Source organism: Neopelma chrysocephalum, unplaced genomic scaffold, assembly GCF_003984885.1.
Source record: "Neopelma chrysocephalum unplaced genomic scaffold, ASM398488v2 Primary Assembly neopelma1_361, whole genome shotgun sequence".
Taxonomy (NCBI): domain Eukaryota; kingdom Metazoa; phylum Chordata; class Aves; order Passeriformes; family Pipridae; genus Neopelma; species Neopelma chrysocephalum.
In genome coordinates this window covers 488148-558313 of record NW_020898025.1, presented here as the reverse complement: position 1 = coordinate 558313, position 70166 = coordinate 488148, and the positions used below count along the sequence as shown (strand labels likewise).

The following is a 70166-nucleotide window of genomic DNA, read 5'->3' as shown; positions in this document are numbered from 1 at the left end:
TTCTGAGAAGCCCGAAGTGCCGCGGGAGGCGGAGGGGCGCCGGGAGAGGAGGGTTTCTGTGAAAGCGGCCGCCGGGGGGGAAATGGAGCGAGGGCAGGTGGGGGAGGACGTGCCCCCCCCCGCGCAGGAGTCTCCCCCCTCGTTGGTGTTTCTCGCTTTGGGCACGACAGGTAAAATTTGGGTGCGACCGCAGCGCTGTCGGAGAGCCCCTCAGAGGGACCTTCCCGGGGGTCTCCAGACCATTCCAGGGACCCTCAGCCCTTCCCGTGGTGTGGATGCAAAGGCCTGTGCCTCGTGGGGCCAGGCTGACACAGGGAAGGGCTGGGGCCTTGTCACCTCTGCTCAGGTTTTGGAGTGGGATCAGGGAATCCTTAAGGTTGGAAAAGCCCTCTGAGAGTCCAACCATCAACCCAGAACTACAAGGCCATTACTGAACCACGTCCCCAAGTGCCACGTGCAGTTTAAGTGCTAAACCCTCTTGGCACTGGCTACAGCGAGATGCTGACAACAACAATAATAATAATAATAATAGTCACAATTTGAACCATAAAGTAATTTAGGTACACTCACAGAGGGTGAAATTTGGCAGAATTTGGCAGGCAGTGGCAAAGTGCCCCTGTGCTGCTGTGAACAGGTCTCTGCTCCTGGCATTGCCATGTCCTGGCTCCTCCCTGGTGGGGATGCTCCTGGCTCTGGGCACATCCCTGGGGCTGGAAGGAGCTGGACAAATTCCCAGTGCTCCAGCACCCACCAGTGGCTTCACCTGCTGCAACTCCCGCTCCCCTTCCAACCCTCCCCTCCCTCCCTGCCACATCCCGGGAGCTGGGATCAGCCCTTCCATTTTTCCACCCTCTTCTGCACTGTCAGTGAGGGATTAAGTGCAGATTTGCTGCAGATGTGATCAAGAGAAACAGCTGCCTGTGAGGGGGGGAAAAAAAGGGACAAGAAAAGTGGAAAAAAGGACAAGAAAAAGGAAAAAAAGGAAGGAACGGGGGCAATGTTATTTAGTTTAGCAAAAGGGGTGTTTTTGTGTGAATGGGAACAGAACACCACGGGTTGAATCCTTTAAAATTCATGCCTGGTCTTTAAGCCATTAGTCCTTCTGGTTTGGATCTCTTCCCTCTGGAGGGAAGAAGTAGCTCAGTAGTAATCCTAATAAAGATTTCTGTCTCTGAAATAAAATATAAAACTTGTAATATGGATGGCAGGAGAGAATCAGTGACCAGATGGTAATAAATTATGTGTATTATTGGCATGACAGCAGCTCTTACCCCCACCCAGGAGGAATCAGGGTCCTTCTCCCGGATCTGGCAGAACCTGTACTGGTTTTACTGGTCTTAGAGGAGAAACCCTGAGACAAGTTAACAACACCGAATCCATTGTGTTTGGTGTCTTGAAGACAAAAATAACTTCAGTTTTCAGTTTAAAAGCAAAGGTGAAACTTTCTATTTAAAAGTGAAAGAAATGGGTGGGAAAAATGAGGTTTTTGTGGAAAAAAACCCAAATCTCAGCCAAGCTACAACTTGGGGTTTTTAAAAAAAACGAGCCAAAGTTTTTAATGAAAAGAGATGTGAATCTTCTTGATGGAGACACTTTCGTTGTGAAATGTTAAATGTTCTATAAAGTGCAGGTGATAATTGAACTGGATCAGTTACAAATTCTGTGGAAATACAAATATATGTATACATATGTTCATGCTGGTGTGTGTATATATATATATATACACATATAAACTATAAGAAGGGACTGGGTGACTCCTGAAGGTCTCTCTTCCACAATTCCATGGCTATATGAATATACCAATATTTTCTACCACCTTGTGGCCATACATCAAAAGTTTTCCCAGCATCTCTTTGCCTTTTGATGGAGTGATAGTTTTTAAAATTGAAAAGAACAACGAGCCAAAGAGATCAGACCCTTAAAGCAGGAGCGTGGAGGGCACTCAGGTGAAATGCTCGTGTTCAGGAGCTGCAATTTCCACCTTGCCTCTGAAATCCAGACTCATTACTTTTGTGTTTGACACAAATCCTCCTCTCTCCAAGCAGTGCAGGGTGTGAGGGAGGATTTCTGTCACCCGTGGATGGATGCTCGGTACCCACCCACTCTGCTGAGCTCCCCTGTGGGTGGTGATGTCTCCACATCTTGATTTGCTTCTTCTTTTCTTTTAATTAATTTTATTCTATTTCTTCGGGGTGGAAAATGTCTCCAAACCCACCTCTGCCCACAGGCTGTGGGGATAACGCTCATGTTTCTAACCACTTCAAAAAGCTCCCTGATAACGAGCTGCAGCCCACACGTGCTCTCATGTGCTGCTGCTGCTCTCCAGCACGGGAAACCCAGTGTCCTACCAACCCCAGCAGGTCCTTTATGGGGGGAAAAGTTGGGATCCTGGCCCTCCTGAGATCCCACATCTTCATCGTTTCCCCAAAATGTGCCCTGGCTGAGCCCCACCCTCCCTACCTGCTCCCAGCCCTGTCCCCCCTGCTTGGCAGGTGCCCCTTGGAATTGCATCCACTCATGGCAGTCTTGGCTTCCTTGGCTTCTGCAGGAACCTCTTGGAGAACTCATGCTCCAGGACCACAGACCAGACAAAAAAATTCCCATTCTTGGCCATAAATTGTTGTTTGTTTTTGCCTCTCTGTTCGCAGGAGCGGCGATTGAAAGGGGTAGGTGATGGCTGAATGGTCCCCCGGGTATTTCAGGACGGGCAGATGTACTTAAACCCAAAAAGGGAAGCAGATTTCCTCATGTTCTGTGGATGAATTGAGGTTTGAGGGATTTTTAGACTTTCTCTCCCTCTGTGGGGCTGGGGGTGATGTGGCTTTGGCCCCGTGGGGACCTGCTGGCCCTACTGCTGTTACACTCATCCTGCTCGGAAATGCAACAAACCCCCTCAATGCTGGTGGCAGAAAGGATGGTCAGGGCAGGGGGGGTGGTGTGGGTCATGCCCCAGGTCACTGCCAGCCCTCCCTGCTCCTGCCTGTGACCCTGGGTTCAGGCAAAGGGCAGGGGTGTGACCACACTCAGCGTGTGACTGTGGCGTGACCCGGAGATGGTGCAACCCCAGCCCGTGGGGGTTCTCCCTTCGGGTGCTCCCGGATGAAATGTCCCTGCTTGGCTGTTACCTCCAGGGGCTGCATGGCCCTCACCCCACCACACACCCCAGGACCTTCCAGATGCCCACAGATGGGTGTTGCAAACTGCTCCAGGGAGCTGCTCAGCATCCCACGGGTCTGTGGCATCACACCTCCTCCCTGGCAGTCTCGGGGTCCCACGGGAGCAGGAAGGAGCATGGCCAACCCATCCTGTCCCTCTTGCTCTGCCAGCACCTCTGTCCAGGCTCTGGAGATGCCCAGGCAGGTGCTGAGTCTGTGCCCAAAAGCGCCACCAATTTGCCTCAAATGCTTTGTCTCCTCCTAAACTTGTTTATTTTTTCATTATATCTTTTTTCCCCCCTTGTCCCAGGGCCGTGGTCACCCCTGTGGACAATCCCCAAGACCCACTGCAGAGTCTCTCTGCCAGTAGCTCCCCAGCCACTCCTGGATGGCGACTCCACCAGAATTCCAGTTCCATTGCACCAGCTCCCACCGCTGGTGCAGATCCTTGGCAGATCCTCGGCACCGGGGCCCCGGATCCCCGCAGGGGCACCCTCAGCTGCCATCCTTGGGTGCTCCCCCTTCCCTGGGGTGCACGGGGGAAACAAGGCGGCCGTGACGGGAGCGATCCCGTGGCCAATCCCCGCTCCAGGGGTTACAAGGCCGGCATTGTGCCCCGTCCCTGGGCCGTGCCCGCGCGGCTCCGCAGGGCTGGGCACAGGGCACCGGCCACCGGCATTCCCAGAGCGCCCTGGCGCCGGCCAGGAAGGGCTGGAGCGAGGCTTGGACACAGCCATGAGTTGTTCCTGGGTCATGCCCGTTTTTATGGAGCGGATCACATGCCTCCTTTCCCATGGCTTGGGGCAGAGCTGGCGCGGGGATGGGTGCTGGGGTTGGTGGTGGGGCAGGGTTGAGCTGTGGTGGGAAGAGAGTCCTGCCCTGGGCGGGCTCGGCTGCACTGCCGGGCTGCCAACGTGGCTCTGGGCCTCGGATTGCTCCGGAGCCTCTTGGGGCTCTGGGCAGGGATTTTGGATCTTGGGAATGCTGGGGGTGTCCGTGACTCTCACCGAGTCGCAATTAAATCTGTGTAATGAGCACATTGCCTGATTACATTGATCTCCCTGACGTGCTGCCAGTGCCACACACGTACTGTGCCCAGAAAATGTATGGAATACCCAGCAGGTTGGGTATATAACACCCCTTACACCTGACTGCAGGAGTGACTGGGAGCATTTTGATTTAAAGCCCCACATGAGGGAAAAAAACACTATATGAATGGGCAGAAGGAGAAATTTTATGATAAAGGTTGATTTTATGTCTCATGTGAGGATGATGACCAGGACCAGAAGCCCTGGCTGTGCCAAAGAGGCTCAGGACCATGTCCATGGGTTGGTACAGCCAAGAAAGGGGATGATGGGAGACTGATGGAGAAGAAAAGCCCCATCCAGAGCCTTCCCAGCTGGAAGGATTTTTGGCCAGTGTGTAAACCAGCACAGCTGAATCAGAGTTCCCACCTGGCACCTGATGAAGTGAGGAGTGGGAAGATACCTTAAAAACACCTTATAAAAGCACCTTCCCTTCCTCTTCCCTCTCTTCTCCATCCTGACTTTTCTCCTCATCAGACCCCATGGGACCTTAACCAGGTGAGGGCTAAAATTCCCACCCTTTTTTTCATGGCAGGGAAGGAGCCATGAAATCCAAACACCAGCCTGAAAAACTTGACTATTGCCCAGGAGGTCTGGAATGCTGAAGCAAGCAGGGGTGGCCAGCGGGGTGCTCCTGGGCTGACCTTCCCTGCTTCCCTCTGGGCCGTGATGGGGACAGAGGAATGGATCCCCCCGGGGGTGGAGCAGGAGGGGAGCAATGCCACCACTGTGGTAGAAATAATTTTGCTGCCTGCAGCCTCCCAGGCTGGGGCTGGGGCTGTGGTGGGTGTCTGGCAGGCGAGACAAGGCGATGCTGTTCGGTGCCACAGACCCCTCTCTGTGCAGCTCCGGGTGTTTTCCAGGCTGGGTTGCTTTTCCCTTTCCTTTTGTGCCAGCATTTGCACAACCTCTGCCCCCTTCATTGCTCTGAAACCACTTTTCCTCCCCTTCTTCCCTTAAAGGCAGCAAACAAGGAGTTTTCAGCTGCAGTAAATGTGAGCAGCTCTTTTTTTTTTTTAACCCAGTCTCCAATAACTGTGCAGGAATCTGTAATGTCTTGGCCAATAACATCTTGGTGCATCCAAGCACCATCATCCATCAGATGAAAAACTCAGTGGAGAATGACAGCTGTGAACACCAAACTATCCAAATACCTTGTAATCAAATTTGTGTGCCCCAATGTCCATTGTCTTCTGCCTTGGGCCCAGTTTTACTGTGGATTTGAGTTGCTCAACCTTAGTTTGTGTGTGTTTTGTTCCATCAGAGAGCTCCCTTTGCTCTTTCTTACAAGGAGTAAAAAAAAAGAAAAGGACAAATATCAGCTCATGTTTCAATTCTACATTTCTTCCTATTTAGGGAAAATTCATCTCTAAGGGTGATAACAGGAATTTTCTATGAGAAAACCCACCGGCCCCAGGCAAGGCAGTGTCTGATGGCAGCTCCTTTTCCTGGTGTGAGCACCCATTGGGTGCCAGCAGAAAGAGCATTTTTAGGTGCCCCTGGAAATTTGCTGTGCCATGGCTTTATTACTTTATTACAGAGTGGCTTTCCTACTTTAGAAAAAAAAATATATAAGAGTTATCTTCTGGGCAGAGCAGAAGGTCAGCTGTACCCATTGCCTTCCTCCTTCTCTTCCTCCTCCTCTCCAGCCCTCTCCACCTTCCCTGGTCCCCTCTCCGCAGCCAGAGCTGTTTATTCTGCTCCATGTGCTTCATATTTTTGCTTAGTACTAATTCACATAAAATCCTTGTGAAGAACCACCCATCCACACATATGGAAGCAGTCTCAGCACACAGTCCCCGTACCCGGCTGGGAGGCGGAAAGCCGCGTACAGCTCGAAATTGGGATCCAGACAAGTGGTGAATGTGGGAGAAAAGGCAGTTAAAAGGAGAAAACCACGGCATGTAAATGGGTTATTACTTCAATCACCCAATTAGGGATCTACAGGCCCTCTTCTTCCTTCGTTCTAAGGCAACAATATAATTAATTGAAGAGGAATGTCTCCTCCGCTCCCGTCTGTCACTCAGCCGCGAGTCCGAGCGAGCCTCCCACGAGCCACCAACTACAAACCATAAAATTATTAGTTTAAAAAAAACCAAAAAATAGGCATATATAGGAAAAAGAACCCTGAACCCCAGCACCCCAAAGCCACAGTAATATCATCGGCCCCCTTGACGCCACGGATCAGGTGACGCCGCTCTCCCACCCAGCGGATGCCGAGCCGGCGGCTCTGTCGTGCCGACCACAGAACCACCAGCCAGCCAGAGGCTACCTGTGCTGCCGGCAGGGTTTTCCTCTTCCTCCTCCTCCTCACCGCCGCCTCTCCCATCCTTCCTCTTCCTCCTCCAGGGCCTCGGAGGATGGGCTCCAACAGCATCTTCGACTCCTTCGCCACCTACTCCTCCGCTTTCCTGCGCGGTGAGTACAGACGGGCTCTTTCGTTCCTCGGCAGCAGGAAGCACCGGCGGGGTTTGTATTTATGTTATTTATTTATTTTTGGGGGGGTGAAGCACCAAACCAGCAGCGGCTCTGATGCGGCTCTGCTGGCACCTCACTCCCCGCCGCTGCCTACCGGGGCTCCTGCCGGCTCCGCGTTGCCGCCGCGTGTGTCCAGGTGACGTGGTTTGACGCCAGGTTCGGTGTGGTTTGCTCCCATTTAATCCTTCCCTTCTCCCGTGCAACGGCAGCGCTGGGAAGGGTCGGGGCTGAGCTGTGCTGGGATGGATTTGGTGTGTTTGTCCAGGTTGTTGGTTGGATGCTGGTGGGTGCAGCGCGCTGAGGAAAACTGGTTTGGAAGGGGAGGAGAGCTGGGGGGGATCAGGGCTGCCATCGAGCTTACTATTTAATATATTTATTTATATACAACATCCTAAATATGACAACACACAACTGTGTATTTTTGCTAAATATATAACTGCACTGGGTGATGAGTCTGTTCACACTGCTGTTCCTGGTGTCTCTGCACACCCCAACATGACGCTCTCATCCCTCACGGCTGCCTCGGGACGGGCAAACTGCCTGTCAGGGCAGGTCGCTTCTCCCCAGACTTCTCAAGTCTCGGCCCCAGCTCCCAGCAGGATCTCACATCCCCAAAATTGAGCCTGTCTTCGTTTCACAACCGCCGTCCTCTTGTGGAACCGCTCTGCAGCCGAGTGGCTCAGGGGGAACCGGGTGGGTTGGTGTGGGCTGAGCTGCCGGGACCGCGGCGTGTGCCGAGACCTCTTTGGGAAGGAGCTGGGCACTCGCCAAGCCATTGGGAAGAGCTCTTCAGACCTCTGCCTTTTCCCTTCCCTGATGCAGTTCAGGAGCAAAAGCTTGAGCTGATCGTGGTCGTGAGGACCCAGGGGCTGGGTGGCAGCTTGGAATGTCACGCTGAGCCCCAGCAGATCAGGGGAGGGGGATAATAAACCCCCAAAGAGCAGCAGATCATCCAGAAACTGGTCATTGCAGATCAGGCTTTGGCCTATTTTTGAGAATGTGAGAGGTTACGTGTCCTTTTGAGGTGGCTCTGTGGTGTCAACCAGCGTCACGACACTTCCCTTGAGTTTTCTCCTGAGCAGGTTTTGGACAGGCAGCAGAAGGAGAGAGGGATGCAGTGAGATCATAGAACCATGGAATGGTTTGGGTTGGAAGCGACTTTAAGGTCATCTAATTCCAATCCCCTGCCATGGGCAGGGACACCTTCCACTATCCCAGGTTGCTCCAAGCCCCGTCCAACCTGGCCTTGAGCACTTCCAGGGATGGGGAACAGGGATGTGGATGAGATGGATATGAGATGGGGGGAGTAAATCCAGATTGGCTTTCCCAGCCCCATCCTGGATACCCCACACCAGAGCACAGGCAGAATAACCACGTTCATCTTCCTGCCCTCAGAGATGGTGGTGTTACAAATGTGTCCTTTGTACTCCGTGCAGCTAATTAAAGGCAGTCCCATGGCAAGGAAAGAAGAGAAGTTTATAAAAAACATTTGCATGGTTCTTTTTAATCTATACTTCTCCCTCCCCAAGCCAGATGAAGAAATGTCGGGGTTTAACTTGCTTGTTTAAAAATAAAGAGCGAGTGAGCAACAGAAATATCACGTCTCGTGTGCAATTTCCATACAAATAGGAACTCATAAAAGCAATAAACATCTTTGTTTCAGACATAATTTTTTATTAAATGAGGGAGAATTAAATGATTGCACCAAGGATGGATTATGGCCAAATGGTGAAACATTTGTTTAGTGTTAGGACAAGAAATCCTTGTTTTCTTTAAGGAGCTCAGTGTGTCTTCTCCTGCCCGGCTGGATTTGGGTGAGTACTGCAAAACATTCACGGATGTTCATTTAAATTCCTCATGGCTTTGGGGGATACAACTGCTTTCATAGTTTTACTTTGCTTTCCTGGGCACATCCATGAAAATAAGTGTTTGTTTGTGCAAATATTTAAGGAATGAAACTAAAAATCCTGAAGGCATTCCCTAGTTAGTCTGGAAAAGTGAATTTTTTGAATATAGAAAAGGGATTTTTTTGGCTTTTCAATAGGGCTGGGTGGGGGAGTAGCACCAATCCCTGGTTGCACGTACTGGATTCACAGCTGAGTAGAATATTTGGTGGAGACACATAAATTTGCCTCCGGTCGACGATTTTGGGGATATAATGCCAATTTTGGAGCCAGTGTCTTTTTCTGCTTCATCTGAGCACCCCATGGCTTGTGCCCAAGGGCCAGCTGTGCTTTCCTGGGAGCTGCAGAGATGCTGTTCCAGGGGCAGGCAGTTGTCTCTAAGTCACCAAACCACAAATGTCACGTCCATGAGTCAGATCTCGGTTGCCGATGGCTATCGGGACAGGGAGGCCTCAGCAAAGGGGCTGTTTCTCACACCCATGGGGTGGGATGTTTCTCACACCCATGGGGTGGGATGTTTCTCACAGCCATGGGGTGGGATGACTCCGTGGATCCACTGGGGGAGGAGCGACGTGCTGGTGGCTTGGATGCTCCCTGACCTTGGGAGATATTTTGGGAGTTATTTTGCCCTTTGGGTGAGCCCTGTGGAGGTGTGCTGGTGGCACAGCCTGGCTCCTCTGCTTGGGATGGCCGTGCTGTCCAGCTTTTCCTAGCTCAGGTTGCCAATGTTTAACATTTTCCCTTGGTTTTCACAAATCTGAAGCACACGGGAACAGCTCATGAGCTGTCACTGTCCGTCCGCACTCCCCTGTGAAAATGAAACGGTGCCACAATCCTCTTTGTTTGCCTCTTTCTTCATCAGGTTGGGGTCTGTGGGCAGCTGCCCTGACCCCATCACCTTTCCCAAGTGGCTCCATGCCCTTGCATGGGAGGCCAAGGGCACCAGCCTCAGCCCTGGCATCCCAGGAGGGGATTTTGCTCTTTGTTTGCTCTCAGCCCTGTTTGACCATGGTGGTCACTGCTGCTCTGAAGGAGCAGGGACTCGTCCTGGGGTTCAGCCCCTGCTTTGCTGCTTTCCCAGGACTCTTCCTGATCTTTGTCTCCAGTTGATGGTGACAAATTTCCTCCTGTCTCTTCACCTCCTGCTCTGCTTTGCTAAAGGAAGCAGGAGGTCCGTGTGGGTGCAGGGAGCCTGAAGGCCCCTCCTGGCCCTTCATTAGCCTAATGAACAGGCAGGATTCTATTTAAATTAGAGAGTTGGGGGGCTGCTCTGCGCCCAGGGAAGGCAGTGGGGTCAGAGCACCCCAAATCACCAGCAGCTCTCCTCTCCTCCTGGAGGGGAGGTGACGGCCCCAGCTCACCCCAAGCGGAGGGTTCCCCCCCACCCCCTTCCTGTAACCGGCCACCACAGGATTCCTGCTCTGCAAACTGCCTTTTCATGGATTTCTGTGTTTCTTCCTGACCACAGAGAACTATAACCCTGACAGGACTTGGAGCAGTTCTTTCCTCCTCCTGCCACACCATGCCCTGGGCAGTGCCTCTGCTGGAAGCTGCTCCAAGTGGGCGCTGGGGGACTCGTGTGACGGTGTCACTGGGCTTTGCTGTTGTGTTTCCCTAAAGGCAGGTGTTGTGTTTCATCCTCTACCACCCAAACTGATCTTTATTTTATCCTTTTTTTGCATGTGGGTGGCTAAGCTACCCCCACCAGCACAGCAGCAGTACATTGCACCAGGGGTCTGGGGTGGGAGACGTGAACGCATGGATGGGGCAAGGAGTAGGACAGGACAAAGGGGAATGGATTTAAACTGGAAGAGGTCAGGGTTTGAGTAGGTATTTGGGAGAAATTCTTCTCTGTGAGGGTGGTGAGGCCCTGGCACAGGTTGCCCAGAGAAGCTGTGGCTGCCCCATCCCTGGAAGTGTCCAAGACTAAGTTGGACAGGGTTTGGAGCAACCTGGGCTAGTGGAAGGTGTCCCTGCCCACGGCAGGGGACTGGAATGACATGAGCTTTAAGATCCCTTCCAACTCAAACTGTTCTGGGATTCTATGATCACGCCTGTGCCTCCAGGTGAGAGAAGCAAGGCAGAGCCTGTGGGCTGGGGGAGGAGGGATGAGCACTGCACTCCCCATGGGTGTTTGCACACAGGAGCATCCCTGCAGTCACAGCTCAGCCAGAGCCAGCTCTCACCCAGCACCCTGGGCCTCCTCACCCCCCTCCCCCTGCACAAACCCCACACCTCTGATGGTGGGGGACAGCCCTGCACACACACACAGCCCCCCACACACATCAGCAGCCTGGCACACAGAACTACATGGCCACAAAATCTGGTTTGCCTCCTCTCATCCTCCCCTCCTCGTGCGCTCCGAGCTCCTGATTGACTGTCAGTGGCTTTGCCTTTTCCAAGGGAACCCTGCTGGCTGGTGGCATGTCTTTTTTAATTTATTTATTTTTTTCCCCCCCTTTAAATGTATTTCTGCGTGTGGGAACGAGTATAAATCCATTGTCTCTCATCACCTTGTTATGATCTAATAGGGGCAGAGAGGCGGTGGCGTTCCCCTGTGCTGTGCACTTTAATTCATGATGATTTCTCAGGCTTGATCTCCTCCGATACGTCGTCAGTGGTTGTGGTCCACTGTTTTGGCCGCGTACGGCTCGGGGAGCAAACAATGAGCCGTGTGTTTGCGGGCTCACATCCACACATGGTCGGCATTAGAGGCAGGAATGTGACTTCCCATCCGAAGTGATGAGCCCGAGCCACGGGGCCGTGCTGGAAAACACTCCCTGAGAGAGGGGAGGACGTGGAAAAACCTGCCCGGAGGTCTCCGGTGGAGCTGGAGCTCTGCTGAGGGGACTCAGGGCCCAGCACCAACTAAAAGTAGGGTGAGGGTGGGTGTTAGGAAAGAATCCTTCCCTGGGAGGGTGGGGAGGCCCTGGCACAGGTTGCCCAGAGAAGCTGTGGCTGCCCCATCCCTGGAAGTGTCCAAGGCCAGGTTGGAGCAACCTGGGATAGTGGGAGGTGTCCCTGCCCAGGGCAAGGAGTAGGAATGAGATGATCTTTCAGATCCCTTTCAACCCAAACCATGCTGTGATTCCGAGTTGCTGCAACACAGGGAAGCACCTCCAGTGCCAGCTGAAACCACAGATACTTCAGCCTTTTTGGCTGCAAACACAAACTCTCCTTTTCCATTCAGACCTGTTGCTGCTCCATGCCTTTTCCTGGAAAATTTCCACCCACTTCTGACTCTTCAGTTGCTTCCCTTTGCTACCCTGACCTCACTGGGACAACCTTCAACCACAGTCTTATCTTCCTCCTCCATGGCTTCTTTTCTTGCTAAAGATGCCTTCTTTTTTTTTTTTTTTAATTATTATTATTATTATTTTCAAGAGAGTGGGACAGCCGACGTGTCTGCAGTCTGGGGGTATTTTCCACAACATAAACATATCAAAAAGAAAAAGAAAAGGGAAAATAAAAAAGAAAAAAAACCCAAACAATTTTCCATTCCCACTGGAAGCCACGAGTGCGTTTGGAACATGAGGAACGTATTACTCAGGCTATTGTAAAATAAAATATCAAAACAACCAAAATAGGAGGAGAAGGAAGAGATTAAAAAGAAAAAAAAAGCTTTGGTTGGGAAGGAAGATACTGAAAAATGGGCTTTTTCTCAATAATCTCTCTTGCGCAGGAGAGTCCTGTAAAGACGTCTGGGATTGTGGAATTCTGAATGGAGGGACAAGAGGCTCCAGGGTTTGTATTTCCACCTGGGGAGGTGTGGTGCTCCCTGTGACTCTGGGAAGGACCTCCTGCCACCCTGGAGGTCCCATCATTCCAGCAAGGAGCATCCCACAAAGGATTCACATCCCGTAAGGGACTCACATCCCACGAGGGTTTCACATCCCATGAGGGATTTGTGTCCCAGCTGGGAGGAGACATCTTCTAAGGGTCTTTTCTCCTGGTAACGATGGGATTTAGGGCTCCAGGGCTGCTTTTCTTGCCCCACTTGGTGTGTGTGTGTGTGTTTGTGGCAGCTATATTGGGATGTGACTTCACGAGGCAGCGTGGTTTTTGTTAAAATAACTTCTGAAAAAAACAAATCCAAACAAAATGGCAGGAATGGTGTTAGAGGCACAACCCTGGCCCAAAGTCTGCCCTGGCTTCTCACACCCTCTGAGCCTCCTGGGTCCCGGCCAGGGCTCAGCCTGGCGCGGGGACAGACAGACAGACAGACAAAGGGTGTCGCAAGCACTCCGTGTGCCGATGGAGAGCACGTCACTGACGTGGGGCGAGCTGGTCCTTAAAAACACTTATTGTGTTAATGAACCTTGTTTGGATAGTTTCAGGATGTTTCCTGCGCGGCTCCGGGGGCAGCACCGGCAGCATCCCGGGATGGAGCCGCCGGCTCGGGGTCCGGGTGTCTGTCGGGGTGGTGGTTAAACCGTGCTTCTCCTGCAGCTGGGGGGGAGTTTTCCTGGAGCAAAACCTCGGCCAGCGGCTGGAGCGGTTGGTTTCTGATCTCTGGAGCGAGCACGTGGGTTATTCCCGGGAGCAGCACGTTTCCCAACCAGCACACGCCTCCCGTCCAGCCGCTGGCGGGGCTGTTACAGGAACATCCCAGCTGTGGCTCGGTTTCTCTCCCAATGAGAAGCCAAAAAAGCCAGGGAGGAAGCTACACTCAATCCCAAATGCTAAAAACTCCCGCGAAAATCGCCCGTTTCCATCCCTCTTTGCGTCGCTTATGAAACATTTAAAGGAATTTTGCTCCCTGAATCCCACACTCGGCGAGTGGCAAGAAGATGCTCCAGCTGGGAGCTGGGCCATCCATCCATGGGTGCATGGAAAAGCCAGGGAGGCTGTTTCTTCACAGGCTGGCAGGGATTAAATGCCAGACGTGGGCTGCACCATTTCCCTTTAAACTGGAAGCATGTGCTTGGAGATAATTTGAGGACAGAGCATGATCATTTCAGCAGCTTCAAGTCAGGAGTAAACTACTTAGGGGGGGATTTGGGAGAGGCTGTGCTGTTTCCCCTCATTAGGAGAGAGAAAGTGCAAGCCAGGGAAGCCAAAGACTAAATCAGATGTGCTGCTCCAAAGTTCAGCCCTTGTTCTGCAGCTCCCTTGCACCTTGCTGCATTTTACTGGCCACTTTTGTGCCCAATTACCTCGAACCCTGTAATTAAACACCTTTCTTTTACTAGCCCAGGGTCAGTTTGGAAAATCTCGCCGACTGAGCAAGCCTACCACTTTTTTTCCATAAAGCTCAGCAAGGCTGCCAGGCTGGGAGGAGCAGCCTCAGTCCTGACTCCTCGTCCCTGACCAGTCTGGGGGGACACCACTGGTGTCTCAGCCCTGTTCCCATGGAGGTAGGGGTTTGAATATCCCAATCCATATCAGAGCAGGTGAAATACCCTCATCCCCTCCCACAAGATCAGGGCACTGGATGGTTTCCAAGGGGTGAGAGATGGGGGAACCAAAGCACTTGCTGGGCAACCCCCATGTGGCACATCCAGGGTCCTTGGGGAAGCTGAGGCAGAGCTGTGGATTGAACCCAGACATCTTCTGGAAGTGTTCAAGGCCAGGTTGGACAAGGCTTGGAGCTACCTGGTGCAGTGGAAGGTGTCCCTACCCATGGCATGGGGGTAGAATGAGATGAACGTTCAAGTCCCTTCCAACCCAAACCATTCCATGATTCTGTGATCTTGCCTGCCCTGCCAATGCCTTCTCAGAGCCCAGCCTTCCTGCCAGCAAGGGCCTGTGCTCAGTTGGAGGAGAAAATACACAAACACTCTCCAAACCCACCAGTTTTGGAGGGTCAGGCAGGCACGGGGTGGCTCAGACCCCCAGGACACACCGAGGTTGAGTTCTGTGGATCAGAGATCCCCTCTCTCACCACAGAACTGGCTGCTCCTGTGAGACAGAAAACCGCTGTCACTTTGTCTGGGCAAGTTCTCCATTTCTCTGTTCTCCAACCCCAACCTGCTGCTGAGCCACCCCAACTTCCCTGGCCGCCGTCTGGGCCGGGTGAGGAGCCCGCTCGTGGCGTGGGCCAGCTGACCCCGGCAGACGGGCACCTCCTGCTTGCGTAGGAACTTCTATGAGAAACTTCTGCAAAGGAACAAAATGAGCTCATGCTGGTGAACACGGGGCTGGGGTTCGATGGAGGCCAGCGGGCGCGGTTCCCTTTCCAAGCTGCCGGGGATGGATGAGGAGCAAACAGTGACTTAACAGCGGTCCCTAAATAACATCGCGTTTGAGTTGTCTGAGTTCGTAGCCAGAAACCAGAAAAGTACCTTCTGCCTCGTTTTTAGCCTGTGACTAATTCCCCCGAGCTGGGGATCTGCTCTGTGCCTAAAGGGATGTGTGAATGTCGGGTGAATTTGCAGGCTGAGCCCTCTGAGGGCTGGTTTTTGGAGCCGCTCTACAACCCCCAGACTTACCGGTGGGGGATGTTGGGCGAACTCACATCGACGAGAGTCTTTACAGAAGGGCAGATGTGAAAGCAAATGTTTGTACCGGAAAAAACAAGGGTTGCAGAAGCAACACAACCCGGAGCCCAACTAGTCAGAGCAGCCCAACGGCAAAGTCACGTCGCCCGGGGTTATTCTTAGAGTGAAAGTGGTGAATAATGGCAAAAAGCAGATGAACCTGGAAAAAACGGTGCAGTCCTGCAGGGCAATCCATAGCTGGAACAAAAGGTTGGTGCTCTCAGAATTACTTTGCTGTAGGCGAGCAGTTGACAACGGAGTTTGAGGCAGCTCCGTGTTGCTGCTGGAGGAGTTTCACTGTTTCCCCTGTGGGTTGCCTGGTGGAGATGACAGAAATCAGGGACTGATGTATAGGGATGATAAACACCTCACGTGGGAAGAGCTGGTCCTCGCCCAGGACCTTGCTTTTTGTGAAAAAGGGCCCATGTGTTGCATGGGCAGAAGAGTTTGGGGTGTGATCCCAACCAGGCCGGGCTCAGCTGTACCTTTGGCCATGAGCTCTGAGGCAGAGCCAAGGAGCTGCGTGTGCCGGTGATTTCATGGACAAGCTGCCTGAGGAGCAACCTGAGGTGACCCTGGGGAGATGACTGAATGTGGAGATGCAGGATCTGCCTGCAGGATCATGCTCCACACCAAGCACCATCACAATGGGCTGGAGGAACTGTCTGCCAGCCTCCTGTTTGCCTTTCTCCAGCAGTATGAGATGCTGCTTCATGCAGAGCTCACAGTTTAACCGGGCTCTGTTGCTTCAGTCAGTCCTGCTCTTCCCATTCCTGTCCCCTCCCTTTAAATACCTCAGTTTTAGGGTTTTCTCCAAACTGTTCTCTTGCTGGAGAACAACTCCCAGCCACCCTGCACAGGCACTGCTCTGCAAAGCTCCTCTGCCTGCAGACAGGTGGGGAAAACCCTCATGTGGATGAAAGCTGCTGGATGAGGCACGTTTGTAAAACCACACACTCATAAAGCAGGTCCTGTGATCTGCCTCCCTCCCGTCTCTGCCTCTGTCAGGGCTCATCCCAAGCCAGGCAAGAGGAATGGGGTGACCAGCTCAAGGGGACGATGGGGAAAGCATAATGGCTGAGGCAGGAGGGGAGGAGATGCCCGTGCTGGTGTCACCACCAGCCACCTCAGCATGACAGTGGCTCTCCTGGGGAGGCGTCGCAGGCTGAGGTTTAGGAGAAGGGGAAACTCTCCACCTCCAGCAAGAGGGTATTTCAGGAAAGGCTTTGAATATTTAGCAAAGAGGTATCCCCACTGGCCTGTGGTCAGCCAGTGTGAGACAGCACAACCCCATTATCCCCTTCAGAGCAGGATACAAATGATGCTCAGGGTCACTGCACATCTGTGGGCCACCAGGCCAAAGGGGTATCGGGGGCTCTCAGATCAGTGGGTGCCCCCAGGGTGACCAGGCTGGGTTCCCTTTGCGATGCTGAAGATGTCCCATGGAGAAGTTAAACAGAAATGGTGTGTTTGCACTTGCCTGTGAAGCTGCTTTTGCCGAGACGTGACCTCTGTCAGACCTGAGCCAAAAGGGAAACTGGAGTTCCCTGTCTGACGCCAGCGCCCGTCGCAGGCAGCTGCCAGTCCCCTCCTGCCTCCTGGGGGGGGGGAGCACCCACTTCTGTCCCCACATCTGAGAGGGACAGACACTGCAGCCCTGGAGCAGGGAAACCTTTGGCCGAGGTTTGCCAAGAGCTGCCCCTGGCAGGGCTGGGGGTGAGCACACGTGTGGGATTGTGCTTCCCAAGGTTCACTTTCTTCGCATTTCGACTTCCCCAATGGGATCACTCGGCAGCAGAGCCCAGCACAGCCTCGCTCCACCCCGCTGGGGCTCAAGCACTTGCCCTGGCCACTGTTTCTCTGTGTGGATGCAAGACCCTTCCCAAGGGTCCTGCAGGCTCCTGCTGCCCCGCAAACCTCAGCGCAGCCCAGGAGCACTGAGCGTCTGCTTGACACCCAGCATCATCCCAACATTTTGGCTGTAGGGACCTGCACTGAAAAACGCTTTTTGGGAAACACCACTGCATGTTCAGCCAATGTATGAGGACAGGAGACTGGGTTTCCCACCTGTTGGGGTGGTGACAAGTGATGGGTCCGGTTTTGCCGATGCGCGACGATTTTCCAAGGCAAGAAACCGCTTTCTGCAGCATTTGCCTGTTGCAATAGTGCTTTGCTCAGCACGTGCAGGAGGATTTCCCTGTGCCTTGGAGCTCTGGCCAGGAGCCCTTCCGTGACAGAACTGCTCTGAGCGCCTCTCCTCGCAATCAGAAATCACAACGTGTTTTTCTGCGTCCGTTGTGCTTTTCTCGTCGTCATGTGCCTTTCGGTTCCTCTTTTCACCATCCAGACGTTTCCCCTTTTTCTTTTCTTTGGAATTTTTTTTTTTTTTTGTTATTTCTCCCCCTGTCTCGTTTTGGGGTTTGGAGGTTCGGCACCGCCCCGGGATCCGGCGGCACGACCGTGGGACAGGCACTACCCAGGGCCCCGGTGCTCCATCCCTCCCTGCGTGGTTTTGGCTGCGCTGGGCTCTAGGGAAGGTCCATCCAGGGGGTCGCAGGAGCCCCATGGAATACTCACCACGACTTCACCCACCTGCCTTCCATCATGGGGAATTGGACATATTGGAGATGTCTCCAGCAAAAAGAGTCCTCATTCCCTGTAGGATCTGGGAGGCGGCATCACACCTCCCTAAAACTCCTCTGAAACCCCCAAAGAGAAACTCCCATGAACTTCAACAGCTCTGAACAAAGCCCAGTGTTTCCAGTTGTGCTATCCACCTTTGGGCATTTTTGGAGGAGATGGGATGTCCTTAGGTGCTCCATAACCTTTGCATGAATAGTTCCTTTTCTCTGCATAAGCACATTCTTAAAGGAGCGTTGGGCTTTCATTCTCCACTTACTCCAACCGTCGGACTTCTCTGTTCACTTGTTTAAATCAAGCATAAAGCTCTAACTGTTCTTTGAATATTTATGACTAGTTTTTATCTCATGCCATGCATACAAAACATACTTGATTTCTTTCCTAAAAGTTTTTTCAAGTGCAAAGTTTTAAAAACATGTGGCTTTTATTGCAGGCAGGAATGAATAACAGCATTCCACCCATAACCACATTAAATGGAACAGTAATATTCATATGCGTAAGGGCAAAAGCTGCCTTGTTTCCTATTTGCAGTTGAACTCTGAAATTAATTAAGGACTAAAAGGATCTGACAGTCATTAGGATCTTTTAAAAAGGAGTGGAAGTGGCAGATGGGACCCACGCTCTGAAAAGCGCGGCCGTGCTATCAATAGCAGGGAGGATGTGAGCCCTGGACACGCTCCTCGTTGTCGGGCTGTTGTGGGGAGAGGAGGATCGCGGTCCCAGCTGACAAAGAACGGCACTTTCGTGACTCCAGAACCGCAGGATTCACGTCAGTGCCACTCGTGCTCCTAAGTCACTTCACAGCTTTTGAAAGCCCCGGCTCGTCCCGCCGCTGCTCCGGTTATTGGTGCTACACCCCCAGCACAGGGCGCCCGTCAGGGGCTGGTGCTGGGGAATGGGGGGGTCCTGGATCCCCCTGGGAAACCATAAATCCCCCAATGGCAGCAGCATCACTCCTGATGCTCCACAGGGTGTGAGCGCTTGGCTCTCTCTGGTCTGTGAGTGGCCAAGGATGTAGGTGTGGGCGTGCACACGTGTGGAGTGTCTCCCTGGGGATGCTGGTTGGCATGAGGGCTGGCAACAAAACATACTGGTATATATAAAATGGGGAGAACTGGGAGGACAGGTGAGCCCCAGGGCTGTATGGAGTGCCAATGGCGACTTCTGCAGCCACAGCCTTTTCCAGGCGTTCAGATGATGGATAAAACCTGGCCCCAGGCAACCAGGTGGGAATGTTAAACTGATTTTCCCTGCTCACAGCATTTTGTGCCAGGATCTGAAACTCTTGCTAAAGCCCTCCTCATCCTCCTCCTCTTCCTCCTCCTCTTGCTGCCCCAAGGAAGGATCTTGGGCGCCAGGGCTGCAAACACAGACCGTAAGGTGGGTAACCACAGCTCCCATGGGGTTAATGGATGTCCCAGCTCAGGATCCAGCCTCGAGCTGCAGTTGTGCCCTTGGAAATGGGTGCTGAGCAGGGCCCCCCACTGCAGGTATCGCCCGACCCCGGGGCACAGCAACCTCCGAGCAGAGCCCAGTGCAGCCCTGCTGGAGTCGTCATCGGGCCGCCCTGGCAGCTGGTCCCTTGCCCAAGCAAAGGCTTCCCCTGATTTATGTCTGGGGCAGCCACTGCCTTTTCTCTCCCCAGTTTCCCCTAATTTCTTCCCCAGGGCCCCGCAGCTTCCTCCCGCAGGAACCTCTGCCTCCAGTGCCCACAATTGCCCCGTGGGAGCCCGTTTTGGCAGCGGCACTCAGGGGTTAAAAATTGTCACCATCGTGCACCCCATTGGCCCCAGCATCTGTTGTTTGATTTATGAATGAATAGCACGCTCCCTCCCTGCATGCTGCTCTCAGATCCCCTTCCCTGAGCTACAAAATAGATCCAGACACCCGCATGGCCCTACTGAGTGCCGAGCTCCTGAGAGTTTGCGATGAATTTTTAATAGAAAGCTTCCTATAAGCCTCTGCACTCGCTGCTCTGCTGTCGGAACAAGTGGCTCTGCTGCTAAAGAGCAGCTCAAATGAATTAAAAACTACAGAGGAGCCTGTAAGGGGAGTAATCCCAGCGAGTAATGATTTAAAGAGCCGCTGACCTCCCTGCGATGTGAACAGTAGCTTTTAAGTATTTGTAAAGAGGCCCGTGCAAATCCTGGGTCTGATACTCTATTAACCTCCTCGGGAGTGCAGGGAGGGTGGCAAAGGAATAATCCCCACGTGTCGACACCTCCTGGTTTGTGGAGGACCAGAGCAGCGGGAGTTTTGCTGCCTGTTCGAGACTCTGAATCCTGCTGTGCTGGAAAAGGATAATTCAAATGAAAACTCATTCCTGTTCAGGCACGGTGCTGTGGGTCCCTGGAGCTCTGGGATGGCTTCTGTCACATGAACACCTCCTGTAGAAGTAGCCACTGGGTTGCTTTGCTGGGCTCTGCATCTCCAGAGGTCTCCAGGCAGTTTGGGGTTGTGGGGAGCCTGGTTTGTCGCTGCTCTGTGGTTTGGGTCTCATCTTACGTTGCTGCAAGTCAGCAGCTGGCTTTGTACCCATGTGCAGGGCTGTGCTGTGGGTTGTGGGGGTGACTCCGCATCCCACTGCCCTGAAATCAAGAACAAGTCAGGGTGGGAGGCCAGAGGGTGGTGGAGAAAGTGGATTTGGGGAAGGAGCAGGACATGGTACCCAGCAGACCTGTGATTACATCGGTGAGTGACTCAGGGTCCTTGGGGAAGCATTTGGATAGTGCTTTGAGGAATCAAGGTGTTTTATTCAGTGGCCCCTCCAACAGGTTGCTCCCAGTATAAAAAGGGATTAGACAAATTTTTGGATGGCAGGGCTGTGATACAGCCACTGGATGAAACAGTGAAGGCAGGGAATGACGAGCATCCTGCTTCAGGGAGGCAGCTCCATCCTGCTGGGACCCAGCCCAGTCCTGCAGGGGCCCAGCCCAAGATCACCCCACGGCTCTTGCAGGGCCCGTGAGGTGACACCCACCCTCCGCAGCTCCGGGACTGGGGGGTGACAGGTGACACCCCCAGGGCTGCGCAGGGCAGAGGTGGGGGAACCGAGGGGTCTGTTTAGCAGCGAGAAGGGGCAGGAGAGGCACTGGGGCGGGGGTGTCAGAACCCAGACCTGTGCGGGGCGGGATGGAGGGTGTCAGCATCGTGGGGGGTGTCAGCACCCCGGAGGGGTCAGCGTTCCGGGCCGGTGGGGGGGTGTCAGCGGGCCGAGGGCTGTCAGCATCCCGCCCCATCCCATCCCGTCCCGTCCCTCCCCGTCCCGCCCCGTCGCGGAGCCCCGGCGCCAACCAGCGGCCCCGCCGCCGCACTGCAGCGCTGCCCCGCACGCTCCCTGTGCCTCCCCCCTCCCTGTTCATCCCTCCGTGCCCCCCACATCGGGGGCACAGAGGGGGCACCGGGATGGGACGTGCCCGAGCCCCGGCAAACCCCGGCCCCGCCCGCAGCTCTGCCCCCTGCTCCCGGGTTCCCGCGGGTCACCCCGCGCTGCTGAACGGGGGGCGAAAAATAGAACTAAACTTTCACCTAAAAAGGGCAGAATTGGAGCGCCGGTAACGGCGGGGGACGGCCCGACACACGGGGCTGGCTGGGCTCGGAGCTGTGCCCGGCGGTGGCTCGACGGCCCCGGTTCGCCCGGCGCGGATCGAGGGGGTGTCCAGGTGTAACGGGGCGCTGAGAAGCGGGAACCGCCTCTCCTCGTAATTTAAAAAAAAAATACATATATACATATTATATTTTTTTTTCTTCTTCTTCTTTTGGAGAAACATCGGTTTTTTCTATGTCTTGCGGAGCCCGGCCCGGGCTCGCTCCTCCGGGCACCGCGGCTTGCGGGGGAAAACGGTTCACTACTTCGCGGAGGGAGTTCTGGAAAAAGAGGGTGTTTTTTGGTGCTGGGGTTTATTTTGGTTTGCTTTTAAGGAAATTTGCGTTTTGCGCCGTGCAGCGCGGAGCCGGGAACGCTGCGGCCCGGCCGGCTCCGCTCTCGACGGGCCGTTCCGGTGCCCAAACAGCATCGGACTGAGCTCAACCCTGGGGAACAGCCGGGCAGGAAGGGCAGAGGAACCTCCACCTCCGCTCCCGTGGTTCGGGCAGCCGCCTTCGTTGTGTTCCCGCATCACCGGTGGCTTCGCCGCGAATTTTCTCGCCAACGATTCCGGCCGGAGCCGCCGGCCCTGCCCGCAGCCGCAGCCCCGGGGGAGCCGCCGCGGGCGCTGCGGACGCCGCGGGACCGCCGGGGGTCGAGGCGGCTCTCAATTTTGGGGAGGGCAACGGACGGAGGTTGGGCAGCCGAGGTTTTCAGCGCAGGCCAGAGGGTGAACCGCCTCCATCGGTGGTCCCCTGTGGTCTCCGGCGGCTCCCCCCGGTCCCGTCACGGCCGAGCCCACGCGGGGCCCGCGGGAGCGCCGGGCGGCCGGGGACGTGCTCGATCTGCAGCCGCCCTGCGCTGCCGCGGCTGCGGCCCCAAACCGGCCCCACCGCACCCCAAAAACCTCCCCCGGCGGCCGCCGGACCCCACCGGGGCCCCGACGTGCGGGGGCGTGTCCTCCCTAGACCACGCCTCTTTTCATAGAGGCCACGCCTCTTTTCGGCATTAACCACTCCCCTTTCGTGGTGACCACGCCCCTATCCCCCCGGGAGCCTTGCGATGGGCGGGGCCAGGGGTCTCCCCGCCGGCTCTCCATTGGCGGGGCGCCCCGTCAATCAGGGCGCGTCCCGCCCCTCCGCGGCGCCGGCAGTAAATACGGTACCGGGCGGCGCGGCGGCAACTTGGGAGCGGGGTGCGGGACGAGGCTGTGCCGGGGCTCCAGGCGGGACCCACCGCAGCCAACCCACCGGGGACGAGCCCCGGCGCCGCGCGGGAGCCGACAGAGCCCGCACCGCTCTCCCCCCTCCGCCGAGGACGGCGGTGCGCCGGCACGGAGCGAGGCAGCGCGGGGCTCCGCCGCCGCTGCCCCCGCCGCTGCCCCGCCGCAGCCGGACTCCTCCTTGTCGTCCCCCCCGGGCCGCGGCGGCTCCCTGACGCCCGCCGTTGTGATGCGTATTCCCGTAGACCCGAGCACCAGCAGGCGCTTCACACCCCCCTCCACGGCCTTCCCCTGCGGCAAGATGGGAGAGAACAGCGGGGCGCTGGGGGCCCCCGCGCCGGGCGCCCGCGCTCGGCCCGAGGTCCGCTCCGTCGTGGATGTACTGGCCGACCACGCCGGAGAGCTGGTGCGCACCGACAGCCCCAACTTCTTGTGCTCCGTGCTGCCGTCCCACTGGAGGTGCAACAAGACGCTGCCCGTCGCCTTCAAGGTAAGTCGGGGGGCTCCGGGGAACCCCGACGGCTCCGGGCTTGCGACCCGCTCGCCCCCTTTCGCTCCCGCTCCCTTTCGCTTAAAAATCGCTCCTGACATCACCGCCGAGGGAGCGCGGGTTATTATTTTTAATCAAATAGCCCGGTTTATTATTTTTAATCAAGTCTCCGCATTGCCCCGCGGTCACAGCATCTTAGATATTCCGTACAGTTAGGAGCTCTCAGGCAACTTTGAAGTTTAATGAGACGGAGGTTAATTACTTTCCTGGGAGAGGGAGAGCGAGGCAGGGAAGGGAGATCTAATCTGCCAAAAAAAAAAAGTAAAGCGAAGAGCCGAAGCCCCGGCACCGGGTTGCGCTGCCCGGGCTCCCCCGTTCGCGGGACGGGGCGACCCGATGGGGCACCCCCGGGCCGGGCATCCCCCGCTACACCCGCGGGGGAACGGGGCTGGCCGGGGGGAGCCGAAAACCTGTCGGAGGAGCGGCGAGGGGAGCCGGGCGGGACGGCAGCGGAGTCCCGGGGTGCCCGGCGGGGGTCGGGGGGGTCTAAACCGGGTTTCCCCCCGGCCGTCCCGGCACCGGGAGCTCCGGGCGCTGCTCCCCGAGCAGGGGGGGCCCTTCTCCGCCAGCCGGGCCGGCTCCCGGCGCCTCCCCGGGCCGGGCGCGGAGCTCCGGGGCCTCGGTCGGGGCAGCCCCGCGCTCGGCGGCGCTTTATTTTTTTTTTTCCCCGAATCCAACAAAATAAAACCACAAACCCCTCCGACGCGGCCTGACCCCCCCTTTGCCCCTTCCCCGCGGAACCCCTTTCTGCTTTTAACCCTTTTTAAAGCTCATTTTCCCCTTCCCCCTCCGATTTTTCAACCTTCCTCGGGGGCTCGGGTTGCTTTTGGTTTTGCTTTGGGGTTTTTTTTGGTGGGGATTTGGGGGGGGAGCCGTAGGGCAGGTTGGGTTCGATCTAGGTTAATTTTAGCCTAAAATCCTCTGGCCCTGCCCTAGGTTGTAGCCCTCGGAGATGTTCCCGATGGGACCGTGGTCACGGTGATGGCGGGGAACGACGAAAATTACTCGGCGGAGCTGCGCAACGCCTCCGCCGTGATGAAAAACCAAGTAGCAAGATTTAACGACCTCAGATTTGTTGGGAGAAGCGGCAGGGGTAGGTACCGGCCAGGAAATGGTTGGCCTTTTTATTTAGCTTTTTAGAGGGGAAAAAAAAAAAAGAAAAAAGAAAAAATGTTGCTTTTTTTTTTGCCATTTTATTTTATTATTTTATTATTTTTATTTTATTTTAAGTTTTTATTTTATACGTTTATTTTATGATTTCATTTTATTCTGTATTCTATTTTGGTTTTAACGGTGCTTTCGTTGGCGCGGGCTAGGCAGGAGAATCCCCTCAGCCCCAAAGTGGTTCCCGAGCGATGGGAGGGATGCAGGAAGGATGCGGGAGGGATGCGGGAGCAGCCCCAGCCCCGCCGGCAGTTCTGCCTCGCTCCTCCCGGGGGTTCTCCTCTGTCGAGGGGTCGGCTATGGGCGAAGCAAGGGCGAAAAAAAATTTTAAATACATATCTAAATATATATAAATATTAGTAAATAAATATACAAATAAAACGAAGGCAGCCCGAGCCCAAATCCTCCCCGGTTTCTCTCGTCAGCAGGATGCAGGAGGCAGCGGTGTGTGTTCGGTGCCTCCCCTCCACAGCGAAATGCGCTCAGGGGCAAAACCCACCTGGCGGCTCGTTTTTAAATAGTGAAAATCAAGTGTTTAAAAATAACCCAGAGCTCGGCCTGACGGGCTGGCAGCGGGTGAGGGTACAGGCTCTGCTCTGCTCTGCGGGGAGCTGGGGTTGCTCTGGGGGGGGGTTTGCACATTTTCGCGAGACAGAAATTTAGCTTTCTGGGTTTTTCAAAACGAATCAGGCTGTGCCGTCGCAGCAGAGGGAAATAAATCCCCTGGAAATATTAAACATAGAACCCTGCTTGCCCTCCTTCCGTGCATCCCTCCCTGTACCTGAATTTCGGAGGGTGTAAATAGAATTTCAGCATTTCATCACCAATAAATGGTGCAGATCGAGGCACTTAATTCTTCATTTATACCAAAATAAGAACACTATATTTTAATGGCCATATGGCAGCATTTTCTTAAAGGCTTCAAATGTATACACACAGTGTCAGATATATTTTGACTTCTTTGCATTAATTAAAAGCAGTGATGTTAGGAATTATTTGCATGTAATAGCTGTTTACTTGTTCCTCTTTATGAAACTTGAATAGTTTACATTCTTTCATACATTTCCTTTTTCCTGTTGGCTCCTTCTCCATGTTGCAGTTTCTTTAAAACTCTCCACTTAACTGGTTGCAGGTTGATGGATGGAAAATGTTTTTCTTTTATGAATTAAGCTTTCATTTCTGTAATCAATTATTCTCTTAGGCTCTTTTCTTTCTGGTTGGGTGTTTTTTTTTTTCATCCCTGCACAAATTTCCAAACTGAATGCAACCCAATCTCAGCTTGACTCTTGAATTCATTATTAACTTGCTTCCTCTGCACTCCCAAGCTCTGAATTAACAGTAGTTTAGTCTCAGAAAGCCCTTGGGTGAATAATCTCCTTCCTCAGGCAGAGTCCTGACAAACGCTCATTACAGCAGTGGAAACACCTCCGCTGCCTCTAACGGGTGGAACTCAAGTGCTTATTATTTTAATTTTTTTTTACATATTCTTGTGGGATGAGGCTTTGTAATATTCACAGAGAAACAATCCCATCAGGGCTCCCTGGGGCTGGTGTGAAGGCGGCACAGTGGGGTTTTCTCGCGGCGTGGAGCGTGGATTTAATTCCCTGTGTCCAGCCGTGCTTTCCCGGCACGGGGCTCTTTCAAACCAACTTAGCGTGAAAAATCATTCCTACTGAATTTTTATTCCGGGTGTCACAGTCTCTTTCCCTTGTTCAGCTCAGCCTCTGACAGCCCAGTGCTGGTTTCCTTTATTCTGGCAGAAATCTGGATTCACCACAGAATATTTTGCTGTGCGTGTACAAATGTTTGTGTAAATCCAAAGGGAGGATGTGTGCACCCGTAAACACCCCCCATCCAGCCTGTCCGTGTGCCTGAGCTGCAGGAGCCTGGAAAACCAGCAGCAGCCAGGCTCTTGTTTTGAAAACATGGCTTGAAATGGTTCAGAATTGGTATTTTTAGTATTAACGTGTCTGGGATTATTCCCTGGCTCTGTGAGCTGGGAAGAGCCAGTCCTAACCCCTCCAAAAAACCCGAATTCCCATCTCCATGACAAAGTGGGGAGAACGACCAGTTTACCAGATTTTATGCTTTGCTCTAAAAAAAGTAAATCAGCCCTTTTCTGCTCAGACTGTATAAAATGAAAGCTGAGGCCGGCGTGGTGCTGCGAGCCCTGTGCACCCCTGTGCCTGCTCTCCCTGCTGGAATATCCCCCCGGAGCATCCCACGGAGCCGTGGGTGCTCCCAAACCCACCCAGGAACTGGGATCCAGTCTTAGCCAACAAAGCTGGGGCACGGTGGGAACGAGCAAACTCAGCCCGGCTTCCTGAGAAGGCGGGAAATGAGTAAAAATGATGCTAAGTAATAATTGTCATTTTCGATTCATGGGCAGATTTTTGAGAGCTGGTGAAGAGATGCGAGACTGGCTCTGGCTGGCCCCGTGCTCTGTCCTCCCTGAAAAGCAGGGAGGTTATTTCACATGGAGAATTTAAAAATTTGAAATGATAATAATAATAAGTAAAATAAGCCAGCTGCGATAGGGAGCTGGGCACGGAGCTGCCGGGCTCAGCTCTGGGGTGTTTTGCGTCTCACTGGCTGGATTTGCCCACGCGCTGCCTGCAAACCCTTCCCTGTCCTCCCGCACAATTTCCCAAATGATTCCTCCTGGTGCTCCTCATCCTGCACTCTGGTTCTGCAGATGCTTTGCCGAGAAATCCCCCGGTGCTGGTTGTTTTTGCCGTGGCCGTGCAGGCGCCGGGAGGCTCCGAGCTCCGCAGGCTGCGGCGGCTCGGCTCGTCCGCGCAGGTTGGCAGCGCGACTGTATCCCTGGGGATTAAAATTATATCATTATATATTTTTTTTTTTGTAATTTTTATTTTTTTTTAACCCTCCCAAATGCTCCTTTTGGTGCAGAAAATGAGCTGAAGGTTTGTGCGTTGTTTAGTGCTGGTTTGAGAGCTGAGGTGAGGCGTGGATTCCTGCTTGCTGTCGGATTTTAAGCCGGCGTTCCCTCCACTTCCATGCTCCCACAGAGGAACTCTCCCACCTGGGATAATTGCAGGATGTTCTCCAGGGGAGATAATTGCATTTTTTCAGTTTATTCTTTTTTTCCTTCTAGCTGTATAAATGCTGTTTTGTTTGGTTAGGGGTATTCTCAGGTTCAGCTCTGTAGATAGATGATGGTCAGGATCTGAAAACGCCTGATTCCTTTAGGGGAAAAGGGAAAGGAGGTGGCTTCCTGCTGTATTTATTTGTGGAATGAAGGCTGGAGGAGCAGAAATCCATCGCATGGAGGTTTATACCTTATACCTTGCTGGGGTTTAGGCTTTTGAAACACCTGATACTTTTGAAATGCCACAGGGATTGCTCTTGGGGGGCTGTTTAGAGCGACTTGTGCAGCCTCCATCCTTTACCCCAGTGATTCCTGAATTTGGGGAGGTTGCAGGAGAGCAGAGGCCCTTCCTGCAGAGAATTCCACTCTCCCACAGCCTCCCCACGGGCTGGATATGGAGTGGGAGACAGCACCACAGTCAGGCAAGGAAGGGGCAGATGGGCTGGGATGAGGATGCTGAAGCTGTGGGAGATGAAGGGTTTGGGGTCAGGGTGGGCCCAGGGTGCAGGTGTGATAACACCCTCCATGATGCTAAAGGCATTTTTGGGCTGCAGATGGAAACTTGTTCTGCTGGGGCAAGGGGGGCACTTGTTTTCTTGGCTCCCAAGAGCTTTTCACTGCTTTACTCCTTTTTTTTTTTTTCATAAAAGGTGACAAGCTCAGTGCTTCAAAAGTGTCTCTGAAAACCCCTCAGGATGGTATCCAAACTCTCTCCCACCAGCAGGTTCCTGCTGGGAGAGGAGGACAGTCCCCACAGCCAGCAGGGCTGCCTGTCTGGTGGCCAAAGCTGGTGGCCAAAGCTGGCCAGATTCAGTTCTCATTTTGTAGTTTCCTATTTTTGGGCCATTTTTGGGCCACGGGTGTCCATATGGCCGAGGTCTAGCTCAGCTCCCCTCCAAACATCCCTGCAGAGGTACATCCATAGGGCCAAGGCCGTGGATTCCCCTGCAGACCTGCAGACTGATGCCACCTCACCAGCTTGTTCCCGCAGGACCATCCCATGGATACCGGGATCCCTTCCCGGAGGGGATCCTACACCCAGCACTGTGTTTCAGGGCTGGATTCCCACAGGAAAAGGGGAAGCATCTGAGCGGGAAAGCACCAGGAAGCTGCTGTGGGTGGAGGGGTCGATATGGGGACAGGGCAGGGGAGGTGGGGACAAGTGACTTTTCCATCCAGGAAGGTCCTGGCTCCCGCTCTGAACCGGGTCCAAGCCTCTCCCTGCTGCAGCCAGCTGAGCCCCAGCGGGAGCCGGCCGAGCTTTGTGCCTCGGCAAGAATGTCTCATAAAATTAAATGATGTGTGTGTTGGAGTTCCGTGGATGTGGATATTTGTGTCTGAGCCTGCTCCGGCAGGAGCCTTTCTCTCCCCCCAGAGCTGAATCAACCCATGTGAATATCCTCATTTCTCCTGTTGTTTTGTTTTTTTTTTTCCTCCCCCCTACCCTCCTTAGGAAAAAGCTTCACCCTGACCATCACTGTGTTCACCAACCCCACCCAAGTCGCCACCTATCACCGAGCCATCAAAGTGACCGTAGATGGACCCCGGGAGCCACGAAGTAAGTGATGTGTTTTGTTTGGCAGCACTGAGAAGTGTGAGGAGGGGGGATGCAGGGGGCCGAGCTCTCCGTGGCCAAAGGATGCAGGACACAGAGCCAGCTGGGGCAGCACATGTAGCTAAGGAGAGTCTTGGTGTGGCCAAGTGAGCCCAAAGCAGCGGGCACGTCTTGACTCCTTGGACTTTCTCGGCACAGCAGAGTGTGGTGTGTGTCCTTCCCTGCCTCTTGCTCTCTCTGTGCTCCATATCCCATCTCGGAGGGATGGTTTTATAGCTCCTCATTGTGCTCCATAACCCATTCGGAGGGATAGTTTTACAGCCCTGGGTTGGGATGTTGGGAAAATGCTCTGAGCTCCGACGGCAAAAACACAAAGGGCTCCAACCTGGCGCCGCACAGGGTGTGCTGGGGGTGGTTATGGAGCCAGAGGTGCCTTGCTCGGCTTCATTGGCTGATTGCTGCTTTTCAAACTAAAAATGGTCGCAGGTTCCCTCCGTGCTGAGCTCGTATTTGCCTTTTTGTCGGAGAGCACCTTCCCCTTTGGTTCGTGGTGGTTTCGCTTTCGGGCCGTCAAAGGCTGGGGCTGGCAGCGCCGGCGGCCGGGGGCTGAGCTGCTGGAGAAAACCAAAGGCACGGTGCGACCGCAGAAGCGTCTCTGTTCTGGTGGAGGAGGCTCTCCCGGGCGCAGGATGGTGCCTCGTGGTTGAGGGAGGCTCTGTGAGTCTCCCTCGCCGGGTTGGTTTTCGGCGTCGGGCTGCTTTGAGCTCACCTTGGCATTTCCAGCGATCCGAGGAGCGTGGGGAAACGCTCTGGAGCTGTTGGCTGGAGGAGTTTCCTCTTGCCATGAGTATTATTTGCTCTGTGGGACCCCCTGCGTGGTGGGATCTCGTCCCTGGGGGCTTCATCTCTGGCTTCGAGCTCTGGCTTTGCCTTCCTGCTGGCTCAGCACCACCCCAGGGACTATAAAGCTGAGTTTGTTCCCTTTGCGTGTGAAGCTGTCAGTGCCCACATTGAAGGGAAACGGTTTGATCCTTCTAAATATGCCTCAGAAAATATTTTCTGTTGATGCTGTCGTTGGGCCATCGGTGCCCCTTGATGTCAGGCCAGGTGGAGGCTGTTACCTTGGCGAGGGGGTTTGATTTGCATTGGGGTTTGTTGGGTTTTCTTCCCCCTTCATTTTTATTTCGGAGACCGAGTGGCTTTATGGGAGCCTGTTGAGCTGCTGGCTGGATTTACCAAGCTAGAATTCAGTTTTGAGGGTTTTTTTTTAAGCCAGAAACACAAGGCAGGTCCCTGGTGTGGGTTTGCAGCCATCAGCACCCGTGGGTCGTGGTGGGTTGAGCTGGGGCTCAGCCCGGGGCTGGGAGGGGAAAGCAGGCAGGGGCTGGGCAGGGAATTTCACAACTATTCCAGGTCAGGAATAGAAACCAGGTCTCCTGACTCCTGGCTCAGCCCCTTATCAGCTGCATCAGATCGCCTTTCTAATAATAATAATAATCATCAGGAATACATAAATAATAATACAAGGTGAGATAGTTACTACTCTTAGCGTTTGGTTTGACTTCACCGATAGCCAGCGCTCGCCAAACCCCTGTGAATCACACCCGCTCCTCCTGAATTTCAACATCCCTCCCCAGAGCTCCCCAGCTTTAATTTAAATTTTCTGATATGGAGGGGGCGGCTCTTTGGCCAGGCAGGGAGCTGGGGGGGGCCGAGCCGAGGGCACACTCGCCCTGTGCTTCTTTGTCCCGGGGCCGTGCCTTTGTTTGGCAGAATTAGGCAAAAGCTGAGGATGGAGCGGCTTGTCCTGGCTCTGGCTCAATGTGCCCGAGGGATACCTTCCCTGGGACCCAGCCCGGGTGCAAGGTCAGCAGTTTTCTGCTTTTTTTTTATTTCTTTCTTTATTTTTTTAAATGACTTGTGGACCTCAAAACGTGCTGGAAGTGCTGGCTCCTTAAGGAGATCTGCGTGGTGTTTATTTGCTGCTTATGCCCTTGTCTTGTGTGGACCCCAAAGGTTGATCTCTCCCCCATCCCTGCACCTCCCTCCCAGCCCATAAATTGCTTATTGAAGAAGTTTAGACCCAAACTGTGTTTTTTTTGGAATTTGTTTCAGATGATCATAGATTTGTTGGCAGTAAAGGTCATATTTTGACTCCCGGTTTGACCCTGGGGCTTAAATTCATCATTGATGAAAATCCAGTGTCTTGTACTGGAATAAAAAATAATAATAAAAATCTCTTTTTTTTTTTTTGGCCACCCTTCACTTTGCAGTTTCTGATGAACAAGAAATTAAAAAAAAAAAAATTTAAATAATGCCCTTTGCCCTTCCCTCCCTGCAGTCCTGTGCAGGAGCCCTTGCTGTGGAAATTACCAGCTGTAAAATGATCCAGGCTCACTCCTGGAAAGCCGGCGTGGTTTTCCTGGTTCACCTGCCACTGGGTGGCTCTCTGGCACAGCACCCCTGTGTGCCAGCACCCACCTGGCTCCCCAGGTGGCATTTGGAGCTGGTACAGCCCTGGTAATCCCCACCTTTGGCCAAACACCATGGCTTGTGCCGCTCTCTCCCTTGTTTGTCTTTGCGAGGAGAGAGCTGGCAGAAGGAATTGCAAACTTTATGTGTATATATATTATATATTCACTTTGTAACATATGTATGTGCATAGATATATTTTTATATGCGTGTGTGTGCAAAAAAAATCGGGGTTTTTCCCTTTCTTGGCTGCAAACAAGTGGGATGTGGTGTGTGTGGGCTCCTGTCGTGCAGGATCAGCGCTGGCCGGGGCTGGAGGCTGGATGTGGGGCTGGTGGGGCAGGCAAAAAAGCACCCTTAATGTGGAAAGAATTGGCCATTTGTCTTGGTATCCTGGGAAAGCCCTGGGCATCATCTCCTCAGATGCAGTGAAATTCTTCCAGCAAACGTTCTCGTGGGGTTTTTTGGGCCAGGAACGCGGCTGAGCTCCACGCCCCAGCTCCGAGCATCCCATTCATCTTCCACCCCTGTCCCATCGCTTCATCTCAGCCCTTGAGCGAGTCTTTTAACTCAAGCCGTGCCCAGAAAAACTTCTGAGGAGTTTGGAATGGGGTTGAGATGGGTGAGAAACCGCAGGGGAGCGGGTGACAGGCAGGGCCCAGTGTGGGGCTGGGGGGAAAGCTGGGATGGAGGGACAGGAGAGCTGGACCATGGAGCTGAAGATGCTCCGTTGAGGGATCCACAGCCAGTGTGGAGCTGATAACAGTGGTGGCTTTGGCTGAACATCCCCTCCAAGTTCTCCCACAGTCTCCTTCCGAGTGCCCCGCTCGCTCTGAGATCTTTCTTCCTTGTGCTCAGGCTCTTTCTGGGTTAGATCTGGAGGGGGAAAAAAAGGACATTCTGTCAAGTTGGCACCTTAGCTCTAAACAAATAGCACAGCGGGTGCCAAGTGTTGACATACTTTGTACAAACAGGAAGTAATAAAATATTTGAACTTCCTGTGGAATTTCCTTCTTTTTTCCCCCCCCTCTCTGCAGCTCTGTGTTTAGCAAGAGCCCGGCTCTGGAGAGCTGCAGCCCTGGTGCAAAGCCCTGTCACATCCACAGCTGCTTGCAAAATAATCCACAACAGGCAGAACATGGAAAAATGAATAGCTGGAAGCTATACAGGGATGTTTAGTCTGTTCCTGGGAAAATGGGAGCATCTCCAGGGCCTCCCCCATCACACCCACCTGCTGGCTGCCTTCCCTTTCCCTTCCCTTTCCCTTCCCTTTTCCTTGCTTTCCTTCCCACCGCTCTCACCTCCTCTGCTGTCACTTTTCCTCTCCTCTTCCCAGCTGTCCCTTGCAGCTCCAGCCCCTTTTCTGCCCATCTCCTGGGAATTCTTGTGCAAAGTCTTTTTTTCCCCTCTAATGCTTTTTCCCCCCTTTGATTTTTTTTTTCCTGCTGCCATTCAGTCTTCTCTAACCTCTCTCCCCCCTTCCTAAATCTCCTATGCCCTTAACCCCTTCTTTCTGGTTTCCACCCCATCCCTGCTGTCCTGGTCACTGTGTTGAGCAGGAGAGGGAGACCCAGAGGATTTGATCCCCCACAGGATCCCTGTGTCCCTCCTTGTTGCCCGCTCAGCCACAGCAGCACAGCAGCAGGTTGTTGGTGTCTCCTGCCCTGTTCATTTTTGGTGTGTGCGTCAGAGATTTGGTGCTTTCAGTCATGTCCCCACTTGGTGCCACCACAATAAGTGACAGGAACGTGTCCCCATCCTGCAGTATCTGCTGGCTTGGACCAGGAGGAGGGAGCTTGTGGCAAGAGCACTTCATATCCCCTCTCCCACCATGCTGTCCCTGCAGGGATTTTCTGGTTGGGCCCCATCCTGACCCTCCGGGGTCGCTTTTCCCTCCCCAAAGGCTTCTTGCCCCAAAAGGCTCCGGCTGTCCTCGAGCTCCCGCCGTCCCCTCGCACGGCACGTAGCCAGGGGGTGGAAAGGCTTCTCACCTCCCACAGAGATGAGTTGTTTCCAAGAATTGCCGTGGTTTTTTTTTTTTGCTTTCATACTTTTGAGAGCCTCAGCTGGGTGAGGGTTTCCCTCCCTGCTGCCTCCCACGAGAGACATCAGCCCCGAGCCCCAGCCCGACCCCGCGCTCTGAGCTGGGAAATGAAGAGTTTGGGACATGCAGAGGGTGGAAACCCCCTTGTGTGAGGTGTTTGTGGCATCTGTGTCCCCGGGGTGCTGGCGGTCGGTGGGCACAAGGCCGTGTCTTGGGTGCTGGTTTCCCTTGAGCACTCAATGCACTGGGCACTCTTGGCTTCCAGTGTGTAAAAAAAAAAGCAAAAAACTGGGAGAAAGATTGACTGGGAAGGGAAAAATCTTGTCTGTAAATCCATCCTGGGGATGGTCTGACCTCTGTTAATCGCAGTGTGCTGGGGTGACTGTGGGAGGATGGTGCCTGTGGCCCTGAGTGCCCCCAGCCCTGTGCTGGGACATCTCTTCCAGCAGCGTTGGCACTGGGCAGTTGGGAGCCCGGGAGGAGAAAGGGTTGTCTCAGCACTTCATGGGATGACACAGACCTGGCTGGGGCTCCTCTGCCCATCTGGAAGCCGTGGTGACAAAAGCAGGGCCCCAAACCGCCCCATCCAGCCCGGGCACACCTCGGCCCCGCTGCCCACACCCCATATCTCACCACCTCCATCTCTGTTCTCATCCCACGCCCAGCACCTCGCCAGCCCCGGCTCCCTGAGTCGTGGTGTGTCTGCAAACCACCCTGAAAAGGCCTTTCTCACTTTATTTATTTATTTATTTATTTATTTATTTATTTATTTATTTATTTATTTATTTATTTATTTATTTGAGGTGCATCTGAATCCATTTCTCTTGGGTTCAGAGGACTCTGCGCTGCAAGGTTTTGTCATAGAATCACAGGATGGCTTGGAAGGCACCCTAAAAATCATGTAGTTCCAACCCCCTGCCATGGGCAGGGACATCTTCAACTAGAAGGTGTCTTTTTTTCCCATTTATTCTTAGTGGATGCTCCAGTTTGAGGCCAGAGAGAAAAAGGAAGGACAGCACCATGCTAGCAAGGCAAGTGACCCCCCTGCACCTTCCCTGTCCCTCATGGCTGTAGATGAGTCTGAGATTTACTACCCAGAAATATCAAAACTGAAACCCCATTTTACTCAGTGAAGGAAAAAGAGGTGCAATATTGCACCCTGTTAATCCAAATTAGCTCCATAGAGACCCCAATGTGATGCTAACAACTAGAAATCCCAGGCATCCCCTATAAGAGGGTGCTCCCTAATTCCGGCCTCCAAGTTGAGCTGCAGATTTGGGCAGGGGGTGTGATGCTGAGCAGGCAGGTTTTCCAGGCTGCTCTGGGAGGATTCAGTGCTTTAATTTTGGGATGGTTGCACGCATGGAGGTGGTCTGTGTGTCTCCCCATTGTGAGCCACCACCATCTCTGCTTGTTGCCAGGCTGGACCCCCAAACCAGACCCGCTCCCTGCAGCCCCAGTGTGCTGGGGAATGTTTATTTTCAGGCAACAGCAGCTTTGCCCAGAGCTGAGGTCGAAGAGCTGAGTCAGCCCCTCCACACTCGCTGGCACAGGGCTCGGATTTGGGGTTTTTGGTGACAGGGGCTTCCCTGTGGTGCAGCCTTCCAGGCTCCTGTTTGTTTTTCCTGGGATACAGCAGCCCTGGGCAAACTCAGTTCCTTTAGCACCATCCCATTTTCATGCTTTAATGGCTCAAATGCCACCAAAACTACTAAATGCTGTGTTTAATATTTTGCAGAGTTGGTTATTTCTGTGCTAAGTTTTGGGTTGTGGTGTCCTAAAAGCAGTGGTGATTTCTGGAGGGATTTCTGACTCCTTGGGAATTGCTTGTAGCGCTGAGGGCTTCCCTGATTTGTACCATTTTGAGGGAAAAAAGGAGAAAAATATGAAACAGAAACATTCCTGTCACCTTTCAGAAAAGTGGCTGATCCATGAATTCACCCACCATGCTCTGGCAGGGCTGGGAACCCCCTGGAAAAGCTGCTCCCCAGCCCAGTGGGGATTGTGGCCATCCCACTTCAGGATGTTTTGTCCCGTGGACCTGTGCTCCGGGGGGATTTGTGTTAAATCCACACTGTGCTTTCTCCTCAAAGGGGAAAAAAAAAAAGGTTGTCTCATGGTTTTGTTGATTTCAAGCAACTTTGAGAGAAGGCAGAGAGTTGGAAGAGCTCTGCAGGGCTCGGGAGCGCTGCGGAGAGACTTGGGATGATGCACCGTGGCCCTCTGGGACACCAACTCCATGAATCTGGAGAGGGGGAAACAAAATCTGCAGCTCTCCCATTCCTGGGAAACAAGGAAATCGGGATCTACCGAGTGGCTAAAATAGCTGAGGATGAGGAAGAGGGAGTAGGGCAGTGAGATGGAGTTGTGAGACGGGAGCTAAAGAAGAGTAAGGGCAAAATGATCCCCTGTTCCTATATTCCTATGGGCAATTTTGGGACCTTGAGGCAGAGACACCCCGTGTTTTCTGTGCCTTTCACCCTCGGAGGTTTGATATGGCTTTGGCAAGTGCTTGGAGAAGAGAGAATAAATTATTGGAGGGTCTTGTGCTCCTCAGAAGCTCGAATGGAGACTCAGGATGGGGCTGCATCGTGCCAGTATTGTACAATTTCAGATCTTTATCTTGGCAAAAAGGCTCCTCGTGGGGCTGCGTAAAACTTGAGCTTGAGATGTTTCTGTAATTAAAAGCAGCCTCGGTGCTGAAGTGCTCCCGTGGGGTGATAGTTTTGGGTATTATTCTGGTCTTTTGTTTTATTCCCCTGCTTGTCCTTAGCTAGAAATAAATACACAGACAGTTCCCAGATTGTCCGGGAATTAGAAAAAAAATAAAAGGGAAATGGCAAAGAAAAAGGAAAAATAAGGGGAAAGAAAAATGCAACAAAATCAATCAAAGATCATTTAAATAAATAAATGACCTCCCACTTCCTGGACAGTTATTTGTTGATGCAAAATTGGTATAATCTCTTCTAATTTAATACTTGGTGCTTGAAATACACTGATTTCCCACTTCTCAAGACCTGCCCCCCTCCCCGGGGAGGAAGAGGAGGAAATCCTGAGTGGCACTTTCTCTCTTCCCTATTAACTCTGCTCTGGATGCGCTGTGGCCCTTTGAGACGGAGATTTGAAGAGACTCCAGGGGCTCTGTACGCCCACCTGGGAGCTTCAGCATTGCTCCTGCTGGTGAGGAACCTGCCCTGGTGCTTCCCCGTGGTGGTCCTTGGGGTGCTGCTCTTGGAGACATCAGACTAATTCCAACCGTGCTCCAGATTTTGCTGGAAGGAGCCCGTTCGGGTCTCAGGGGTCTCTGCTTCTCCCTGCGCTGATCCAGCCCTGCCAAGGGCCCTCCTTGAAGGAGCAAAAGAACTTTGGATGAGCCTAGGCTCTTTGATGTGTCCTGAAACAAGGCAGGCATGGAAGGTCCTCAGTGGGAATGCAAGGTATTGTAATATTTTAGCTTTATTGGTGTTTTCTCTGCCGTCCCTCCAGCTGCTGTGGGTGTTGTTGGTGCCTGGGATGGGGAACTTGCATGGATGGTGTCTGAGAGCTGAAGCCACCCTGTACCTTCTGCACAGAGACTGTTCAGCTCCATCCCACCCTTCCCTGATCCCATTTGCTCTTTGGGTGGTGACAAATGGAAAGCAAATGCTGGCTGGGGCGAGGTGGCACAGCATTGGTGCCATCAATGGACGCTCCACTGGGCAGCTCGTGTGGGGCACAACGCACCACTTGATCTCATCCTTCATCTGTCAGATCCCTTAAAACCCCCAAAACACCCCTCTGCAGTGAGTGGGCAGGCAGGAGGCAAAAGAGGGGGTAGAACCCGCATCCCTTGGAGTTTGGAGGATGCCCAAGGCGGTGGGGCAGCAGCCTGCCCTGGGGTGGGAGCGATGAGGAGACGCCGGCGAGGCTCGGGGCTCCCCAGCTCATGCAGGAGCCTTTGCAGATCGGTACTTGCTGCACAGGAGGGTTTCTCTGTTTGTATTCCCATCACTAATGTGTTTTGATCCCAGTGGGGAAATTTGCACCCTTTGGTATCTGCCAAGGCCGTCCGGGGCACCGCGTTCTGCCGAGGCAGTTCGGACGCTGTTGGTACACGCATGGAAGGCAATTATGTTAAAATACCTCCTCCTCTCATTCCTTATAGGCACTGCTATCCAGTTAACCCCTTCAGGGGCCAATCCTGCCAGGACACAGCGAGGGGGAATCGGGGCTCAGCTCCTGGAGGGCGGATAAAAATCCCTCAGGGAGAAAAGCAGCCCGGCACTGGGTTCTGTGGGTCGGGCTGTGCAAGACCCTCAGCCCCCCGGGGAACCCACTTTCCCCTCAGCAGGTCATGGGGATGTCCCGAGGGACACCCAGGTGCCAGGGACCTGTGGAGCATTCCCTGGGGAGAGCAGAGCAGGCACAAAGGTTGCCTGACTGCGCTCCAAGCAATGGGTTTGCATTGCCAGTGCCTTTGGTGCTACAGCTCGAGGCTGTAATCCTGCCTCCAAAGAAATAACAGAGCAACCAAAATTATATGGGCTCCAGTAAATTCACTCCCCTAATTATTTTATTTGCCACGTATAGTAAATTCCTCCTCTCCTTTATAATCGCCTGGTGCGTAATAACTTCAAAATAATTTTACTTAAAAAATGACCAATATTTTCTAAGTGAAGCAATATTGGGAGTCAGAACAGGGAAATTATTTTTGCTTGCGTTCTACAAAGGAATCTTTGTTGGGATTGGTTGCAACACCTCCTGCTTTTGAAAGCCTCGGGAAAACCCCAGGGCACCGTTCTCGGCTGGGGTGGAAGAACCATGCCTGGTCCTGGCTTTGGAAATAAACCAAAGTCAGAGAAGTGGGCATTGATAATGTGTTTGGAAGAGATTAAATCGGGCAAAAGGATTGTCTGGTGGATGGGGGATATCTGGAGAATGAAGTTTCATTGGAGGTTTCTTCCAGGAGAGTGTTGGTGTGTTCTGAGCCAGGTTGTGCCAGGTGCTGTTCAAATAAACAGCAAAAAAAATTCCCTCTGGCTCCAAAGGGAGTTGGGTTGGGATGGGATGCAGGTGACAGGACACGGTGGCACTAAAAAGGAATATTTGTGAGTGTTGCAGCAGGGACACTGGTGAGCATTGCTCCTTCACAAAGGAGCAGCATTTTGCCCCGTCCCTCAGTTTATAAAGCAGATCTGATTTCTCGTGGGCAGCAGGTGCTGCGCAGGAGGTTGTTGGTGAGGATTTGTCCTGCAGGAGCAGGGACTGCACATTGCAAGGTTATTAATACAACGTGGCCCTGCTTCCCTCCGGCAGGATTTGGGAGCTCAGGAGGAGAGAGCAAAGGGTCACAGATTGGAAAAGAGAGAGGAAAAAAATAGTCAGTGCTAAAAGACCAGTTTCGTTTCAGGGGAGACAACAGCTAAAGGACCAGAACTATCAAACAAAACCACAAGATCACATCAGATGTCAGGGCAGGACACATCTCGTTCCTCCCTCCTGAAAGGGCTTATCAGTGCAACCAATCACTTTAATGATGTGGCAGAGGGAGGAAGAGGATTTGACTCAGAGTGAGATGAAATTTAGTTCCTAAGACCCTTCTCTTCCGCTGCCGGAGACCAGTCACCTGTTCTGCAGTCAGCCACAGATAAATCATATCCTGCAGCGGAAGGTGCTTAGACATGATTTTGCATTATTTTCTCTTACTCTTTCCAGTGACTCTACACTCCGTAGTGGGAGGGGGGAGGGAGGGGAGGAAGAAGAGGGACCGAGCGAGCAGAGACATCCCCAGTGCCCTTCTCAGCATCTGAGGACGATGGCAGCGGGATGGGAACCTCCCCATCCCAAAACCAGATGTGGGAGCAGGCAGCCCCCTTGCCCGTGGTTAGCCTGTGCTGAGCTCTGCTCCTTTGGCTTTGAAGAGTAGCACTGCAGGGGGGGGATGAAGGTGCTGTGCAGGTAGTGTTGCTCTGGGGCTCCTCCTCACAGCTTTGTGCTGCCCGTGCTGGCAAAGCTGGTCAGGAGCTGTAATTATCCAGCATACCAGCCAGTCTCTGGAGATGGAGCTTGGAGCTCAATCCTGGGATCGGGGGATATTAGTATTCAAATGTCAGGGCTCGGCTCCAGCTCTGTCCTAGGGCAAAGGGGAAAAGCAGCGCTCAGCATCCTCAAACCTTGGGAAAGTTTGGGTCTGATCCGGGTTGTGCTGTTACCAAGGGCTCAGGACTGGCTGGCAAAACGCTGCTCCCTCCAGTCGGCTGCTGTGGGGCCCTGCAGCGTCAGGTTCATCTCATCTCCATCAGCTGAACCACGGCACATTCCTTGCACAGGTCTGAACCCAGCAGCTGGTCCTCCCCATCCTGGGCAGAGTATCCTTAACCAGTGTCACCCAAAGGAATTTGATGTGCTTGCCCTAATGGAACAGGTTATGAACTGGGAAAAACCAGCTATACTGGTAGCACACAGCCCAAGTTGTTAGATAGCAGCATTAACTCGCTCCAACTGGCATCTCTCCACTGATCTACGGCTTCTGAAAATCTGATCTCAGACGTGGCTGAGGCAATACCAGCTGGATGTCCTTGAGATCTGTCTGCTTCCTCCCCTAGTTCCATGAGAACCAGATCACAGCCCAGGAATGAATTCTGCCTTCCTGGAAATGGGAGCAACTGCAGAGAAGCCATTGGGGGGCTGGTGGTTTTTGCACCCTGCTGTGAAAGCTGCCCGGGTTCCTGCAGATGTGCACCCACCTGCTGGTTTGTGACACACGGGCTGAAATTCTCGGATCTGTAAATCACAGCTTTTAAAGCCCCACCTAGTTCACTCTGCAGTCTCAGAGGGAGATTTTTCAGAGGTCTTTGAGGATGGAAAAATGCAGGAAAACACTGGTGGGGATTTTCAGCAAGGCACGAGTGGGATAAATGCTTAAACCTGATGAATTTTACCGATTGCTGAGAATGCCCCCAGCTTTCCCTGTGCTGTGAAGTGCTTTAAATACCTTTACAAATCCAGAAAGACTCTGTCTCCCCACTGAAACCCTGGGAATGGGGAGCCAGTGTCCTTCAGGCATTTGAGCCGAAGTTGCGTGGAAATTTGGGTGTGATGTTCCCTTTGATTTGAACACGGGCCACATCCCCAGAGCTTTTAAAAGCGCTACCCTAGATTTCTGTTTAAATATCTGAATTAATGCCCTGCTTTTTTTTCCTTCCAGAGGGCTTAGTTTTGGAGTCTCCCAGTGTAATAAGTGGCCTTGACAGGATTTATCAGGCGCTGTCCCACTTGCCAGGGCTCCCATCACAGGGTGGGCAGGGAGAGAGGCAGAGGGACTTAACCCATGAGTGAGAGGAGATCAGGGGCTTGCAAAGCCTCTAATCAATACCAGCCTGCCTAGAACGAACATCTCTCCCACTGCTGGAGCTTCAGACACTAAAAAACCTACTGTAAATGCAACATATCTCTGTGCTTCCTGCCAGCTGGCCCGGAGCCAGCCTATTTCCTTCAAAAAGAGGGATATTTATTTTCATCCTTTTAGAAGCAGCCAATTCATCTCAGACCACCACCAGCTAAAAAAGCTTTATAAATTAGGAACCGCTTTTTTTTTTCTTTTCCCCCCTAATTCTCTTCCCGCCGCCACCACCACCCACCCCCTTAAATATTATTTTCCTTTCGTTGTTCAAGTTGGTGTAAATCCTCTGCCAGGACATGCGAGCCGAGGCGCATTGCGACACACTCCCCTTTCTCTCCAAGCTGGAGAAAGACAGTAGCTGTAGTGTCTCACGAAAGCCAGAGGAAACCAAAGCAAAGCCCGGCCGTGACTGATTCTCTTTCCAAATGGCGTAAGCAGGCCAACTTCAAACATGTGAATAATGAGTTATCTGTGCTTGACTTTGTTCGGCACCAGAAGAGACGGTTCCTTCTAACATTTCCCCGCTGCTCCCTCCTGTGAACTCCCTCCTGGGCTTCGGCTTCTAGGGGTTGAAGTAGGGTTGGCACTCTCCAGGCTGCTGCCACTCGCCGGAGCTCGGGGGGCATCTCCGTCATCCTCCGTGGAGACGTCATGTGTGAGTCCCTCCCAGCTCCCGGCGCTGTGGGCAGCCTGGTTCCCATCTCCACACCGTCCTCCCCTCCCTCCTTCGCTGGCCGTGGGGTTTCACCAAATTCTCCTCGGCTGGGAATTTCCCGTGGTGAGTCCAGAGCAGGAGGTGGGATTCCAGGGAAAACCTGAGGGGTGTTCATGCCTTGTGTTATAGGTGTGCGAAGATGAAACCACCCCGACATGTGCTGTAAGGGACAGGCCTGCTGTTCCCATAACACAGGCGTTTCACATGTGGCTTCTTTCTGGAGCACATGCTGGGACTTGATAGTCTAGTCGAGACTCAGACTGGGAAAAAATTCAACCCTCTGTAGAGGATTGGCGTGTCTCTCTGAAGTACCTATTTTGAGGGCTATAAGAGGGATTTGAAAGGTGTTTTGCACATTGAGACGGAGTTTTAGCCACTGCTGATTGCTTTCTTGTGGTCCATTCTCACGGACATGTAGAGACTAAGCCACGGGGTTGTGTGTGTGCAGGGACTGCTCCTGGTGAGCTCCTGCTTGGCTGAGCCCTGGAGTTTGACTGTGAATATCTGAGCAGAGCCTTGGGTGGAGGATGGTGGGATCATGCTGGTGGGATGTTTGGAGCCTTGCTTTGGAGGTGGATGAGTGGGGCCTCTGTGGCTGCTGATGACTTGAGCTGATGTCCCAGCTCGTGTTGCCATCTCCTGGTTCTTGTCTCTTCCTCACTGAAGCTAAGGAAATTATCTGCAAATGTGTGTGTTAATGAACATCCCCCAGAGCTGAAAAGCTCCGTGTTTCCTTCGCTCCATCTTGCCGCCAGCATTTCGCAGCAAGACTCCTGGGGAGGGCCAAGCCACTTCCCACCATCTGCTCTCCCATCCCTTGGTAGCAAAGGGCTGTGCCAGGGGATGGGGACAAATGTGACACCCAAATCTGAACCCACCACAGGTGGAGAGGAGGATGTACAGCTCCTTATCTCTCATGACTGAACAATGAAACAGATAAATCAGGGTACCATGACCCTCAGGCACCCCGGAGAGTGTTTTTTCAAATCAAATTTCTCTCTCAGATTTTGGCACCACTCAAGTTCCTGAAGCCCCTTTCTACCTTTGATCAACTTTATATTCTGCATCTCAGTAATCTGGGGAAATAAGCTGCTTTTGGTGAACACTGTGGAACTCCCTCCTGCACTGCCTGGAAACCCCATCCAGGTCCCAGCTTGGGAAGCCACATCAGGTTGCACACTCCTAGAAGGAAGAGCAGGGTCTGTTTGGTCTTTGTAATGTTTTAATGCAGAAAGCATGTCTTTAAATCATAGCTTTGAGCGCCTGGGCTGCAGTGTGGCACACACTGTTTCGCTGTCTGCATTCCAAGGAAACACCCAAAACTTCCAGTATGCTTCTTATTACTGGCCTAAAGTGTCAAATTCACATCGGCTCTTCCAGCTGGGAAGTGTTCAATGGGATCGTTTGTTTGATGTGCTGATACAGATCTTGTTATTACATCAGGATCATAGGTGATCTGTCAATGTTTACATCATGTCATGTTCAATATCGGAGTTAACTGATTCAGAAACCCGATCCAGCGTTAAAACCCTTGTGCTGTTGACAAGAAGTGCCCGAGGTCAGTAGCTGCCATCATTTGATCGTTCTAAGCTCTGTTGTTTCCATAAATATTGACCTGCAAGCCAGTGCTAGCCCAGCTGGAAGTGCAGGGCAAAGTCTCCAACCCCAAACAGCAGGTTTCGTGCCCCAAAATTCACAGGTCGGGGTGACGAAGGCTTCTCAGGCAGATTTCTTGGGATGAGGTCTGGAGCTGTTTCAAGTTGAGTGAAAACCCGCCCACTGGCTTCGGGAGGCTTTGAGTCAGTCCTTGGGTTAAGCTAGAAACCACCTTCCTCTTCTCTAAGGTATGAGCTATTGTTCACTTGACGGCACTGGTTTCCTCTCCATGACAGCTGTGGGCAGATGGGGAAGGGCTTTTAATGGAGCCAACCGCTGCAGAAATTAAAAAGCTCAGGTTGTTCTGATGAAAGAAACCCATTAATAGCGATTCTCTCTTGCGTGACAAAGTCTGACGTCCCCAGCTCTAAAGTGACAAGCGGCAGGAAGTCCTGGGGAGAAAGCCTGAGCTCAAGAGGGTTGGCAGTCCAAGCTGGTGGTTTTTAACTCATTCAATGCCTTGTTTCATATGGTTTGGTGCTGCCAGGTCCCACATGTGGAGACAGGGCAGGATACAGACCAGAGAGGGCCTAGGAGAGCTGGGAATGGTCCTGATCCCACCACAGCATCCTCTGGTGAGGGCTCACCCTAAGTGAGCCCCTGTGTTTGCCTCGACTTGCACTGGCATCAAGTTTTCCACTTCCTTTTTTTAGGATAGGTTTAAGGTTTTGGGGGTTTCATTGGTAATTGCTGGGTCTCCCCAAAAACCAGCCCCTCCTCGAGGGTGTAAGTACAGTGCTGCTGTTTACTTGAGGCTTAAAACCCCCACAGGGCTGTGTCCACGTTCAGACCATGTGGGGACCAGAGCAACCCCAGTGCAGCATGACACAGCCACATGAAGCCCTCAGTTAAGTTGTATGGCTGAATAATCTTTAAAAACACTATCAGCACAGAGATCACTTGATATATTTTTCAGGATTTTCTCTGTCACATGCCAGATACCACCGCAGGATAGGGTTTGTGCTGAGATAGAAGCAGGGAATTTGATTTCCATTAGATTTCTGGGGAACTTGAAGTCCTTTTGGCTCCTCTGCCACGCTCTGCCCAAGGAAAGCGGTTAAAGGTGAAACATAACCCTGTTTTTCTTTTTCTGTGCTTAAAAGTATACTGAAGCAATACAATGTGGACCAAAACAGGACACCTCACTGCACACACTTTTCCCCTGGGGAAAGCACAAATGCCACGTGACAGATGCTGCTCATGGCTCCAAAGGCCTCGGATAATGCAGAGATGCCTGAGGTCTGGGGACACACAGAGATTAGAAGAGATCATTTACAGTGTTGCTGTGAGGTTTCCTTGGTTTACTTCACACAGCAGGGAAAAGACATTTTCAAAACACCGCTGGGTTTTGCTTTCTGCTGGGGTTTGTCCTCAACAAGTTCTGCTCTCTGTTGTCAGCCCGTTTTCCATCGGTTTGGACTTTTACACACCCGGAAGCCTGGGAATTATGGAGTTTGGAGGGGATGGTGGGGCTCACCTGGATGTGGAGCTCACAGAGGAGGGTCAAAGTCCTTCAGAAACTGTGGCAAGGGGTGGTTTGCTGTTGGGACATCCATGGAGCAATGCCATGGCAGGCAGCTCAGCTGGGAGTGTGAGAGCCCCTCTGGAGATCAGGAGACACAAGACATTATTAAAGAGGGGGAAGTCCGGGGACTTCCTGTGACTTTGCTACAAACTGACACGGGGCTCAGGCCACGTAGATGTGAGGGGGGAGGGAGGGAGGGTGCGAGCAAGAGGTGGCTGCGTTTATCGCCTTTTAAACGCGTCACTTCTTAAAAGCCACCAAGAACTGAGCCACTGACTCAGTGGATGTTGGTCCGTAGGATCTGATAAGGCCCAGCTCTCTGAAGCACTGCAGAAGGTTTCTGCCCAGCTCCTCTCCCATCTCCCCAGCGTGTCTGCACACCTCCAGTGCCCCCGAGCCCTGCGCTCGGATTACGCTGGGATGAGGCAGCTGCCACCTTGGGAAGGTCCTTTCATGGCAGGTGCAAAGAGCTGGGGGTGTTGCAGGGCCGCCTGGCTGCGGCAGGTAAAGAGCAAGGAGAATCCAAGGTCTGAACCCCGGCACTGATGTAAAACCGAGGCAGCTCCGGCTTCCCTGGAGCCCCTCCAGCTTTGTGCGGGTGTAACTGAGACTGGAATCGGGCCCAGAGAGAGTGAAGCCGTTTGGTGATGATTAATATAGTAAAATGCGAAAGTTATGTATCAAGTGTATTTCATGCGCCTCTTGCCTCGGGACAATTAGCATAAATTTAATAATTATTGCCCTGTGCCAGCAGCTGCTACCTAAGGAGCTGGGAGTGCTTTACAAACGCTCATTAGCTGCTGCCCTGCCTGGGGGAGGTGGGTGATTAGTCTCCCCGTTTTATGGGTAGGAAAAGAGGAACAGAAAGAAGCAAAGCGAGGTGGCCAAGGTGTGGTACCACGGCTGCTCCCATCCCTCCTCCTGTGCCTTCTCCAGCTCCACTTGGCTCTGACCCCATTGGGTGAGCAGAGCTGGAAGGGGGAGTAGACGAGAGTTTATTCTTTGTGCGCTGAGCAAATGCTGCAGAAAATACTTAAAATTCAATGTTTCCTTTGCTGGTTCCCCATTCACCCTTTTGCCAGGAGATGGGGTTTTTCCTGCCTTGCACATGTCTCCCCTCTGTGTTCAGAGAGAGTGAGGGCTGGTGGAGGCTGGTCACTCAGGCACGGCACAGGGCATCCTGATCCAGGCTCCTTGATCAAAGGCTGACTTGCCGGATGATTTGCGGGATGATCTGGGGCCTCCCACATGGGTCAGTCCGTGTCCCATCTTTGGTGGGCTTCGTTTTCCTGAACCATGAGATCTTCCCCTGTGTGTGTGCTGTGCAACCCCCCTGGTAGCTGATTTTTGCCGGGGCTGCCCCCCGTTCCCCCCATGTGAACATCGGCAAACCGCGGAGACAGAGACTGTGCTGACTCTGTGTGCAACCAAGGTGCTGTAGCCAAAGGGTAACTGATCAGATATCAGACTCTTTTATCGTGTTCCAGGGCACAGACAAAAGCTAGAAGACCAAGCCAAACCCTTCACCGACCGCTACGGGGAGCTGGAACGGCTGCGCCAGTCCATGAGAGTCACCCCGACAACACCCAACCCCCGCGGATCCCTCAGCACCCCGAGCCACTTCGGGTCCCAGGCTCAGACTCCAATACAAGGTAACTGGCTGGGTGCCCCAGCCCGGCGTTACACCCCAAAGCTTCACACTCCCAACACAGCTGGGCAGGGAGCGGAGCCTCCCTGGCTGAACAAGATTCCCTTTGGATGGCCTTGTAGGGCTGGAGTCCGGCCCTTCCCTGGGTGAGGAGCCCTGTGGGGGGACAAGCCAGGGGGAGGTTTGCTTGGATTTCTTGACCTTGGAAGCCTTTTTGCACCCATGATATCACTCTTTGCACCACTAGGCCAGGGCTCTTAGGAAAAACTGAGGAGCTTCAGCAGGAATGCGAGGGAGATCAGAGCAACACACTTTGAACCCAGCAGCTTCTTTGACATGAAGGCACCCACGTTATGGTTATGCATCAACTAGAAAGGGTGTTTTGTACTTTACATGCTAATCCAGATGGTTTCTTATCTTGTTGCATTGTGTTTATGCCAAGTCTGGTGATCACCCAACTGCAGCATAATTCCCCACACGTATGCACACCTGCATGGGCGCACGCGTGCACACACACACACAACAGAGGCTTTGCTCTTCCCATATTTGCCATCAGCCAGGAGCGCCCCGAGTCCTTGGGCGTTCCCCGGGAATCCACACCGCTGCCAGGACAGCAATGGGAATTGCCACTGGTGTTACCCAAGACAGGTCAGTCTGTTAATCCCCATACACCTGAATTTCAGCCCCAAGTTGGAATTATCCGGCTGCCTTGCTGCTCCTGTCTTTGTGCATGTCTCAGCACAGCCAGATGCCACCAGAATGAATTAAGAGAGACCATTCTCCTGTCTGCATGTGAGATGTGCTCCTTTTTCATGCAATTTTAGTCTCAGTGGTGTTTTCCTTTGGAAATCAGCAGAGATACTAACAGGGATTTCAGGAATAGTATTTAAGCTGCCTGCATATTGAGTTTTGATGAGAAGTGGCCCTTCTTGGAAGGTTTCCTATAAAAAGTTCCAGAAGCCTCTGTGTTGCATTTTCAGAAGTGACGTAGATGTTTGAAAACCTCAGTGTCATTGGCAAGGAGGGTGTCTCGGGTGCAAAAACATGTTTGAAAACGTTACTTGAACGGTAAAAGCTGCCCCGCTCCTCCCAACCCAAAATTGCAGTGAAAATTTAATTTATTTCTCATTGAAATGCAAATCTCCATGCTTGGAATTTTCATTGATATTAGCATGGTTTATGAGAAGAACGCGGGCATTTTGTGTAGGATTATCATTTAATTTTTGCTTAAAAAAAACAAGAGAGAGAGAGAGAGAGAAAGAGTTTTCTAGGCTCATCCCGTTGGCTGCGTCATAAAGAAAGAGATTCTTGGGGAAGAAAAAAAGATTTGTATTTTAAATTAGCACAACCCCATGTGGTGCCAGAAACCCAAAGAGCGTCGTTTGGAGCAAGGGATCAGGTGATGACACAAATCCAAGGAGAAAAAAAATGAAATTGGCCACAAGCTGCCGTCCGTGCCAAATTCCCAAATGTCAAGTGACAGCAGGAGTGGAGACACACAAAATTAGCCATCTAAAATCATTCCTGCGGAGTGAATCCAAACTACCAGGAATGCTGCAAAAGGCGGTTCGTGCACGCTCTGCTCTTGGCTCCCTTGTTCCCAAGTTGAGGAACTGTCTTAAAATGACTGTGGGTTCTTACCAGCGTAGCTGGGAGCAGGATCAGCTCAGTATTTTTAATCTCAGCCCTGTCCTTTTGACACAACGCTGGCTATAACCAATCATAATCATAATTTTAAAAAAATACAACCCTCTTTCTCTCGCACACACACACGGCTTATTCACAAAGATCATAATTTTTACCCGAGCAAGTGGAGCCCGGCCCATGCCAAGAATAACACAGGAGTTAACAGGCCTGTAATTCTCACGACTTGGCACGTTCTTGGGTAACACACATGAGAAGCCGATTAGTGAAAAGCATAACGAGATACCGGTTAGGAGGGACAGGCTGGAGTCCATCCGGCCCCCACTATCCTTTATGTGGGTGCTTCCCAACCATAATGTTTTTAGCATCCCCGTGTGGGGATTGAAAGGGGGCCAGAGGAGCAGGTTTTCCCTCCACCGGTGCCCAGCAGCCCTCTGCTCATGTGCTGGAGGTGGTTGGCCTCCCAGTTCTGCTGACCAAGCAGTTTGCACAAATGCTTCCTAATCCGCTTCTGGCGAAACCAGGCTGGGAGCTGAGATGCTCAGAAACAGCCTTGGCCGCTGAGGGGGGATTCCGGCACCTCAAATCCCTGAAATACAGCACGTGAAGCTTGGGTTTTAAGGCAGAAAGGCACGTAGGAGACAGTGTTTATCTTTGGGAGGAACTGGGGTTCTTTGGAGGTGTGTTTGCTCTGGCCTGGTCCAATCTTTCCTCCTCACGAGTGAGGGCCATGGCCAGTGGAGATCACGGCAAGGACGCTGGTGTAAGTGGGAGAAGAGTCTGGCCCTCAGCCATTCGCAGAGGCTTTCAGTAAAGCAGCCCCTGGAGGTTATAAATAGCCCCCATGTAAAATGATCGTCCTGAGGTTAAATGGTCTCAAAACCAAAAACCTCCCGGTAAGAGAAAACTGATTGTTTCTGAAGGACATGCCAGGAAACATGGGAGGAGAGCGTGCGCAGCTCTGTGGCCAAGCAGGTCACATCCTGCTCTTGTGCTGGTTCCCCATGCCCAGCATCAGGGTATCTCAGTGGCTTCAGCCTTGCCTTGTCCCGCTCAGATGAGCAGAGAATCCATCCCTTCCTACGCCTGTCCCCAACAGAATTGACATTTACAACCCTCCACACACCAGATTTCATTCCCACTTGCACTGCTTTGGTGGGTCAATAGGGTAATTCTGGGTTCAAACCGGTGTGGCTGTGATGACAGTCTGGCCCAGTAGCTGGGCAGACCCTCATCATCATCCAGCACGGCTTCCCTGGCTTCAGCCGAGCAGAGCCGTTTGCCTCTGTTGAGGATTTGGCCCAATGCTTCTCCAGTGAGGTCTGGAAAATCCGAGGTTTTGAAATCCCAGCTCTGCCATCTCCTCAGCGAGACACCAAGCTGTCATTAGGATGGCTCGAAATGGTTCCTTATTACAGGGCACGCAGAGCCAGAGCCTTGCGCACTCGCCTTATTCCGAGTTTCACCTTCTAGCTTAAAAAAATCAAGTAGCTCCCAAAAGCGAAGTAAGATGTTAAAGGAACTTGCTTCTGTCTGCCTTCAGCTGCTTCTCGGGGCCCCCTTGCTCTGGGGAGGCAGGATGGTGACAGACACACGTCCTCCAGGGGAGAAGCCCCCGGTTCTCCGCGCGGCGCTTCGCCCTCGCCAGTGTTTCTGCAGCGGTTCATGCTGAACCATTTTATTCCCACCGCAGCAGAGCAGGACCGCCCACACAGCCGGGCCTGTGTTCTCACTCTGTGGTGGAAACATCTTCAATCACTCAAAAGCAATTGTGTGCATTGTCCAGCAACATGTAGGGGCCTTGCGTACACGAGGACAATTGCAAAGTGATTTTAAATTTGATCTACTCGGTACCAGAGCGAGCTGTTTTCATTAATGCACTTAACGTCCCCTTGCTCCAGCGAAACCAAACTCCCTTGACTTCACAGAGAGAACAGTAAACTCTGGATCCTTTTGCATGCTCCGTCCTGCCTCTCCTAGCTTTACTGTCTGCTCAATGGTTTTCGGGAGACGTGTTTGCTGGTGAAGAGCTTCAGCTCTCCTGATCTGGAAACTGCTCAGCTTTAACCAGCTTCACTCCCAGTCCATTACTTAGGGCCAGTCATCAGCGGAATGCTTCATCGTATGCATTTAAAGTAAAATCTCTCTCTCTCTTTTGCTTTTTAAATATACAGTTTTAAAGTATTACATTACTTTTAAGAAGCCTCTTGGCATAGGCAGCGAGTGCCCTATTGTTTCCGAAATGCAACGTGGCTGCTCTGAGGTTAAGTCCTGAATTATGGGCCCAGCAAATACACTGAATTGCTGCTTCCTAATCCCTGTCCAGATTGACTTATGGTTTCTTTAAAATATCCGTTTCTTAATGGATAAAAACATTCTACCATGGGCAGAGACTAAATTGTTTCCAAAGGAAGCTAGGCAAGCATTAGTGGGAAGAAAACATATTGTGGGATTCAGCTTCAGCCTCAAAGGAAGGAACACGCTCAAGATGGGTTTCCTGCCTGCTTTCAGGCTTCTGTGTCTATCTTTAAACTGCTTTTCTGCTCCTTTCATTTACGCTTGCGATGTCCCTTAGATGAATTTGGTGTGTAACTGTCAAAGATGAACCACAGACTGGTGCTGGACAGGAGCTTCCCCCGAGAGAGAGCTCAGGCACCCGTGACCGCTGCGTTTGCCGCTGACGTGCAGCCGCCTCGGTCTCCCAGCCACAGCTCAGGGGGCTGAAGTGCTGCAGTTCCCACAAAATAGCAGATGAGATTACAAGGAGCCCTGCTGCATTTGCCTCAGGCTCCAGGGGTGCCATCCTGCCTCTGGCACGGGATTTTCGGATGTGCTGGGATCCGCAGAGTGCAGGAGGGGAGCCCCCAGCCCAGGGTGCTGCTGCAGGAGGGCAGTGCCCACATTACAGGGATGTTGCTGCAGCGCAGCCCAGCACAAACAGGGCTGGATCCCCCTCTCCCAACACCCCTCAGCCTCCCTTGTCAGTGGGTTTCCCATGGCAGACTTGGCCTGGTCTAAACCTGCTCGGCAGGCAAGGTGGTCTAGCTGCAGGCTGGGTTGTAAATTCAGCAGCTTCCTTTTATGTAGTCAGGGCTTGTTAATTTTTTTTTAATACCCTTTGAATACAGGTAAAGAGCAAAGCGCAGGCAGGCCAGAGGGAGTGGCTGCGATCACGGGAGCGTTTCCCGTTCAGCCCACCCACCCGCTCCAATTAGCACCGTTAGCTTATTCATTAGCTCTGCGGGATGGAGCGGCGGGAACGGAGCCTGGTGCAGGACAGGGGGATGCGGGCAGAGGGCTCTGGGATGGTGAGAGGAAGAGAGAGGCTGTGGCGGGAGAGGAAGCATGGAGAGCTGGGCTTGTTTAGTCTAGCAAAGGGCAGGCTGGGAGCGGAGCTGATTGCTCTGTGTAAATACATCGAGGGGGTAAACATCGGGGAGGGAGAGGAGCTAATGTAAGCTGTGGAGGACACTGCTGGCACAGGAGATGGGGTTGAATTGGCCCTGGATAAATTCAGACTGGAAGTTAGAAGCAGGGTCCTCCCCAGCAGGGCAGGATGGGTCCAGCAAATGGCTGGGAGCATCCCAATGGGCCTGGAAAGGTTTGCAAGGAGGTTGAGATGCAGTGCATGATTCACCGGGCTGGGAATACCTGGGAATTTCCCTGCCCTGCCTGCATAGACCAGGAGGCTGCTGCCCAGCATATTTGGGATCGGATTGAAAGCACTGGGAGAGGACAGAGGAGCAGAGCTTTGTGCTGCTCATGGGGTAGGTCTGGGGGCCACGTGTGTGTCTGCACGGCGGCACATGGCATTTGAGGAGAATTGAGCAGCAAACGTGCTTGGCAATCTTGAGGTGGTGCCTGGCGATGCTGTGATAAGGCCGTGTGTGTTGTTGTGTTTTGGTTTGGGGTTTGGTTTTGTTTTTTTTTTTCAAACTCTGCAAAGGAAGTCCTTGCACCCAGTTTGTGAGCTGGTTCTATCAGATACAGAACAGTGCTCCATGGGCGTGTAACAACGGATGCCGTTCACACCCTCATTTTTTTTCAACACCTCCCCTCCTCCCCCAAAATATATTTTGCTCTATTTTACGTGGGGTGGGAGGAAGGGGCCGTTTTCTTTTTTAGTTGGCTCTGACTTGGAAACAAGTGAACTTGTTAACATACGTGACAGAGGCGTGAGAGCGCGCCTGCATGCGTGGGTGGGGAGGAGAGCGGCGCCTTCTCTAGAGATGAGCTGGGGCTTCACACATCAAATGCCTCCCGTGCAGATTGTCTCCTTCTCTGGCCACCTGCCTTTCCGTGCTCCCAGATGGAGCCGTTGTGACCAGGGGAAGGAAGCAGAGAGGAAGAGAGGGCAGAAAAATGCTAAAAGATGACCTGGAGGTCCAAATATCACAGAAATCTGCAGAGAAAAAACAGCCAAAGGTATATACAGAGTGAGAACGTCTGTCCCCGCTCTGTCTCACACGTGCATGGCTATTATATACAGAAGCATAAGGTATCATTAATGTTTACACAGTTGTCAATCATCGTGGCATAAGACAGGAAAGGAGGGTTTTTTTCCCCCAGGGTTGATTTTTCATGACGATTTTGCAAGGCACATATATGCATAGAATTGAAACAGTGATATATGACCATGCTGAAGATATTTTATATTCTGTCCACTTGGAGAGAGCCACACTATCAAGTTCCCTTTACATTTCCTTTATTCTCCGTGTGTATCGCACACTATGAGTATGTGTGTGTGTTGTGTAATATACACACAATGGGTTAAGTTTATTGCTGACTGGATTCATCAGCCACTGAATATTCCGCAGATCTCTGAGATGGGGACCAGAGAGTGATATCTTGGGTGCCGTGGAGCTGCTCAGATTCCACACGTCGCTGCCCGGCCCCAGATGATCTGATAATCTCCTCCTGTCCATCGGGCCCTGGTGCTGTGCTCTGACACATGCCCTGGGTGAGCTGGTTGTTTAGGTGTCACTCAAAGCCCTTTCCAGGCTGTAGCATTGAGGAGGTCCTGATGTTGCTTTTGCCACCCTTTCCTCTCTCCACACAGAACATCTGTTTTCCTGGAGGAGGAGGTAGTGGAAGCACCCACTGTTCTGCTGGGAAGGATGCACATCCATCCCTAAAACCTTTTGCAGGGCCCATTGCCTCATCTCCTCAAAGGCCTCCAGGGAACTCTGAGGAGATCCACCAGTCCTGACCCAGCAGGGGTTCAGGGACCAGTTCCACTCCATCCAAAGCAGCTCCCAAACCAACATGGTCTTAAGGGAGGCGGCTGAACACACCCAGAGAAACCTCTGTGGTCGGCAGCCTCATGAACCAGCTTCCCCACCTCCACGCTCGTGACCAGCCCTTGCCACCATGAACCAGCTGAGGTTTGGCCCCATCGCCGCACAGGCTCAGGGGCGTCTCTTCACATTTATCTCCTCACCATCCACCCAAGAAAAGACCTGTTTTATCTCCGAGGTGGAGAGAAAGCTGCTGTGTCACTGGAACGCTGTTGTTTTATCTGGAAAGGGGCAGAGCAGCTTTCAAAGCCTGTTTCTATCCAGCTCCACGTGCAGGAGGACTTGGGGGTCCTTGAAAGGTGCAAATTGCAGCTGCACAATTAAATCACAGGGTGTGTCCTGGCCTCCAAGGTCCCCTGGGCAGCTCAGCCCTAAGGAGGACACAGTGGCATTACTAATCAGGGCTTTGACCTTTACATGGCTTTTATTTAATACACATTCCACACTTCCCCAAACTCCCATCCAAAACATTGACATTTCCGCTGATAGATTGGGTCAGATTTTGGAGTAGTTGGGGGACTCAATTCACTCTTACAATGGTTAAATTCTTACAGCTAAATGGGCTTATTCAGTTAGTGCAGCAGCTGGTGTGATTTCGAGAAGAAAATAAACATTTCCTTCAAATATTTTGATTGGCAACTGGACAACTGAAATACTCAGGCTCAGATTGCCAGGGTCCAAAAAAGCAAATGGGGGCTGGACGGCGAGTAAGAGAGGGAAACTGTAGTAAATCCTCGGAGGCAGAACTATGGAGCAGATGTGTGTGAGATGCACCGGGGAAGGGGACAGTGAGATGGGGCTTTTAAAGCCCATTTTCAGCTGTGATTTCTAAGGGAATGTGGGGTCCAAGGGTGCAGCTTCACCCACTCCTTCTTCCCCGGCATTTTCTCAGCATGTTGCTCGCTCCAGGTTGCTGTTTGATTCTGGCTGAGTGTGCCGGAGTTAAGTGGTTATGGGGGGGTGTTAATGGCGATGTTTTATTTGGACCTTGCTGGGGCTGTTTCAGCGGAGATCTCCTCGGAAGCAGGGCAGGAGGGATGATGCCCCCGGCCAGGGCAGTGGGAACGGGGCTGTGTGGTTGCAATCTGTGTGGATCCATTGCAGCCCTGAGGGGAGGGAGCCAAGATGGAGGGGCGGTTGTGAGGTGAATGAGATGGGATGGAGGGGAAACCCTGAGGCGAGGGCCAAGATGTAGGGGCAGCTCTGAGGTGAGGGCACTCAGGTGGAGGGGTGGGCATGAGGTGGAGAAGACAGGATGGAGGGGAAACCTTAAGCTAAGGGTTGAGCTAGAGGGGCAGCCCTGAGATGAGAGAGCCAAGATGGAGTGGCAGCTCTGAGATGGGATGGAGGAGAAACCCTGTGGTGAGGACCAAGATGGAGGGACAGTTGTGAGGTGACAGTGCTGAGATGGAGGGGCAGTTGTGAAGTGAAGGAGATGGGATGAAGGGGAAATCCTGAGACAAGGACTGAGATGGAGGGGCAGCCCTGAGGTGAGGGAGTCAAGATGGAGGGGCAGCTCCGAGATGAAGGAGACGGGATGGAGGCAAAACCTTGAGCAAGGACCAAGACGGAGGGGCAGCCCTGAGGTGAGGACCAAGACGGAAGCGGCAGTTGTGAAGCGACAGCGCTGAGGTGGAGGTGCAGCGGCCGAGACGGAGGGGCAGCCCTGAGGAGAATGAGACGGGACGGAGGGGTGAAACCCTGAGGCGAAGACCGAGATGGAAGGGGGGGCTGTCGTGAGGTGAAGGAGACGGGATGGATGGGTAACCCTGCGGCGAAGTGCCCGAGATGGAGGGGCGTTCGCGCGGTGACAGCGCTGAGGCGATGGCGGAACCCCCTCTAGCGGCCGCCTCCCTCCCTCCCTCCCTCCCGCCGCCACCGCCCGCCCGCACCCGCCCCCTGCTGGCGGCGGGACCACCGGGGCCACCGCCGACCCCCGAGGGCCAGGGGCGACCTGGGCCGGGCCGTGGGCGACAAGGAGGACCAGGAGCCCCCCGGGGGGAACCGCTCTCCCGCCGGGGTGCCGCGGTGCGGAGCTTGTCCCTACCGGGGGGGGCCATGGCGGAACAGAGTCCGGCGTTATACAGAGGCACAGCCCGGTGTCTGCAAGGCTGAACCCCCCCCCACACACACACACACACATACATACACACCCAGATAACACAGCGGCAAAATACACAAATGGGGTTTTGTTTTTGAGGTGGTTTGGGGGTTTATTTTTAGCCTCAGACTGGTTGGGGAGAGCCGGAGCTCTATTCTGGGCCAGACTTTGGAGCCCAAGGCCGGCGGAGATGAAAGCGGGCTGGTCACGGCGGCTGGATGCCCCGTGGCTCTGCTGGATGTGGATTCACACCGAGGGTTTGCACTGAGGGATTTGCTTTCTCACGGATTCACGTTCCAAATTCACAGATCCCAAGCCTGCGGAGTGCCCTCTGTCCAGGATCAGACCCTGGCAGAGCTCCCTCGCTGCCCACCCGTGTTTTTCAGGTGATAGCTGAGTGCCTCCAGACCCCACGGCATCGCTGTGCTTTGCTCCTCACACACACAGCCTGTAATGAACACTCTTACACACTCCTGTCTGAATTAGTAGCAAGGACCCATTGCCAAACGGTGCAAATTCAGGCCAATAAAACGCAGCCTCTAAAAAAAAAACAACAAACCTTTGAGTGTGTTATAGAGGAAAAGGGAAATGTGCCCTGAGCACTTAGGTTTGATTTCGATTTGCATTTTATGGAATATTATTTATGGGCCTGTGAAAACTAACGAAGGAGCACGGTCTGAGCGCTGGAGATTGTCATCTGGGAAGGCAGCAAGCGCCAGTCTGGGTTTTCTGGGGACTGGGGGGGTTTGGAGGCTGCTTTTTTCGCAGTGTATGGCAAACCAGCAGTGGCAGAGCTGCTGCATGTAAGGGGAAGCATTTTGTTCAGAAAATAGCACTTTTTCTTTCCAGTCCGCCTTCAGCCAGGATTTTTGTCCCATGGTCCCACCTCGTGCTGTGATGCTGCTGGATTGCTAAAGCTACAGGCTCTGGTCAAGCTGCTTCTTGCAGAGCTGGTCTCCAAACCTCAGCTCCCGGTGCCTGACAGTATTTTGGTGCTGCTGTTGCAGCAGCCTGGCTTTGGGATGGGGCAGAGCGTCCTGCTGGCATGTGAAATCAGGTCGGCTTGGTCAGTTCTGAGCACTTTTCACAGCTTTTCCAGCCAGCCCGAGCACGCTACCCCTGCACACGGCGTGGAGCAAGGACAACCCTGCGGCCAGGCAGCCGCTTCCACAGTCGGCTTTTCCAGCAGAGCAGTGTGGTTTGTGACAGCTTAGGGCTGCTCCTCTCTTATCTCGCACCAAAGCCACAGCCACGTTCACAAACCAGGTGCTCCCCCGCCTTTCCCCTCCGTGGAGCCTGCGTGGGAAGGCAGGCGCTGCCGATCGCCCGCAAAAGGGCTGCAGGGGAGGGAGGAACCTCCTCCCCCCTCCTCCTTCCAGCGGCCGGTGGCTGAAGGACTCACCCGGGATTAGAAAGAGGGTTCAGATCAAATCCCCTCCCTACCTGCCCCTCCAGAGCGTGCCCGTGTCACCAGGTAGCTGGAAGGGATTAGCCGAAGTGTTTTTTCCTGGGGAAATGCTTCAGGGCCTGAAACTCCAGCCCTGAGAAGGTAAAAATGCTTCATTGTAATAAATATATATATAAAACACACATCCCTGTGCACGCAGAGCAGACACCCAACCCTATGAATGTGAGTTTGTATGTATATGCATATCCAAACCCAACAAGCATGTTTAGCATACTCACCTCACCTTCTCTTGCTCCGAGTGATTCAAAATCCAGCTGATGTGACCAAAAAAACTCACTGGGGCTGGATTCCACTACCAAAGCCTTGCTTTTAACAAGGGAAAAATAGGGGTCTTGGGAGTAATCAGAAAGGATGGAGAGCCACCTCCAGCTGGGCAGGGCTTTGAGCTCAGTGCATCAGCTTTGGGTTAGAATTGCTCTTTCAAGAGATTTTCATCTCACAAGGAGTGTTACAAGGCTGAGGAAGGTGCAGTCACAGTGTTTCTAGACGTGCCCTCTGCAGACCCAGTGCTGGAGCTTGGCCTGGGCTGTGGAGGTCTCAAGTACAGAGGTTTTGCTTCTCTCTTTGGAGAGCAAAACTCATTTCTGTCTGTCTTGATGCACCAAGGCCGGAGGTTTCTGGGCTTTTTAAGGAATGGCACCGGCCTTGGGACAGCTGAGAAAACCACAGGAAGGCCTTGAGGTCCTTAAAGCATCTGCTGGTGTGGATTCCCACCTCTAACCTGGGCTCCCCACAGGAGGACGGGATCCAAGAGCACTGAGCAAAGGTCCCTCTCCAGTTCCAAGCTGACTGTGACCCCCTTTGTTTTTAGATCCCCCAAGAAAAGGCGTGGGGGGCTCCAGCATCCAGTGGAGCTGGGTAACGTCCCCGCTGCGCTGCCCCGAGTCTCCCTTCCCCCAGCAGAAGAAAGCCTGAATTTCTCACTCTCTTTATCCTCTTGGAAGGAGAAAAATACACAGAGAACTCAAGCAGAGGGATATTGTGGCTCCTAGCTTGGGAGTTTTCAACTGTGTGTTTATCAGCTCCATCCCCTGATGGTATCAGCACGAACAGGCCACCCACAAGAAGGCTTAGCAGGCTGGTCTGGGCTCCAGCTTTTCCTCCCTGTCTCCGTGTATGTGTATATACACCACAGAGGATCCCAGGGACCGGCCGTCTGGGGCCTGCATCCATTTATTTACTACACAGCTGATGTAATGGCTAAACATTTTTTTTCTGTGTTTACGGGGTGTGTTTTTTTAATCTGCCGGAGATGAATAGACCCTTTAGAGAAGCTCAGCTTAGTCGTGTCCCTTCTTGGATAGGAAACAACAAATTTGAGGACAGGAAATGGGAACAACTTAAACAAATGGGTTTGGGATTTTTTTTTTTTAATTTTCTTTTTATTTAAGTCCCCCAGCTCTCTTCCCTGGCAGATCCAGGAGATGCTTTTCCTTCTGACTTTAATTCCTAAGGCAGGGGGCTGTAGGACAAACTCTCAAGGACAGTGCTCTAAGCACCCTCTTTCTTTCCTCACCCCAACAGGCACGTCAGACCTGAGCCCCTTCTCTGACCCCCGGCAGTTCGACCGCTCCTTCCCGACGCTGCCGGCGCTCACCGAGACCAGGTTCTCCGACCCACGGATGCATTATCCCGGCGCCATGTCCGCCGCCTTCCCGTACACCGCCACCCCCTCGGCCACGGGCATCGGGGGCATCAGCATGACCAGCATGCCCACCACGACGCGCTTCCACCACACCTACCTGCCGCCCCCCTACCCCGGCTCCACGCAGAACCAGAGCGGACCCTTCCAGGCCAACCCCTCTCCGTACCATTTGTACTACGGCACGTCCTCGGGCTCCTACCAGTTCTCCATGGTGGCGGGCGGCGAGCGCTCGCCCACCCGGATGCTCTCGTCCTGCACAAGCGCCTCAGCGGGGAACAACCTAATGAATCCCACCCTGGGCAATCAGAACGACGGGGTGGATGCGGACGGGAGCCACAGTAACTCACCCACGACCATGACGACTACTGGGAGGATGGATGAGTCGGTCTGGAGACCCTACTAGGAGGAACTCGGCTGTGCGCCGATGTCTTTTAACTCAATCAGCCACCTTTTGCTCCTTTTGGTAGTGACCAGAGCAAAGTGATGCCTAAACCAAAGCCTCCCAAACCAAAAGCAAACCAGGATCCTCTGCATGCAAGCACGGGCAAACATCAAGCAAAGACGGACCAGGACCTACGTTACATTTCAAGATGAACATCCACGAGGCTTGATGTGGTTCCTTTTGTGTGTCTTAAATATGTGGATTGTACATAGGGGGGAAAAAAAAAAGGACATGTGGAATCAGATGTTTGTTACTCACAGAACACTTCTCAGTCATCTCACTCACACCTCTTCCCCTCAAAAAGAGTGAAGAAAAGCTTCACCCTTCAGAATGGTTCAGAGAAGAGAAAAGACCAGGGAGTTGCCCAAACCGTCTCTCTGCCAGCGCAAGAGGACTGAACTGAGAAAAAAAAAGAAAAAAGGAGGGGAAAAAAAAAAAAAGAAAAAAAAAAATCCCATTGTCTCTTCTCCTTCCCTTCCCACTGGTGTAGGGTCCCTGACCACCAAAGAGCTCCGGAACGACGCCAGAGCAGTCGGGTTTACAGCACAACCGTGGGGATCGGGCACGGCGGGGCTGCGCCGGCGTCAGCCACGTGAACAGGAGCTGTGATGTGATTATTATTATTATTATTATTATTTGCTGTTGGCGACAGAGGTTGTATTGTTCATTTTTTTGTCATTGTCGTCACTTTTAAAACAGTAACGTGGCTGATCCCGTGCCTGACGGGCCCCTTTTCTCTATGTTTACACACGAGATGTACTTTTTACGCGACGTGTTTTGTTTTGTTTTGTTTGCTCTTCTGTCCTGACCTCACCACTCAGTTCTTTGCTCCTCTTAGCAGATCTCAGTGATGGTGGCTGAAGTGAAGGTGGCATTCAGGACAATCCAAGACGGATGAGATGCACTTCCAAGCGCGTTAGCTGCAAAAGAGACTTGGGGGCCTTTGGCATGTGCTTGCCACTGCTCTCCGGGTCTTCTTTCCTCCTCTCTGAGTGGCAACACATGCAGCTGGTGGCAAAGCATCATCACTCTGTTATGATTCTTTCCCACGTTTTCACCCAGAGTGGATTGACACGATGACTTTTTATTTTGACTTACACTTGTCGGTTCACGCTGAAAGCTCTAACTGAGATTTGGAGAAAGGAGCACTTTCTACACTTGGTGGTTGGGAATATTGTGAAGTGATGTTATCTAGTCTTTTCCATCCCCTCACCCTCCTTCCCTTCCCCTCAGGTGACCCAGAGCATGGGGTATCTTGCTGTAGATGAATAAGCTGAAGAAGGGCCACTGAAGGTACTATCAGCCCATCAATGACTGGTTGCATCTTGTGGCATTTGGAGGAACCAGCTCTCCCAGGCACCCTTGTAGCTGATACCAAAGACATTGCAACCAAACAGGGCCATAATGGAGGTCGTAGGCAGCTGGAGAGGCCGTCTGGGCTCCTCCAAGCCGGGGTCAGTGGTTTGGCTCTGATGCACAATGCAGGGCTTGTCACCTCCTGCAAGCCAGCTGGGCTTTCTGCTGGCATGGGAATTGGGGCTGGATTCATGATTCCCTACCCTGGCAGGGCTGAGGGTGTGTGGATGGGTTCCTGGGGAATGTGTAACTGCAGTACCCACTGCCCTCCAGAGCCTCCCCTGCAGCGCGGGGACACGGACAGCCCCAGCCCCCAGCACCACCAGTAACCGAGCCTTTGTCTTTTAATTTTTTACCATGAACATCCGAAAATTGAAACCCTGTAGCTGCCCCCCTGGGCCCCTCTGCCTCGGTCACACCATCACAGCCACGTCACCTGTCCCCAAATCTCAGTTGGCAGCTTGTCAGCCCTCGGTCGAGGCACAGAGCGTTGTAATTGCACTACCACGTCGAGACTGGAGCAAGACATCCTGGCTTAGTTGGAAAGCTGCGATGACCACTCATGAGTTCAATAAGCAACAAGAAGAACAACTCTTTTAAATAATAATAATAATGATAATGATGATAATAATAAAAATAAAAAGCCTTACCCCAGCAAAACTGCAACCTTCACTTGCCTTAGCGCCAGCAGGCACCGTGCCGGCGCTCGCCGGCTCTGGAACTGGACCACGGCAGCCTGTGTTTGATGCATTTACATTTGTCATCCACTGATTGAAAGCACAAAGGAAACAAGGCATTCGTAGTACTAGGTTAATTTAAGACTGTTCGTAATGAATTTTAAAAGAGAAAATAATAAGAATGGCAACAATGTTGTTTTTATGACATATTGTCATGTGAAGGTGTAAATAGATGCACCTCTGTTGTATGCAAATGGTCATGAGACAGGCCAATGTTTTTTGCTTTGCACTATAATTTGCTTTTTTAAAAAATGCACAATCGCTTGTACAGTAAAACCCCTTTGTCTGGCTCACAGAATATTTAACTATAAAATCTAATTTTTGGTCTTATTTGTTATAATAATATAATTCTTAAGTGTGTTGAAGGATACGATTCTTAATAATGCTTCTAATACTTGTACGTGCAGGGTAAAATAACACCAGACTAAGGAGATGAGAACAAAGATCTTTGTAGATAAAGAAGGCTGAAGTTTTTGGTTTTTTTAATGGTGTCTTACAGTGGACATTAAAAAAAAAAAGCTAGTGATACCAAAAAATGTGGTTATTTGTGTAATATACCAGCCCTACTTGAAGGTAATGCCCTATATTTAATATGTAGCCCAACTTTTTAACTTGTAGCACTTGTCACTGGGGAGGGGGGGGGGCGGGGAGGGAGAGGAAGAGGAGGGTCTGCTCCTGTTGAAGTCATTGGAAGAAGCTGTGACTTCCCTGAGAACAGTCGGGCTCTGTCGGGAGCGGGTGGGGATGGCGTGGGGTCGAAGCCATGGCACAGTGGTCAGTTCTGCTTCTCTGGTATCGGTGTCGATGTTCTTATCCAATGTACGTGATTATAGAGCCAGGCCTCCATGTAATCATGTTAATGACTTTCCATGTGGAATAATAAACGTATGGTTACAAGTCTCCCCGGTGCCTTCCGCCTGCTCACTTCTCGCTGCGGGGAGCAGGTCTGTGCCCTGCTGCAGAGGAAGGTTCCTCACGCTACTTTTTCTCCAGGGTCTAATTTTGGCACCTCTTTGAGCACCACGGTGCCCAGATCTGGTGTTTGAGGGGGGTTCATGGCTGGTCTCAATCACAGTTTGGCCCAAGGAGGCATCGCAAGGGTGTCCAGGGAGGAGGGATGTGATGGGCTGGGGGGACCCAAGCTCTGAGAAAACCCCTTTGTGCTTCTCCAAGGTGGGTCTGGACCACTAACCCTGCACTGGGGTAGACCTGGCAAGGTGATCCCTGCATCCCAGCCAAGCATCCCGCTCCCTGCCCTCCGCCTGTCATCGCCGCGCCGCTTCCCGAGCCACAAAAGCTCCAGCACAAATCTTCAGCGGGACCCAAACTCCCAGGCGGTCCAAGCCCAAACCCTTTAGCACTCACCACTCGCCTCCAGAACCCAAATGACTGAAAAGGCAAAAATGAAAGAATCCCAGCCTACAATAGCATCCCATGCCAAGGCGCTGCAGGCTGGGGCTCCCGAGGAGCCGAGTCACTCAGCGCCGGAGTTATTCATGATCCCGGAGAAGGAACGCCGGGGCCATGCCAGCGCCGTGCCCGAGAGCAGGGAGGATGTGCTGGAGCCAGTGCTCTGCCTCCTCTTTGCAGCATCTCTGTAGGCAAAGCCCTCAGCAGTGTTCGCATGGAAAGAGGGAAAAGAAAAAAAAGAGGGGGGAGAAAAAAATTAGGAAAAGCCCAAACCAAACCACAATAAATGCTCAGCCCTGGCTCCACAGCCCTGGCCAGCGGAAATGTGTTCCAAGGCAAACCCAAGACATAGCTGCCTTTTTCTTCACAGCTACTGGGAGAGGAAACACCCCGAGGTGTAGCTGTTATTTACAGGAACTTTCTGTTCCAAGTTGAGCTGTGCTTTTCTCGCAGCCTCATTTAAAGCTGCAAGGGGAAGGAAAGGGAAAAGAAAAAGAGGATTAATAACAAGGGCTTTGTTTTACTGATATGCACTGGGTTGTCCATGGGATCCATGGAATCAAGGGGGTGCCAGCCCTCTGCCAAGTGGTTTTGGTGCTGGTACCCATGGGGTGATGGCAGAGGGGGTGAGGTTGTGGCTGGAGCAGGAGATGCTGGACCAAACCAGTGCAGGGGGGACATGGCAGTAGCTAAAATCCAGCTGGGAGGCCCAGGGAGGTGATGGTATTAAATACACCCAACACCTGAGGGCCAGATGGGTGTTATTTTTAGATGGGTATTATTTTTATATGGGCATTCTTTTTATATGGGCATTATTATTATTATTATTATTATTATTATTATTATTATTATTATATGGGTGATATTTTTATATGGGTGATGTTTTTATATAGGTGATATTTTTATGTGGGCCACCTACCATGCACAGCATCCAGTGTGCTGCCACTGCATCTTGCTTATACACAAGTTTTGCACCAATTTAATGAATTTAAATGGGAAGGCTGGACCCCAGCAGGGCAGTGTGGGGATGTGGGGTGCACCAACCTCTCCCAAAGGCTCCTCAGTACACGAGAGCTCCTGCTGTTCCAGGGGGATGCTGGAAAACAGGACTGGAAGCAACAGTTTGGGGCAGCCAGAGCGGGAATGTTTGGGTTTTCTTTTGCAACAGAAAACTGAAAGGAGGGAAAAAAAAATCACTGGAGCTTGGAAGACTATTTTTTGAGCATTCAGATATTAAATTGCTTGGAGTTCGGGCTAAAAAAATCTCCTAGGAAAAATGAAGACTATTTCCTTTGAGATCAGAAATAACAAAAGTCTCAGCAAAAATCTTATTACATTCTCAATCCAGACCAAGCTCTAAACCCCAGACTCTATTTTAATGACTCTGTTGTGTCCAAACTGCCTCAGTAAATAATCTTTTAGCCTGCAAAGATTTGAAGGCTACACGGAATACAGGAGAAGGATCCTGGCTCTTGCCTTGGCCACACCATCCCTTGCCCTCATCAAGCCCTTAACAACCTTTGCACAAATGAGCAATCAGCATCACTAAGGTCCAATCCTGTTCCTCTGAAATAGGGCCGAAGAGAGGTGGAGAACACCCATCCTGCACTCCCAGAGACCCCCTAAACTTACAAACAGGGACACCCATCTCCTGGTCCAGCGTGAGATTCCCACTTTGGCATCACCTCCTTGGGCATCTGTGGGGGGTTTAACCCTTCTGCAGGGCCTCCTGCTAGAAAGGATGGGGGGTTTGTTGGGGTTGGGGTGGGTGTTTTTGTGAATACTGCCTATTTAGAAGCTAAATGATGGAAAACATGGAAAATTCATTAGGGTGTCTGGGAAAGTGTTTGGTTACACGTCATTCACATCCACTTACTCAGCGGGACCTCACGCCTTGGGGGAGATATATATTTATATATATTTGTATGTATATTTTATACATAGGAGTTTCATGGGGTTTTTTTCTCTCCATTTAATTCCCAGACAGGCACAAAAGGGAGAGCTTTTGCTTCTCACAGGCTTTTCAAAACTCGCTGCCCCCTTTCACCTGGTCTCACTGGGCTCTGTCCCCTTCCCACCCCTCGGGGCAAGCCCTGGTGCTGGTCACCAGTGCCATTCCCACCCTTGGGAAAAGGCAGGAGCTGTTAACCCAAGGCCTGGGAAGGGCAAATCCACCACCAACTCAGGATCTGCTGGCCAGGATCCCTGTCTGGCTGTTCCTGCAGTGCTGGCTGGCAGAAGGCTTGGCGAGGATGGGAGCTGGGAGAGGAGCAGGGGTGGAGGGCTGGTCCAGTGCCCAAATGATAAAACAACAAAAAAAAAAACACCAATCCTTCATTCCTGATCACTCAGAATTTCTCAAGTTTGGTGCAATACAAAACCAACCCAATAAAAACATTGTTCCAGGGTCACAGGAGCTGTTTTCTTCAGGATGTTGGGGTTTTCAAGGAGCTCTGTCTCCCCAGCTTCAACCCGCCCCAACACCACCATCCAGCCCTGTGCCACGGCTCCTTCAGCTCAAATCAACCCCAAGTCCTTCCACATATTGCAGAGGACTCTCTTCAATTCAAAAATTTAATGTTTGCCCATAAATAGGACTCCAACAACAAACAAATCCTTACTGCTCAGCTCATCCCCAGTGCCTGCTTGTTCCCAGCTGGACCAGCCCAACCCCCTTCCAAGGCATACGACTGAGGCATGTCTGTCCTGGGCTTTGGACACCAGATTTTGGGGAGGAGGGGGCAACCAAGGCCAGGGCAGCAGGAGCAGCCAGGACTCCAAGGGCTAATTCCTTCCTTGAGGTGCACCATGGCTCTCCTGGGTGGACAACAGTCCAATTGGACCAATTTGGGTTAATTTTTGGTGGCTTGGGGCTCTTCTACAATGCCATCCCAGCTGCCTACCTTGGAAATCTCTCCTTCAAGCCAGTTTGGGATTAGGGCTAAAATGGGCAAAAAAAGCTGGTGAGAATTAAGCACCCAAACACTTCTACCCAGCTCAGGAATCTTTCCCAGTGCCAGATTTAAGCCGAGTTCCCTCTTCAGCCTCCTTGAATCCCTCTCCATCCCCCCCCCAAAGTGGGGCCATGTCTCTGGACACACATCCCAGTGGCACCCAAACCTACACCCCAGTGCTGATTGCCCTGACAATTCCAGCTCAAAATGCCCCTGGAACACCTCATGTGCTGTTCTGCAGTTTAATCACTTGCAGTATTTTTATTTTATCCACTCAAACCAAGTGTCCCCGTGTAACTGTTAATTCCTGCCAGCAGCAGGTTGGGATGCAGGGAAGGTGTTTTCTTGCACAGAGGTTGGGCTGGGCCGGGAGATCAGAAGAGTTTAAATTAAAATAGGCTCATGTGAGTCTTTATTCTTGCCCTAACCCACAGAGGCTAAAAATGATGTGAGCGACAGGGTGCCGGGATCCCGGCGCGCTCCGGGCTGTCAGACACCGGGCCATGAAAGCGGCTCCACTTCAAAGAGCCGGGGCAGGGGAGGACGGAGAGCGGGGCCTCGTTAACCTCGGAATTGCATGAGATGGGGTGATAACGGGCTTTAATTAGGGCAGGAGGGGCGGGCAGGGGAGACGCGGGTGCATCCCTCGTGTGTGTGTGTGTGCGCGCTCGGTGCCGTTTCGGCGCATCCCCAGGTGAGCGCCCCGGGCGAGCACCTGCCTGCGTGGGCAGCGCTCACGCGTGACGGGGCACGTCGGGGTGGCGGGGGACGCGGCCCCCGGGGTCACCCGGAGGCACCCGGCAGCACCCACCGCCTCCTGCCAACCCCACTCGGGCACCTCCCGGGTCCCCGCAGGGACACGCTGCTCCCCCTGGGATGCTCAGCTCTGGCGGGGCGGGATCTGGCCTCGGGAGCGGTTTGGGAGTGTCCCCCCCGCCCTCCGCACTGCTCCAGCCCCCGGGGGTCAGGCAGGGTGCTTATACGGGTGCTGCTTTTTTTGGTGAGGTATCCAGGTTCCTGGCACGCGCATCTCCAGCCCGACGCTGCACTGGAAAACCCGCGGGTCTCTTTGGGCAACCAAACCATCCCTGGGATGGCATCGGGGCAGCAAAGCGGTCGGGAGAGTGGTGGGAGCACCAGGGCGCTGCCCTGAACTCCTGCCCCTGGCACGGCGCTGCCACAGCCAGCAAAGCGGGAGGGCAAGGAAACCCCAGCGAGCTTTTGGGGCTGGATCACCTAAATCCTGGCTCTGCCCGCACTGCGATGCCCATCGGGTGGGCAGCCAAGGACCAGGTCGGGTTCTCCACCCTTGCACAGCGCTCTGCTGATCCCCCTGCGGTGATGCCGCGAACCCCTTCTCCAGCCCCCGCCCGGGCTCTGGCCGCGCTCCAGGAGGGATATTTCACACCAGTGCTACCAGGCAGCGTATTTCCTTTCCATCTGAGCGATTTGCAAAGCCCCCAGGTCCCTCCAAACATATACAGAGAATATTTTAAGACGGAGAGGAAAGCAACCACAGCAGATCTGGGTTTGGCTCCAGAGGCAGGACCCGGAGGTGCCAGTCCCGGTGCTGTTCCCGGTGCCTTTCCCAGTGGGTCCCTGCGGTGGCTGCAGCCCAGCCCGCCCCCCTTGGCAGGTTTTGCTGTTTGTCTTTGCAGCCCGTGGGTTTATTACGACCAGGAACACCCAGGTTTTTTTCACTGTCTGCCATGAAATCGATACACTAATTTCATTTCTCAGTCATAAATGAAATGAGCTGTAAAGTAAAGTTGGGTGTTTAAGCCGGAGTGAAAGAATGAATTGTTCTAATGGGGGACGTTAACGAGGGGATTAAATGTTCCTGCGAAACCTGGGGGTCCCCAGGCTGCCCCCGCTGCCACCGGCTGCTTTTAGGGCTCCCTGAACCCCTCCCTGCTGCTGCCTCGGAGCTGTGTGGTCCAGGCAGCCCCCGGCCACATCACCACCATCCCCGCCTGGGTGGGCAACAGCACTTCACCCACTCCCTTTTTCTGTGCCCCACTGGGGACCCTGCTGGGCATGGAGTGGCTCCAGGGGATTTCAGGCGCTGGTGGGTGAGGGAGAGACCCGAGGGAAGGTCCTTGCTGTGGGATGGGGCCACTGGACATCTCTGCCGACCCCTCCTCAGCAGCGTCCTCATCACGGCCACAACTCAATTCCATGTGCAGTTAAGACTAAAAGCAACTCGGAAAAAGAAAACCAAACCTAAAAGACGTTTGTTAACAGCAGCCTTTCAGCTGACCCAGAGAAACTGGGGGGGTTTTATGCAGGGTATTTTAGGGAGGGGATATAACCCCTGCTGCTTTCCAAGGAGGTTTCCGCTCCCAGGGCCGGGCAGTTCGCAGCATGTGGGATGTTTCCCCTGGTACAGCAGGCAGGCACTTTGCCCAGCTCCACACCGTCAAAAGTTAAGCCCCGAATCTGGTTTTTGCTTTCCTGCCCGCAGCCTGGCAGCCCGACCCTGGGAGCCCTCCCCTCATGGCAAGCGCCCAAGACCCCCCTCTCCCCTCCTGCCCCTGCCCCACCCTTCGTTTTCCAGCGAAAAGTGACCCAGCGCTGATCCGGGGCAAGAGAGACCACTTTGACAAGTCCCAAAAATTACGAGGCCATATTATCTTTAAACCATTTTAAAAACCCCCACAGTGAAAGCCCTACTGGGGCAGGAGGAACCTCCAGCCAAGCTCCCCACGTCCACCCCCAGCTCCGGTTGTATCCCCCTGGAAATCCTCTCGAAGAAAAACACAGGCCCTGAAAAAAAAAAAAATTTGGTTTTCATTAAAACCCTCGAATGTGAGGGGTTCTGTAGCTTTCAATGGGGCTTTGATTGCTATAGATGATGGAATGTTTTCAGAACATTTAAAAAATGTTCTCCACCTTTCTATCTTGTATCGGCAGAGAACTGCGCCGGCATTTTTTTCCCTGATAGAAGTGGCGAGGGCTGGATGCAGATCCAAACCCTTGCCTTTATTTACCTTGAGGTTTGGGTTTAAAAATATGACGATATTTTCTTGTGGCTTTGGAACCAGAGGAGATAACCCCACATGGGGGGGAGGGGGAAAGAAATGTGTGGAAAATGCTGCAGGAGTTTTCTTAAAGGGGGGTTTTAATGATTTATTTTATTCCACGGAGAGGAAGCCAGGTCACCCAGCACATGCAGGCACCCACGTACCTCCCTGAGCACCTTTATCAGGGAGCTGAGAGGCATTGCCAACCCTCTAAGTCATCACTGGCTTCATGGAGATCATTGTCTTTGCCCAAAGAGATTATTTTATTGCCATGTTCCATCCCTGCTCCTGAGTGCTTTTCTAAATCCCCTCTTTACATGGCATCTGCCTTTTAACGTAATTTAATTTAATTTTTTTAGGGAGTGTTAATAGGTTTCTGGCCTTTGCATTTTTGAAGGTGACGTTTAAAGGGTTGGACTCGGAGGGAGAGAACTGGGGGAAAATGCCCCTTCCCATCGCACCCAACTCTGCTCGGTGCCAGCAATGCCATGTGTCCCTTCCAGAGCCAGGGTTCACTCCCACCCCATCGTGCCTGGTGTCTCCAGGACCCAACCATCCACACTGTTCTCTGCAAAGTGTTTTATTCCCGCCTTTTCCTGCCTTTCCAGCTGAGGCCAAGCCAGCCCCTGTCACACCCCGGTGCCACCCTCCAGGCCTCGCTGAGAGCCAGCTCTTCTTCCCCGTGCAAACCCCAACTGAGCTGGCGTTTCAGGTGGCTTTGTGCTCTTTCCTGGCAGGAAAGAAACCACCCCAACCCCCTTTTTGTGCACCTCAGTGGGGTGTCGGGCACGCGGCGTTGGGGAGGAGGTGTCAGCCCAGCCGGGATCTGGCACCCAGCAGGGGCTGGTTGGACCGGTCGGGCCGGCTCAGCGGTGCCCGTGGCACCCAGACACGCCGTGTTCGCCCCTATCTCGGCTCCTTCCCCCTCCCCAGCGTGCCAGCTCACCTGCTGCTGGGTGTTAAAGCCTCATCTCAATTACAAGTCATTAGCCACCACCCAAGAAAGGGCCACCCAGCCTGTGGTGGCCCGCTGCCACCGCGGGTGCCCGGCCCTGCTGCCCCGTGCCAAGGCAGCACCTGCAGTGCTCCCAGCCTGGGTTTATCTCTGATTCCTCCCAGAGGGATTTGGATTAACCCAAGGGAGCTGTGCACAGAGAGACAATGGGAGCCAAACCCCACGGCTGCCGTCGCTCCAGCCCTGCCGTGCTGACCCAACACCTTTGGAAGAGCAGCCACTGGCTGTTTTGGAGCTACTCCCCGAGCCGGTGTCCCTGTGTGTGTCAGGGTCCAAGCAGCAGTGACCTGAAGGGGTTGGTGTTCCGTGGGATGTGGTTCCATTCCGTGGGAGCTTGGCCACAGGGCTGCACTCACCGGCTCTTCCGCAGGCAGGGATGAGCCCATTCCACCTGCAGTGTATCCAAGGGGTGGGAAGCAACATGGAATTAGGGCTCCCCCAGCCCCTCACAGCAGGTGACAGTCCCTGCCCATCCCATTTCCCTGTTCCAGGTCCCAGAGCTGCAGGAGGTGGGAAGAGCGGGCTCTGGCATGAGGCTGCCAGAGCTCACGTAGGCAGGAGGTGCTGCTGCCTCTCCAGGGTGGAAAAGGATGGGATACATTCCCCTGGCACGGTGGGCAGTGACCAGGAGCCAAAGGCATCACCAACAGGAGACTCAACTGGTTTAAGCCATGAATCCTGAGAGCCCCTTCCCAGCCCCCCGAGA

At 52.9% G+C, this 70166-nt stretch overlaps 1 protein-coding gene across 1 annotated transcript; it reads left to right on the top strand.

Moving 5' to 3' along the window:
• Window positions 1-22778: 22778 nt before the first annotated feature.
• Window positions 22779-61670, top strand: RUNX3 (runt related transcription factor 3). The gene is made up of 5 exons (XM_027706060.1): window positions 22779-23039; window positions 24036-24192; window positions 28826-28930; window positions 46208-46372; window positions 58403-61670. The coding sequence occupies exons 1-5, from the start codon at window positions 22779-22781 to the stop codon at window positions 58924-58926; spliced, it is 1212 nt and encodes a 403-aa protein (XP_027561861.1). The 3' UTR covers window positions 58927-61670.
• The last annotated feature ends 8496 nt before the right edge of the window (window positions 61671-70166 follow it).

Bases quoted from the DNA above. Each gene is read 5' to 3' on its own strand.
- RUNX3 (XM_027706060.1), top strand. From the start codon at position 22,779: ATGCGTATTCCCGTAGACCCGAGCACCAGCAGGCGCTTCACACCCCCC. The intron at 24,193-28,825 runs GTAGGTACCGGC...TACCCTCCTTAG, and splicing joins TGTTGGGAGAAGCGGCAGGG to GAAAAAGCTTCACCCTGACC. The intron at 46,373-58,402 runs GTAACTGGCTGG...TCACCCCAACAG, and splicing joins GGCTCAGACTCCAATACAAG to GCACGTCAGACCTGAGCCCC.